Raw genomic sequence first — 72,089 nt, 5'->3', positions numbered from 1 at the left:
CTTAATGAAATATTTTGAAGAAAATGTATGCTTAAATGTTATATATGTAGTAATACATACATCAACTCTCCGTTCCTCTCTCTATTTTATAAACACGTAAAAAATGCTTGAACTTCCCTTCTGCGAAGTTAAGTATACGCCATGGAAACCTTAGTTTACACTTCTTCTATGAAAGTTTTAAGTCCTATAAAAAATTAAATTGTTAGAAAAATGGAAATCTGAGCATGCAGCATTGCCACACAAAATTTGTAGTTTGACGTGCATGCGAAATTTTTACTGGATAACACATAATTGAGTTTTGTATCACGGTGTAATATCATAAAATCAGCCCGATTATAATAAAGTAGTGTACTTGCGGGCCCAGCTAGATCAACACACTAACAAAAAGACAAAGTTTCATAATTTCGAAAAAATTCGTTCCCCCATTTCTCATATCATTTTTAAATATGAAACTAAATTTATTATTAATGGTACTCTCATTAAATTAAAATGTGGAATAATTTGTAGACATCACAACGCAAGAGCACTTTTGCGCATGAAACGCGTGACTAATAAAATGTGCGCAAAACAATTAAGTTTAATTTTCCAGAGCAACTAAAAGCAACTAAAAGGGGTCGACAGGAACACCAGCGTGCCACAGCAAGCAAGTGGAAGCCGTGCCACGCGTCACGTTGCTGATACTCTTCTTAAAAGTTGTGCCAGTAGTTTTATAACGGAGTGAAAGCAACAACAAAAGTGGTGTTGAAATATTTGTATAAAAGTGTACACAAAATTATATTAAATAAAACTAAACAACAACAACAATAAATGACGAAAACCGAGACTGCTGCACTGCAGGATGCTGCATGGTACAGTGGGCCAAAAGGCTAGTTTAAGGAAATAATCCATTAATTATGAACTATTACTCTTTATCTAAAGGCAGCCTATCAGCTTTCAAAATTAAACATAAAAAGTAAAAGTTTTCTTTGAGATGCGAATGTTTTTCATGTCTGCAGACGAGATCGGAATAACTATTTTTTGGACGTGAAGTCCAAAGTTGAAAACTTAAAAAATTATTGAAAAATAAAATAAAGAAAAATAAAATAAAGAATAACTTGAACACTCAACTTCAATTTTGGGTCGATTTTCTGGAAAATTGTGGCTTTGACAACGCTCGAGGTGAAATTTCTATGAATATTCCTGGACGCTGGCCGCCACGATAACTTAGATCCAGGTTGTGTGAAAGGAAAAATTCAAATGGCATTTTACTCCTTACAAATATAGTTTCAGTATGAGCTATTGAAAAAAAAATTTTTCGAAAATTAATATAACTGCGATGGTTGAAAGACAAAGTTTATTTTTTCGCACATTTTTTCCTCGGATTTTTATTTATAAAAAAAAGGCATGCATGTATCTTATTTTCCGTAGTTTATGATAGAGACAGATATTTTTTCGAGATTCGTGTCAAATTTGACTGCAATCGACCGAATAGTTCTCGAGATATCATGGCGGCCGTATAGAAAAATGCTGTTTTGGGAAAAACGCAATCAAATATTTATGTGAAAAAGGTATATATTGAGGACTCACAGCATTTTCGTGTTACTCAGTTATTCCAGGACCATATAGTACTCCCTCTTTCTCTTCAAAAAATTGATTTTGTACCATTTGCTGACCCCGATGTAAAATTCAAGCTTCTTTCGTTGCATTAAGGCTCGGCTAGTGCTCGCGCGCTTTCTCAGTATTATGGAGCGCGCCGAGTTCATTGATCACGCATAACTTCGTCAATTTAACGAATTTTGTCATGAAATTTTGCACAGAGTTCTTTGAAAGTATAATAAACAAGAATCGGTAAAAAAACAAAAATCGATTTTTTTAAGCCGGGGAATGGGAATCCCCCCTTAGCAACCACAAGAAAAAACTCAAGAAAAATAGCTTAAAGTGTATCTAACACATATATAAGGTATAGCTCTCTCTCCTTTTCCTCTACGTTATATCTTTTTTCTCTCTCGTGCAACGAAAATGCCCAAAACGTTGTAGGGCCTCTCCATTCTCGCTGGTTCATCGACGCCTAAGAAGTTTCACTTCGAAATCAAAAAAAACACGCGGTGCCTACAAAAATTAAAATCTTCAAAAACGATTTGAAGATAATTAAAGAAAAAAAATTTAAATTCAATTTAAAAAAATAATTTTAATTTAATCAAAAACATACAGTGTCTTAAACCCTTGAAAATTACAAAAAATACACCAAAAATATTTAAAAAAAAATAAAAATTAAAATACACTCAACCAGACCACTGATTCATTGGTGATAATAGGTCTTATCATAGCCGTGCTTTTAACTTAGGCAGAACGAGTCCATCAAGCTTCCTCCTTCTGGTAAAGAGGACAATACCCGTTTGTGGTGGGGTTTGCCGATAACCCATTAGCACAGCACCATGTGTCTATCATATCCAGAGTTTTCTGAACTGTTCTTCAGATGTTCATAAGCGAAGGGCCCGTTAACAAACAGGCAACGTCGTCCGCATATGCTTCTGTGTAGACTGTAACAACATTTAGGATGGTGAGTAGAGGATCAATCACCATGCACCGTACTTACGAACTTTAAATTGCTATAACAATTTATAATTTAATAGTAATAGAAAATAAAAAATAATAAAAAAAAAATTTGTTTAAAAAAAGATCACTCCTAAAAAGGAATATCGAAAAGTTAACTTCCTTATTTTTTAAAAGCATATGAAATTAATTAAGAGTTTCGCCTAAGACGGGAGCCCACTTCGCCCACTGTACGCTGTTGTTGCAGCATCAACATTAAAATATGGAGATGAGTGCGTGCTAGTGCCGATGTTACTAGCACTACTGTTGCTTTTTATTATTGTTGTTGTTGTCGTTGTTGCTGCTGCTGTTAACGTCACTGTTATTGTCAGCGTAATTACAAACAACATTTACAACACCAATAAACTGAACGACATCACAGGTTCACTCACTTCTTAAACACAATAATTTAACTTCCGCCTTCTTTGCTTAAATATTATTGTTGCTGTGAGTTGTTGTTATTGCAAGCACCGATACCCTCACCAACAACTACAGCAGCAGTTAAGCTAGCGCACTAGTAAAGGCAGTGACACACTCAGTTGCGGCCAGCACTCAGTTGTGGGAACAAAGTGCGAACTAAGAAAAATTACCTCGTTTTTTTTCTCTGGTGTTTTTGTGCGCTTGTTGCCAGTTGTCTTAGCGCTCGTGTAGCAAAGTGAATAACAACAAAACGATGGATTTCATGTAGTCAAACCAGTTGGTTAGTAGACTGTGCGGACATTTTGTTCCTCCGGCTAACCAACCAGCCCGTCAAGCGCGGAGGTCAAGTGGCGCAAGGTAAGTGATGGCCCAAGGCGCCAAAGTGAAGCAACCGCGCGTAAATGGACAAGCAGTGCTAAGCAGAGGCAAAAGTGTGTACAGGTGTGTGAGGAGTGCAGAGGCATAAATGAATGAGTTGCATAATTGCTGTGAATGTAGCCACTGACGATGGTGACGCGTCGGTGAGTCAACAACGACAATTTTCACAAGCATCATCTTAACAACAACGACCTGAATGATAGAGTTTGTTATTGGATTTTAAAGTCAACTGACTGTTGTTGTAAATCTTGGTTTGGTCATTGTGCAAAGGATTCTGCTGCTGTTCCTGCTACTGGCGTTAATGATAATGAATGTTTTTACTTCCTTTTCTTTGCCGCCACAACATCACCTGGTTGTACTTGTCTTTGTGTGTATGTATGTCGAATGCATGGCAGTGCATGTACGTTTAAGTACTAGAGCGGGTTGAATGCAATGCAACTCCAGAGAATATATTAAGCTAAATTGTAAAGTTCATTCAACAGTTAATACAAATTGACGGGAATAGAATTACAGATGTTTTTTTATTTATATTTGTAAGGAAAAGAAAGAGCCATATAATAAGGGGCAGTTTTTTTATTTTTTATTTTTTTGCTTCAATTCAAAATCTAAGCTATGGCTGAGATAGGAATCTAGTAAAGATACTTAGTAGCATTTGAGATTTTGAGATATAGAACAAATACAAAATTGGTTCGACCAAAAAAGAACTGAAGAAATGTTCTGAACTTTATGCTCTACGAGAACCTTAGATTTTCAACACCTTTTTGCTAAAAGCTCTTAAGTCCGATGTATTGGTGCGATTTAGCTACATGAATATATATATGCCCAATGATCTCGCTGTCGGCTTATAACGGGTGGGCCATATAGCGTTTGCTTTTGGAACCACCTATTTTTTTGAGAATGGTAACGCAAATGACATGTCAAATGAGTTCATAATTTACTTAAAGGTTTGACATTTACGAAATGGGACGCGATATGCTTGAACGAAATTGGGAAATATTGAAAACCTATTTCCAAAGTGGTGAGTCTTCCTCTTCTTCTTTTCTGATTAAGCTCATTTTCACATCGGTGGCTACGTCAATAAGCAAAATTGCCGGATTTGGTGCTCAGAAAATCCACACGTTACTGTAGAGAAGCAAATGCATCTACAACGAGTCACTATTTGGTGCGGTTTTTGGTCTGACGGCATCATCAGGCCATTTTTTTCAAAAATGAGCGAGGAGCCGCGGTTACAGTAAATGGCGAGCGTTACCGTGACATGCTCAACGAGTTGTTTCCAAATATTAAAGAGGATAACATGGACGACATTTGGTTTCAACAGGACGGTGCAACTTGTCATACTGCCAAAGTTACACTCGAACTTTTGGCTATCGTTTTTGAATTCCGATATCAATTTAAGCCTGTTGGACTATTTTTTGTGGACAACCGTTAAGGAAAAATGCTATGCGAACCATCCAGAGACGATTGATGCTTTAAAACACGAAAGCGAAGTTGCCATTCATGAAATTGGAGCACAAGCAATCGAAAATGTGCTTAAAAATTGGGTTGATCGAATGGCCCTACTGTAAAGCCAGTCGTGGCAGTCATTTGAACAATATTATTTTTCATTCATAAATGACAATGTTCAATCTTCAAAATAAAAAAAAAAGTTTAAAAAAATATTGATTCGTTTTTTTTTTATAGCCGATTCAAAAAGCAAATTTTGCATGGCCCACCCTATATGTTCTACGCCAGATCTATGGTAGCGCCTGCGTCACATTCTGTTACTCTAAAGCTTTTTTATTTCCCTCTAACTATGTTATTTCTCTCACTACGTTAAGCTGCGATTTAGTTTTAAGCTAATATGGTAATTTGAATCTTAAGATCATTGTAGAGTAAAGCACAACGCGACCTACAATCTGCATTTTTATTCTCCTTACTCCGTGTGAGAAGGGGATAGAAAAGCTCGAATAAAAAGCAAAAAGGGGTATATACAGTTAGAATTTTCAAAAAATCGATTTTGTTTTTATTTTATTTTCTTAATGTACATATATTATATTTATTTATATACGCAGAAAATTTAATTTCGTTCCGGTCAATATTTTCGAAGTTACACGTAAATTTGAAAATGCGTTTCAGAGAATTTTACCCTATCTAAAGTTCTTTTCAAACTTTAAACACATCAAAACCGTGTTTTCGAAGTCGGTGGATACGATTTCTCAAAAACGGCTGAACCGATCGTCTTGAAATTTTAACACAACCTTCTCAGATATATTTTCCAAGTATTAATCGAAGGAATAAGAATTCTGATGATTTTTTCTATCTTTTTTGGGAATTTTTCGCGAAAATTTGTGTAGAAAATTTGATTTTTTTTCCTATAGCCGGCATTTTATCAAAATTTAATATTTTGACTATTCCTTCGATTAATACTTAGCCTTATCTATCCATAAAAAGAATCTGATTGGTTTTCGTTTTCACATAATCCAAACCGGATAATTTGTCCACCGTCGAACGCTTTTTTTTTGAGGTTGCTTGGGAGATCATCTGCAGGAGCCGTGCACTTCAATATTTTCACTTTACTTTATGTGCTATAATGAACTTTAAAGTAGACATTATTTGAATATTTATAAATTGTATTTGTTTAATAAATCGTTCTTTGAAAAAATTCTCAAAAAAACGTAACGTGATTTTTCAGCCCTACAAGTGCATATAACCCCTCAATAACATGCACACCATAAAGCATTAATCGGACAATTATTACATGTACATTCAAATATTTTGTACTCGCATGCCCATAGATCGCATAGCACTCTTTATCTTTCTGTAAGCAAATATGTGCGAGAGAGAGAATCTACCGAGTAAGCTGTGCGAGAGAGTGCTGTAGAACGCAGAAAAAAACAACTGCTGTCTGCAGTGGTTGCTGCAACCACTGTTGGCTTGACCATCCGTTACAAATTGATTACGATGAATCCGCTATAAGGCACTGCTATAGGTAGATATAATGAAGTGAAGAAGAAGAAGCCCCTCCCCCATAAAAGACATAATAAACTACTGCACAAGTTCACTTGCTCTCACTTTAGCATTAAGCGACCTATTGCAGTGGACACTGTTTAGCGTCACTTGCACTGTAAGTCTTACAACAATGCAGTGCAGAGCAGGAACAGCAACGAAGCAGAAATGACCCGAACATGCACTGCTTGTTCGTACCTCGCGATAAGGCACGACACGCACTGCTACCTTTTGATGTTTGAGAGACAATACAAGGAAAACACCAACACGATTGCCCAGCTCAAAAGCAATATTTGCAAAATGAACAGAATGAACAAAATGCGCATATCTGCATAAAACCAAGCATGCACTTGGCACAATTTTTCGAACTTAAATTGCAAATACTGGTTATTTTAAACTTCACTTTGAAAAAAAGTGTGTAATTTCTTCAAAATCGATAAGTGGAATAATATTCCAAAAATTTATTTTTAAGACTTTTCTGTTAAAGTTATAATTTTTTCACCTGAAATAAAGAAAGAGTACTTTCATCTCTTCATACTCTTGTTTGGCTACACTGTATGTAGCGGGTGTTTTTTTTAAGAAATAAACAGAAATATTGTTAGAATTAGTGTTTTATTATGAAATTATCTGCCTGAATTTCATGGCATTTATATTTTGAATACGATATCCAGCATATGTCCGCCAGGGCAATGAGTTACATAGTCCATTCGATCAGTCCCGTTTTTGACTTGCCAAACCTTACTGAACAGTAATGTCAACAGAGTTTGGCATTCTCAGCTGTTAGACCAAAGTTATCGCTATCGTTAGTTCTCATTCAGCTAAAAACACCCGATATATACTTAGTATTAGAGTTTGGGCTACCTAATAATTTCATGAAAGTTAAAGGTGATATAGGTACCTCTGTTTTCACTGACGGATCCAAGATGGAAACTGGAGTGGAAGCGCGCCAATATTTCAGTATCCTTTAAACTGCCGGAAACGAGCAGAGTTGTTCAAGCAGAGGTTTTCGCGATCCTGCAAGCATGCAAAATGCTTAGGGATCGCTGTGGGGAGAGAGACATTAATATTTTTTCCGACAGTCAACCTACAATCAAGGCCCGTTTGTCGCCGTATTGCAGACCTCATCTGGTTTATTCCTGTAAGGAATCTGGGTTCCTGGGCATAGGAATATAGAGGGAAATTAAATTGCCGATGAGCTTTCCAGGAAGGAGTCGACTGAACCGGTTTTAGTTGTCCTCTTCTTAGACATCGGTGTCCGATTGGCCGTTGTTAAAGGGAAACTGTACAATTTCTTTCTAAAACAGCGCAAGCCAACTGGAGGTCTGATTCGTGTGCTATTTCAAAAACACTTTGGCCTCAATACGATAGAAACAGGACGCTTAAAGGGATGGGAATTCCCCTCATTCAATTTCCAAACTCCTTGCGGTGCTCACTGATCACTGGGTGATCAGCACTCATGCAGAGAAGCTTGGAATTCGTACAACCCCAGAAGCTGTGGGGATCCTGCAGAGAAAGAGACTGTTGAGCACTTTCTCAGAAAATGTCGGGCTCTGGCGAATAGGCGCTTCCTTAACGTGCCCTTTGGGGATTGTTTGAGGAAATACTCCAGCCTAGATCCCTTTTCTCTTCTTCACTACATACACAGCACTGTTGTACATAGATGGTTTTTTCGCAGGTAGTGGTCCACATTGCGGTATCAAAACGGCACGTAAGTTCAACTTAAAGTGTACCTGCGGTACTCTTGCCATCTAACCAACCTAACTACCTAAAAGGTGATTGGATTGGAGGTACTTTTTCTAATAAGGTTTTTTTCGACACATCACGTGTGACTACATAATTTGTGTCACTGTTTAAAAGACCTTCATACATATTCACATGTATATATTATATAAACGGTAATTAAAAAATGAAATTCTTTGAAAACAGTTTTCACCTCAATCCGAAAATCTGGTGTATTGCGCCTTAAAAATCAAAACAATTGCGAAGTTCCCAATTGATCTTGAAGATATACTAGGCTGATTTTTTTAGATTCAATTCAGCCTCACTTAGTGCGAAATCGAAAAATGTGAAAGTACCATCTACGAAATTTCCTTATAATGAGGATAATCACGATTTATTCCATTCATAAGTGGTTGAAGAACCCTTCGAGCTGGTGAAATGTATGCGTTACTCTTCGACACGAGAGATAAGCTAATCTGGGCACCCGCATAGTGGCACGTACACTTTGGTTATCGGTCGATGAATAAGCTGAAGTTGAGGCTGAACTTGAAGGATTATTGGCCATATGGTTACCATATTTCGAGTCCCGCATTCTCTATAAATCACTGTGTATCTGACCCAACCTTAAAAAAATGCGCTTCACCTCTGGGGAATATTTATTCGAGGACTTGGGTATAGTTTCTTTAGAGCAGCGAATTGGATTTGCACATTTTTGATCAGATCGGAGGAAACCTTCCGCTCGTCATCACAATGAGCACCTGTGTCTTCCGAGTCAAATTTGAATAAAACTGCGTCTAACTTAACCTAATTCCATTGACTCTATCCCGCGGAAAAATTTAGCTCTAAAAATTAGCACTGGTATAACGAACTTTAAACAGTTTTAGGCTCTCATTATCATCAAACACTTGATTCAACGCAACATTCTAAACTAAAATAAAATTTTTTGAGAATAAACCACAAAATAGGCGAAATGTGTGGTTCCAATGAAATTTTTGAAGTCGTCTATTCCATTTTTTGCCATTTGTTCACTCCGTTCGGGAGCATTGAGTCTTTCCTCGTACACGATTCTGGACTGTTATTTTCGCACCGTCCCATGTGAGCTCGGTATTTGCCAGCTCGCGCAACATGGACCGTCTCCAAGTGTTCTTTGGCCGACTGCGACTTCGGATCCCTTGCGCGTACCAGTCCAGTGCCATTTTCGAGATGCTATCTGGTGGTTTTCTAAGCGCGCGGTCTATCCAACGCCAATTTCTTCATTCGTTGATCTCCACAGCGCGTCGTTGCTGATGGTGTATTCGGACAGATGTTTCGAAGGCATTTGCTGACGAAAGATTGAAGCCTCTGTGTGATGATGTTAGAGACCAGCCATGTTTCGCTTCCGTACAACAGTACGGACTTCACGCATGAGTCAAATATTCGTAGTTTAGTGCGCCTGGAGATTTTCGAACTCTCCCGAACGCCGCCCTTGCTTTGTTTAACCTGCAATTGACATCTTCATCAACTCCGATCTCTGCGATGATAGTACAGCCGAGGTAGCAGAAGCTTTCGAAAAATGTCACCGGGCACCTGTCAACCATTATAAAAAGTGGTTCAATTTTAAGGGCCGATGTTGTATGTAAACCACACCTAAACGTCTAGTCTTTTTTCTGCATTTCATTCGACATTTTTCAATTTTAGACTAATTCTCATACATAATCAAGCAACGCGTTAAAGTTATTCCAGCTTATTATGAAAACGGGTGTTCAAATCAAAATGCATATCGCACAATTCGTGATTTTTTCGGTCAATTTAATCGTCCAAATGTGCGTACAATCGGAAAAAATGTGCAAAAGTTTGAGCAAACCGGATCTGTAGGAGATGTGAAAACACCAGTGCATGCTCGTACAGCTCGTACTGCAGGAAATATTGCTACTGTTCGTGATAGTGTGGTTGCAGAGCCGTCCACCTCAACTCGTCGTCGTGCCCAACAATTGCACCTCTCACGCCTGTCGTTGATGAACATTATGCATAAAGACTTGAATTTACACGCTCACAAGGTGCAATTGACTCAAGAACTAAAGCCTCTTGACCATTTCAAGCGTCGACAATGGTGAGAATGGTGGCAGGAAATGGCAACAGTGAACGACCAATTTTCGAAGAAAATCATCTTCAGCGATGAGACACATTTTCACCTCAGTAGATTCGTCAATAGGCAGAATTGCCGCATTTGGGCGAATGATAATCCAAGAGTGATAAACAAAGAGTGACTGTTTGGTGCGGTTTATGGGCCGACGGCATCATTGGGCCGTATTTTTTCCAAAATGAGGCCGGCCAGGCAGTTACTGTGAATAGTGTTCGCAATAGTGACATGATAACGAACTTTTTATGGCCCGAATTGGAAGATATGGATGTGGACGATATGTGGTTTCAACAGGACGGTACCACTTGTCACACAGCTAACGGAACAATGGCTTTTTTGCGCCCAGAATTATCTCACGTCGCGGCGATGTCAAGTGGCCGCCAAGATCATGTGATTTGACACCGTTGGGACGTTAGGACTTCTTTCTTTGGGGTTATTTGAAAGAAAAGATGTACGTCGATAAGCCAGCAACAATTCAAGAGCTAAAGAACGAGATAGTTAAGCACATTGACGGCACAGAACCTCAATTATGCCTCAGCGTCTTCGAAAATATGGACCATAGGATGGAGGTGTGCCGCCGAGGCCGCGGCGGCCATTTGGCCAATATTTTATTTTACATGTAATTGAGCTATACCAATTTTATTATAATAAAAAGAAATTACAACAATTTCTTAAAAACATTGTATTTTATTCAAAATTAACACCGGCCCTTGAAACTTAACCACCCTTTATGACTTACTTTATTCTGTTTGACTCTCGTCGCTGGGGTCCTGCCCAACAGCTTGTGCCAGCGTGACTATCAGTGAGTTCTATTCCATACTCATTTCAATTCTACAAATTTTTAGCAGAAGAAATTCTTCACAGAAGAAAAGTATGTGATTGGTTCTAGCGCCGCTACAGCTGGTTATGCTTAACATATTATATATTTGGCATATCGGTTGACGGGCTGTCAGTTCGATTCCAACTTTTTGACAAGGATGCAAATTCGGAAGGAAACGCAATCTCGACATGCAAAGATGAACTTTTGAGCTTATTTTTACTTTAGAAAAACCATCCATTGTAAGACGAAATAATGCCAAAATCTCGCTTACAGGAAAAAGATGAACAGAGAAGGTAGATGTTAAAGACAGAGCTTAGCCTAAATCTGCCAGAATTATATTTATGCGATATACTTTTTTACTTTTAAAATTATAATATTCCATTACTCTGATACGATGGCGCAGCGAGAACTCCAACCCACCTTAATGTACTTATGTATAAGTATGCGTGGGGCACGGGAACATACATTCGTATGCACCGTTATCCTTGTATGAACTAACTTCGACTCCCTTCATAGTATGAGTATCCTTTTTTTTTTGGTCACGTATTTTATGGGTTTTATTGTTTTTGAAAAGTTCAAGTATTTGTATGCAATTAAGGGAAAAAGTTTAAGGTTGTCTAATATGACTTTATTCTGAGGGTTCAAAAGAGTTGAAAAAGGCAAAGGTAGCAATTTCATATAAGTGCATACATACACACACACATTTTTTGAATGCGCAATGAGAAGGTGGCAGCCGGTGTAAAGCAGGTGAAACTGGTGATTCGTTTTGAATGCTTGGCATGTTTTAATGACATAATATTTGGTCACAAAAGTTTCATTTACATTTGAGTGGAGTTGCAGCGGAAGCCGAAAGCTATAAGCTGAAAGCATTAAGAGAATATAAACTTTTCGAAATATTAGATTTCATGGGGAAGAGACCACAAAGACAATTAACGACTAAGCTGACTTTTGTTGTGCTGAAGGCTATAAAGTGGGCATAAAAGCGACCACATTTATTAAATATCAAAATGGTGAGAATAACAAAGAATACCAAAAAAAAAACAAATCTTAAAACTACTACATATTGAAGGCCCCATCCTAGAAATAAAATCAGAAGAGAGAGAGATCAAGGGCTATCTAAAATGGGAAACGACAAAGCAACAGGGCCAAGCAACATACCATCCAAGGTATGGAAAAGTTTGAAACCAACGGGCATCAGCTTCCTGCAATCCTTATTTAGTGAAAATCCCAAACAACTGGCTCGAAAGCCTCATCTTCCCCCTCTACTTACATAAGAACAAAAGACTAGAAGACTGTAATAACTTCAGAGTAATCGACGAATAAAACTAACACTCTACAAGATTCTCATCATGCCCGTCCTAACGTATGGCGCAGAAGCTTGGACGATGACAACATCTGATGAAGCGACGCCTGGGGTGTTTGAGAGAAAGATTCTGCGTAAGATTTTTGGACCTTTGCACGTTGGCAATGGCGAATATCGCAGGCGTTGGAACGATGAGCTGCATGAGCTTTACGATGACATAGACGTAATGCAGAGAATTAAGATCCACCGGCTTCGTTAGCTGGATCTCGTCGTCCGAATAGATACCAAAGCTCCGGTTCTAAAAGTTTTCGATGCGGTACCAGCTGTTGGTAGCAGAGGAATAGGAAAGACTCCTCTGCGTTGGAAAGATCATGTGGAGAAGGACTTGGCTTCACTTGGTGCGTCGAACTGGCGCCGGTTAGCACGAGAAAGAAACGACTGGCCCGCTTTGTTAAACTCGGCCAAAATCGTGTAAGCGGTTATTGCGCCAATTAAGAAGAAGAAGAGAATGAAGTTTATTATTATTATTATCAGTCTACTGCGCACTGCGACCTATTGCGCAAAGTCTGATGAGTACCCTATATTTGAAGACTTTTTAAAAATTTTAGAACATTCTGGAGTTTGTTGTTCCATAGTTTATATGGAGGCACGGCAGTACCACCAAGGTGCTATAGCCGTTTTCTGCCTAGTGCAGGACATTTACAAAGAATGTATTCTGTATTCATTTCACAGAACCGGCATTGTCTCCGAGAGGCCAATTTTGTTTTAGTGATATCTTAGGCTGCAGTGACCTGTGAAGTAACCAATTAACAGTTTTAAGTCTACTCTGCTTAGTAAAAGTAGCTTATTAGAACGCCTCGGTGTTAGGAATTGTTTTGCTTGTGGCTGACCGATAGAGTTTCGCCCGTGTTCAACGAACTTCTTCACTTCCCACCTCCTGAGAATTTCGTTGATGTGGCCCATTGTAAGTCCACAGAAAGTTTCAGGACCAATTAGTGGCATGTTTGCCCATTTTTTCGCGAGATGGTCCGCTATTTCATTTCCCTCGTGACCTTCGTGTCCAGGAACCCAACCTAGTAATAATGTGTTGAAGTTCCCTATGAAAATTCAGATAGTCAAGTGCCATTTTCGAGTTGATTGTAGTTGATAGAAGGGATGGCAAAGACGCCTGACTAACTAGTATGAAAATGTGAGTTCCTCTCATGTTTCTACAGAGACATTCCCTCACAGATATCTCAATGGCATGTATTTCTGCCTGGAAGATATTTGGGTAGACACCCATGTGAATCATTTTTTTGTTTAATTCAGGCCCATTGATTCCCGCGCCTTTTCTACCATCTTCTAATTTGGATCCATCAGTGTACCATATCTGGGACTCCGATTTGAAGACGATAGAATTATTTTCCAGGCCGCACGTTCATTAATGAGAACTTGGAAGTTCCTGAAGAAATCAAGTTCATAAGTCATTCTTTCAAGATTGCGGAGCCCATGATAAATAACAGGCAACGTGAGTTGATCCCGATCAGTAAGAACCAGTGTGACTGCATGTCAGGCAAACCTACAACAGGTGCTATCCACACAATAAGAATACTAATGGAAAAGTACAGAGAGAATAAAAAAACCTCTGTTTTATTTTTATTGATCTGGAGATGTTGACATGGTCAGTCTCGCTCGCTGTGTTGGACAAAGTGCCTAATCGATTCATTCGTGGAAGCCTGAAAATCGCGCCGATTGAGCAAAAAATACAAGAATGTCGTCTGGGCTGGTATGGGAATGTCCAGAAGAAGTCTGAGTCAGCTATGACAAAAAACGTGTAAAGCATTGCCACGGCGCCTAGGAAGCCAGGTAGACCACAACTTAAATGGTAAAGGTCAATACAAGAGCGAGCCATGATTGAAGAGTCTGGGGATTACGTACTAGTAGAGCTGACCCCAAGCGGAATAGGATAAAAGCAAGGAAGAAGCAGAAAGCTGAATGATAATCGGCTGTAAGCATCACAAAGCGGGACAAAACTACACTTTGCTCTTGGAATGCATGCATCTGTGTTTCAAGCGGAGGTCTATGCTGTTCAAGAAGCGATGAACCTTGTTGTGGAAAACAGATGAAGAGGCAGATCTATATGTGTCTGCAGCGACAGCCAAGCTGCGCTCATGGCCGTAGACAGCCCGCAACCACTTCAAGGGTAGTCGAGTCCTGTAAATCCAGGCTGAACTATGTCGGTAGACATAATATCCTGATGCTAACAAGGGTCCCGGGACACGTGAGTATCGTGGGTAACGAGACCACTGACTCCTTCCAAACAAGTTAGCCTTAAATTCCGTTCTGCCACTCCCTTCTGCAGCCATCAAAACCACGGTTAGCAAATGGGTTACTACAACACACAAGCGAGCTTGGCAGGCTGAGATAGGCTGCAGATGGACTAAACTGCTATTACCTGTCATGTCCGACGGACTGTCGCAAATCCTCCTGTCATTATGCAGAAGGGACTGCAGACAGTTGGTTGGACTGATGACGGACCACTTTCTGGGGGTGAAGTACATGGAAAAGGTAGGCATCTCAGACAGTACACTCTGCCCAGCTTGTGAAGAGGAGGAAGAGATGGCGGACCACTTCCTCTGCGTCTGGCCCGCCTTTGCTCGAATCAGGTTTGAGCTCTTTGGCACTGATGTGTTAGCAAGCGACCACCTTGGGCCCATTGGCACCACAAAATCTACTCAGATTTCTTCGGAGGTCGGTTAGATTTAAAGAATATTAAAAGGAAATCCGAGTGCAGGACTTAATTGTGTCTGAGTGCTGTACTTGCTAGTCCGTCCCGACAAAAACAAAACCAAAAAAAGCATCACAAAGGCATTGCAAATATTTTTAAGTAAAGTCAGTTTTTAGGCTTAACATCATCATCATCATCCATCAGCTTTGCAGCTCGGGGTGAGCTTTTGCTTCGTCAATGATACTCTTCTATTGCACTCGGACAAAAGCTACCATCTTCCAGTTTTTTACTTTGACCTGCTTCAAGCCTTCGTTAATGTTTTGTAACCACGTCAGCTGCCTTTGCATTTTGCGTTGCTTGTACTATAATTTTTGCTTTTTCTGTGGTCGCGTTTCTTCTATGCGCACTACGTGAACGGGCTATCGTAGACGCTAAGCCTTAATAAGCATTACGACGTCTTCGCCGTTGCACAGGTCATTTGGCTCGTTGTTATACCGTATCCGGTAATCACCACTGTCAACTCGTATGGGGCAAACATTTTTTCTGAAAATGAATGCTGGGCAGTCCTAAATGATATTAGAGTCGTATTCAAGGTAAGGATGAGCTAGTCAGAACAGATGATTGAAGAACCATTAGGATACCTATAACCACCAGCAAATTAATAATCAAAAATAACATTATCCAGGAGGCCAATAGTTCATGGAGAAAGGACGAGACATGCGTTACAGATATGTTACTATGGCCGCAAATAATTAATAAAAACGACAAAGGAACTCTCAGTCTTTCAAGCGAGGATATCTCAAAGGTCGTGGCTTGTATAACCGGTCATTGGCTATTTGGCTCAAAGTTTTCTGCCATGAATATTGTAGAATTTGTAGAGCTGAGGAAGAGGAAGAACCCGTTGCATTTGTATAGCCTTAACTAAAATCAGAGCAGGTTTTCTAGGAAAATATTTCTTCAATTCTCTTACGGAACTGGCCTGGCGTGGGGATGGGACCAATCCGGCGCTTCATTTGAGCCACAAATGGGCTCCACGAAGAAGAATAAATGAGGTTCCCGTGTCGCATAGTGATATCAAAACGGGCCTGTAAAGTCTAAGTTAGTTGGTCGTACAGACCGACTACCACCATAACCTAACTTAACTTTATTTTCCAATATTACCATTACAATTGTTGCCAGCCTTAAACATTGTTTTTCAATTATATATTATATTTTTCAAAGAATTATAAATTTCCCCCAAATGGAAATCGCTGCCTTTCCTATGCAACTGATGATACCTCAGTTTTTTCGTATTCAACTCTTCATCGCCTTCTCATTCGGTTTCAGTGCCAGCCCAAAAGAAGAAATCAGCGGAGGCTCTTGTGGTACATTATCTTTACTCTGACTTCAAAATTCATACACATAAAGAGTGCAAATAAACAAAAAAAAAAAAAAAGCTCCAGCAAAGATGGTGCTGAGATGGCAAGTTAGAGGACAAAGACGTAGGGGAAGACCTCCGATGCTTCTGATAGAATGACTCGAGAGAACCTATCATCGCTTGGTGCAACAAATTGGAGAAAGCGCACGCAGAGAAAAGACGCCTGGCAAAACTTGTTGCAGTCGACTTTAGTCCGGTAACGGGTTGCGATCCTTGATCAGACCATATAAATAAGTAAGTATGTATCCATAACGTTTGAAGTATTTCTATTTGTAGCGATGAAATAATATTTGTTTTGCGTACATTTCTAATAGGTCATTTTGCAACTGCTACCATTCTAAAGAGTGGTGAAGTTTCAAGGGCCGGTATTGATTTTGAATAAAATGCAATTTTTTTAGGTAACTATTATCATTTCTCCTTATTATGATGATATTGGTATGGCGCAATTACGTATGAAACAAAATATTGGTCAAATGGCCACTGCGGCCTCGGCGGCACACCTCCATCCGATGGTCCAAATTTTTGATGACGCTGAGGCACAATTGAGGTTCTATGCCGTTAATGTGCCGAATTATCTCATCCTTGAAGCTTTTGAATTGTTGATGGCTAATCGACGTACACCTTTTCTTTCAAATAACCCCAAAGAAAGAAGTCCAACGGTGTCGTTGACGTTTAGATGTGGTTCACATTCAACATCGGCCCTTTAAATTTAACCACCCTTTAGTTATACTCGAAGTCATACCAGCTTCATCAATTAGCAGAATTGAGTACACATGTAATTGCTCATTTCGCAACTGGAACTAAACTAGTCTTTCTGGTACTAGTACGACTATTTCCAAAAAATGTTTATAGAACAGCAATATAAGAAATGAATGCATTTTTAATTGATCATTTTGCAAATCGTGCTGGACTAGTCAAGTATAAGAATGTTGAATGAGTAGTTTGGATTTAGGAGAATTAAAAACAGCTTGAAAGGGCCGTTTTGAAACTGGTACTATACTAGTATCACTGGGACTAGTCCAACTACTTCCATAAATTGTTTGTAGAGCAGCAATAGAAGAAATGAATACACCTTTAATCGATCAATTTGCAATTCGGGCTGGACTAGTCATTCTCGAACTAGTATCACTTCCTCCATCAAATACCAGTTCCAGAAACATAATGTTTGATGAATAGTTTAATTTGTTTAGTAGTTTGTTTGTTTTTAGTTTAGTTTTAACTCTAGTGCATTAATAGAATAATTGAAGGCAGCTCTAATCGTTCATTTTGCAACTGGTCCCATACTAGTCTCACTGGAGCTAGGCTGACCAGTTCCATAAAATGTTTGTAGAGTAGAAATAGAAGGAATGAGCGTATCTCTAATTGATAATTTTGCAACTGGTCCCATACTAGTCCCACTGGGACTAGTCCGACTACTTCCACAAAATGCTTGTAGAATAGAAATAGAAGAAACGGATGCATCTCTAATTGATCATTTTGCAACTGGTGCTGCACTAGTCACTTTCAAACTAGTATGAGTTCCTTCCATGACTGACTTCCATCAAATACCAGTTTTTGAACTAAAATATTTGCTGATGAGTTGAGGTTTTCTCTTCAAAGAGTTAGTAGAAGAATATCTATTGGGCAACTGGTGCAGTACTATCCTCTTCCGAACTGGTATGAATTTTTCCATCCAACTAGAATTTTTTCCATGTGGCTTAGCTTTTCACAGCAGCGTACTTTCATTTGCGCGCACAGACAAACGTATGTACACGTGTAGATGGATATACATTTCATTCAAAACTTTAACTAAAATATTTACTTGTGGGAAATTTGAAGTTTTTGATATGTTGACATGGTAAACGGATATGAATGTTTACATATTGAGCCAAAAGCAAGCAATGGATTTCAACTTGTATTAATTTGTACATCTACTCCTAGGCAAGTAAGTTAGTTTCATGTTTCGCAAGTACGTATGTATGTGTGTGTGTGTAGCTCTATTTCTCTTGCACAAATTGTTTATTTCCAGGAACTCACAGCATTTGTAAAAGTATGTTTACTTCCACTAGTGCAAATGTGTGTTTCTATATATATGTATGTGGGTGTAGCTTGGGAATTTTTTGCTTGATTTTCCCAAATGTCATCCAGTTGACTTGCCAAAGTAAATGCTTATTCAACTACCAAACGGCAAACAATGCAAAAATAATAGACATTTACTTCCTCGGTTTAAGCCAGTGGTGAAGAGCGGCGGCAGAACTTCGAATACGAATACAAGTTGGAGCATTTTTGTTTAAGTATTTGCAGAAATGTACGCAAAAAAAATATTATTTCATCGCTACAAATAGAAATACTTCAAACGTTATGGATACATACTTACTTATTTATATGGTCTGATCAAGGATCACAACCCGTTACCGGACTAAAGTCGACTGCAACAAGATGTGCCAGGCGTCTTTTCTTTGCGCGCGCCTTCTCCAATTTGTTGCACCAAGCGATGATAGGTTCTCTCGAGTCATTCTATCGGAAGCATCGGAGGTCTTCCCCTACGTCTTTGTCCTCTAACTTGCCATCTCAGCACCATCTTTGCTGGAGCTTTTGCATCCATACGCTCAACGTGGCCTAGTCGGCACAAGTGTTAAATATTGATGCGCTTAACTATATCCACATCGTCGTAGAGCTCATAAAGCTCGCGGTAAATTCTACGGTAGTAGCTATCGCCAGCACGAAGAGGATAGAAGATTTTACGAAGTATCTTTCGCTCGAATACCCGAAGAGCGACTGCATCAGTCTGCGACGCAACCTATGCCTCAGCGCCATGTAATAGCACAGTAAAATGAGTGTATTGTATGTCGGGCGAGAGAGGTCTCTGCAAGCATTTGCGTACTGTGACCAAAGTAACACCTATTAGCAAGCGTGATTCGTCGCTTTATCTCCAGGCTAACATCGTTTGTTGATGTGACGGCGGTGCTACTATAAAATATACAAGTCCCTTGGCAATTTCAATTTTCTAGTGGGCAGTATATATGTACTTCGTCTTACCCTCGTTAACCTTCAGACCCGCTCTAGTTGACTCTCTTTCTCTCTCTCTCTCTTAATGTCATCAACATATGCAAGGTGCTGGACACTTTTGGTGAAAATAGTGCCATTTCGATGAATACCGGCTCTCCGCAGTACCCCTTCCATGAGAAAGTTGAAGAGATCGCCAGATACAGGATCGCTTTACCTGAAACCTCGCATTCCAAGAGCAAAGTGCAGTTTTGGCCAGCTAAATTCCACGTACACCCCAAAGCCGGAGCCGTGCTCGGTCCTGGAGCCATCCGTGAAAATGCGAAAACAGTGTTTGCCGGGCTCATTTTCTGAGTTTGACCACAGTTGAGCCTCTTGTAGCACCACACTGTATCTCTTGTCATGCACGCATCTGGATGGCATGGAGTCAAGGGGCAAGATGGACAAAACTGATGTTGCCTGTGTCATGTCCGACCGACTATCGCAATTCCTCCTGTCACTAAGCAAAGGGGACTGTAGGAGGCTGGTTAGACTGATGACAGGCCACTTTCTATGGGCGAAGCATCTCAGACGGGGTGCTCTGCCCAGCTTGTGAAGAGGAAGATGAGAAGGCGGACCACTTTCTTTGGCACTGATGGGTTAAGAAGCGACCACCTTGGCTCCTTGGCACCACAAGATCTACTCAGATTTCTTTGGTAGTCGAGTAGATTTAAAGAAAATTAAAAAGGGAATTCGAGTGCAGTACAAGGGACTTAATTGTGTCTGAATGCTGTACTTGCTAGCCTGCCCGGCAAAAAATGTTTGGTTTTGTAAATCAATCCGCAACTTTTGCGCCAACCAAACGGGAACACTGAACTGGGAAGTCCTACCTCATTCGCTGTACTTGCCAGACATTGCCTCTTCTACCTGTTACGGTCAATGGCACATAACCTTTGGCAGTGGTTATTTACATCTTATGCAGATATTCCGACGTGGTTCCTTTTGTTATCAGGAAGATGGGAAAAAAGTAGCCGATAATAATGAGTAGTGGGTAGTTATTTTATTTTTACTTGCTTCTGCTGATTGCTCCTTTGAGGAACATATGGTTTCCACAAGACTTCTCCAACTTGAAAGACAATCGGAGCCAAATTGAGGGAGTTATGGTACTTTTATTGAAAGAGGATATTCAGAGCAACTTCAAATTAGAGAGCGCTTTTGGTCCTTAGATTCTGTTGTTGTCGAAACTTGTACATACTTAGAAAGGCTGGAACCTTGTGTTTCTTCTTCTTCTTAATTGGCGCTATAACTGCTTACGCGATTTTGGCCGAGTTTAACAAAGCGCGCCAGTCGTTTCTTTCTCGTCCCGGCGCCAGTTGGACACACCAAGTGAAGCCAAGTCCTTCTCCACCTGATCTTTCCAACGCAGAGGAGGCCGCCCTCTTCCTCTGCTACCACCAGCTGGTACCGCATCGAATACTTTCAAAGCCGGAGCGTTTGTATCCATTCGGACGACATGACCCAGCCAACGTAGCCGCTGGATCTTTATTCGCTGCGCTATGTCTATATCGTCGTAAAGCTCATACAGCTCATCGTTCCATCGTCTGCGATATTCGCCGTTGCCAACGTGCAAAGGTCCAAAAATCTTACGCAGAATCTTTCTCTCAAACACTCCAAGCGTCGCTTCATCGGATGTTGTCATCGTCCAAGCTTCTGCGCCATACGTTAGGACGGGCATGATGAGAGTCTTGTAGAGTGTTAGCGATATGTTGAAAAAACGGGCTTTGATGCGGATTGTTGCGAGACGCTCGTCCACCGGAGTGAACGACAGTACTTGGCGACGAAGTCTCTCTCCCACAACAAATCCGACACCGAATTTGCGCTCCTTTACTTACATGGCAGCTGTAGTAGACGTCGCAAGGTCCTATGGTTTTCTTTCCTTGCCCCGTCCATCGCATCTCTTGGATGGCAGTGATGTCAGCCTTTACTCTCACGAGGACATTAACCAGCCGGGCAGAGGAACCTTGTGTTTACGTTGGATAAATCATGTACGATGGATCTTTTTCAGGTGCTCTTTAGCCGGCCGCAGCTTCTGCTTCCCTGAGGACTCCGCTCTGGGGCCATTATTGTGATGACCTGGGGCGGTTTTCTAAGAGCGTGGCCTATCCAACTCCAATTCCCGCGTATTAGCTGGCATAAGATAGACTCCTCCTTCATTTGTCTCCAGAATAAAAGTCGACGTAATGGTAATGGTAATAGTTGTATGGGTTAGGCTAAGGCTTTTATGCACTACGACCATAATGATCTATTGTGCGGCACTAATTAATTAATTATAATTATTTAGTATACCGAGGAATGGAAACAGCTCCTTAGGAGGGAGCAATTGTAGGTCCTCCTCCTCTAGTAGGTACGAGCCCAAGATATTCTGTGTCTCCTGTGGCCTAATGCCTCACAGTTGGTGATTAAGTGTTCCACAGACTCTTCTTCGTCACAGCAGAACCTGCATGATCTTGTGCTAGATACCCATATTGTGTTAAGTGTTCATTACAGGCAGAGTGACCTCTAAGTGCTCCACAGAGTAATCTGAGGCCCTTTTTATATAGGGTTAGAGCAGATTTTGCTCTGTTGGTATTGAAGTTCAAAAACTTGTGCCGTTCCAGTGTTCCCTGATTTTAGTTTGGATCCATTTTTGGGTTTCCTGTTTTACATTATTTTTGTTAAGGCCGAAAAATGGGGTTGAGCCAATAGATAGCCCTTCTGCCCCTTTTTCGGCCCCTTATAATATAATATTAGAACAAAACCTCCACAAAAGCAACACAAAAACAACTCTGTATTTATTTCGAATCTACCAAAAATTAGTACATTTTAATTTCAGTATTAAATCTCTGCCATTCAGTGTACACCTGACAGCTCAACCCAGAAGCCCAGAAGCCCCAACCAATTTGAGCCCACACCTGCCCACCATATTTTGAACTTCATTATGTCTTATTCGATAAATTAGACAAATTCAAAAATCCATTGGGACTCACTACCCATTACGTCGCATAGTAATTAATTTTACTGAAATACTAAATCTCACATATTTCCACTAATCGCTGCAATTTCAACATAAATCGATTTATAGATGTCGATATAATTATTTAATTATGTCCTTCTACCCATTAAGTCATAATCACAAATTATTATGTGCATAGATCGGCATAAATAGATATGCTCCTATGTGCATCCGCCTACCCTTATTTATCTGCCCATCCATACGTGGCGCATACTGGCGATAATTCATGCGAGATAAAGTAGCCCACGAGCGCCTGCTACTATTAACAAAGTGATAAAAGTAAATATGTTTGTACGCACATACACACATACAAGCATAATAGGAAGATGACAATGTGTATTTATGTCACGTCCAATGACTCCCAGATTACTAAACTAATTACAAAATTGGCTGGGTCAGAGGAGAGTGTAGCCAATTTGGCATTAATTATGATATCCATGTAGCGCACGCATAACAGCAATGGACGCGGCAGCAACAACAAGGAAGCAGCCAAATAAGGATAAGCAGCATAGATAGACGCGTATGTTTATGCAAACACAGACATACATACACACATATGCACATACATGTGGACACACATACAAGCATACATTCCAGTATTACAATGCCAGCAACTTAATTTAAATGTTAATTTTATAAGGCGTCCACAGGAATACTAATTATAATATCACAAAAGCTGAGAAAAAAATACCAAAATAATGAAAATATCTGCTTTGTGTTATTTAATAATAAAATTTAAGATATTTTATGCTAATATGAGGAAAACAAAGATTCCACATACTTTGGGAGTAAAAACAATTTAATTATAATTTTTTAGTCAAAATTTTGACGTTGACTGGAGTAAATGAAAAAATAAGTGAAATCCCTTTGTACGCAAACGCAACGGGATTTACCCATCTCAAAGCAGAACCCTTTCACAACACAAATTCAATGCATGGAATTAAGCAGCATCAGCATCCTGCTGCCCTTCTCTTGCTTGACGATATATTTACGCATGTTAATGTACGGGTGGGCCCATATAGCGTTTGCTTTTTGAACCACCTATTTTTTTGAGAATGGTAACACAAATGACATGTCAAATGTGTTCATAATTTACTTAAAGGTTTGACATTTATGAAATGGGACGCTATACGCTTGAACAAAATTGGGAAATATTGAAAACCTATTTCTAAAGTGCTCAGTCTTCTTCTTATTTTCTGATTTTCACATCGGTGGCTACGTCAATAAGCAAAATTGTCGAATTTGGGGCTCAGAAAATCCACACGTTACTGTAGTAAAGCAAATGCATCCACAACGAGTCACTGTTTGGTGCGGTTTTTGGTCTGGCGGCATTATCGGGCCATTTTTTCGAAAATGAGCGGCGAGGCGCGGTTACAGTAAATGGCGAGCGTTACCGTGACATGCTCAACGAGTTTTTGTTTCCAAAAATTGAAGAGGATGACATGGACGACATCTGGTTTCAACAGGACGGTGCAACTTGTCACACTGCCAAAGTTACACTCGAACTTTTGGCTACCGTTTTTGAAAACCGAATAATCAGCCGATATCAATTGGCCGTCTCGGAGCTGTGATTTAAGCCCGTTGGACTATTTTTTGTGGGGAGCCGTTAAGGACAAATGCTATGCGAACCACCCAGAGACGATTGATGCTTTAGAACACGAAATCGAAGTTGCCATTCATGAAATTGGAGCCCAAACAATCGAAAATGTGCTTAAAAATTTGATTAATCGAATGGCCTACTGTAAAGCCAGTCGTGGCAGTCATTTGAACGATATTATTTTTCATTCATAACTGACAATGTTCAATCTTCAAAATAAAAACAAAAGGTTAAAAAAATATTGATTAGTTTTTTTTTATAGCCGATTCAAAAAGCAAATTTTACATGTATACTTATATACCATACATATACACACCTGGTACATATACAAAGTGAAGTCCAAACTAAACAAGACTGGCGTCATAAAAATTTTACATCCCTAGCTGACTTCCAGTGAAAGCTTGGTGACATTCGGTTCAGTCGAAGCGAAGTTATTGCGTCTACAGTGTCAGTATGTTTGTGTCATCGGTACAAAAACGAGTTTCGAACAAAGAGCTAATATCAAATTTTGTTTTAAAATCAGTAAAACGTTTACCGAAACATTTGAATAGATGAAAAATGTTTATGGCGGCGATGATTGTCTATCTCATGCCAGAGCTCAGGAGGGGTTCACACGTTTCAAAGTTCGTTGTGAGGACATAAATGACAATGAACATACGGACCGGGCCGCCCAAAAGCAGTAATCACCGAGAACTCTAATGTTCGTAAATTTATCAAAAATTAACCGAAATCATCGTTGGAATTCATAGAATCGGAGTTGAATATCTCCAAATCATCGATTTATCGCATTTTAACTGATCATTTGGGCTTACGAAAGGTCGTAAGGGACGTTTCATTCCACACAAGTTAACTGAGGACCAAAAAACTGCGCAGAATTCAACATTCGAAAGACCTCATTAGAGAGGCGAGAAAATGCGAGAACTTTCTTTACAACATTGTAACTGCTGATGAAATGGTGTTGGTGTTTCCAACATGAATCTGAAACTAGGCGTCACAATGCCAAATGGAAGGACTCAGATGAGCCACCACCCAAAAAATCGCGTTTGAAGAAGTCAAAAATCAAGTCGATGCTTATTTGTTTTTACGATTCCAAGGGAATTGTCCACAAGGAGTTCGTGCCAATGGGCCCAACCGTCAATTCAATTTTCTATCTTGTCGTTTTGAGGCGTTTGTTGCTTCGAATTCGCCTTGAATACCGCGAAGGAGGAAGCTGGCGCTTTTTGGATGATAATGCACCATCTCAACGATCCACTCTTGTGACTGATTTTTTGACTAGAAATCGCATTTTAACCATCCATAACTCACCGTCTATTCGCCTGCTATGGCTTCCGGGACTTCTACCTATTCGAAAAATTGCATTTGGCCATGAAAGGCAAACGTTTTGCGTTCGTAGAGGCCATCCAAAGACCTACATCCTGAATGACATTCCGGTCGCAGAACATAGATCGCCCAAAACCGTGAGGAGGAGACTATTTTTAATAAATAAACGCAAGTTATCAGAAAAAAGTTGCTGTCGTTTCTATTTTAGCTCAGTCTTGTTTATTGTGGGCTTCACCTTGTACTTACTTATATATACATTAGGTAGCACTACTTTCCATATACAAACAATCGATGCAATTTTTCCATCCATTTATTTTATTTCAAGAAAACCTACGAATACGAAAAAATTGTAATCGGTGGATTCATGTGAACACAAAAAAAGTGCTGCCAAACTCAAATGTCAAATTTTAATATTTCGACAACAGTTCACTTCAGACAATTGGCAAACAATCTTAAAGTTTTTTGTCAAGTTAGCTGAATTTTTATATTAAAATATATTCGTTGGCATGAGCGGTTGTGTTAATGGAGGAAGAGAGAAGTAGACGGAATCTCTCGATATGGGCGAACCATTGTAAGTGCCTGCCTTTGTTGCAGGAGAGACGCTGGATACGCCTTGGAATCTTGGCTGATGTCACCTTTTCGTTCATCTCAAAAGAGGCGGACTGGATCTTAAAAAAGCGTCCATCTAAAAAACGAAAAGCTGTCAATTCACCTGAACAAATAGGCTCAACTTCAAACTTGAATACAGTAATTGCCAACAATAAAACACCAAAAGATGATAAAAAAGTCCCACGTCCGCCACCAATTATGGTAACAGCTGAATGTGAGTACCAAAAACTGTTCAACATAGTAAAAAACGGGTCTAGCAATACGTTCTCTATTAAACTCCTGAACAATAAGATCTATAAAATAAATACATTTGATCCAGATGATTATAGAAAGACTACAAAGTCGCTATCAACACAAAATATCTCTTGGTACACTTATGAAAACAAGCAAACAAGACCAATAAAAGTTATAGCAAAAAATCTTCATCATTCGTGCGATCCTACTGATATCATACAAGATCTTAAAAAACAAGGCCTAAAAATCACTAATGCAGTTAAAAAGCTAAAATGAAAAACAAAGGAGCCACTAGATATGTTTCTACTCACATTCGAATCAATTGAAGATATTAAAAAGATATTTGAAATAAAAACAATCTTACATGCGGTTGTCAAAATTGAAGCGATTAAACAAACAACATTAATTCCTCAATGTAAGTCATGTCAGTCCTACGGACACACTCAAAATTATTGCGGCAAGCAGCCACGCTGTGTCAAATGTGCGCAGAAGCACAAAACAATCGAATGCACAAAATCAAAGGAGCAGCTGCCAAAATGCTGCAACTGTGGAGAAGCACACCCTGCTAGCTACAGAGGCTGCATAGTAGCCAAAGAACTACAAAAAATTCGCGACAAAAAAATCGGACAGCGGAAAAATAACACTGAGGCTGAAAGCCAAACTAAAGGAAGAGAGAAAAATAAAGATGAAGCTAGTACAAAATCAATATTGCATAAACCAATACCAATTCCAGCACCAAGTAATCTACCAACCTATTCACAAGTGGCAAAAACTAACGAAAATGTCACTCCACATGAAGAAAATATACTTTCAAAAATATTGCAGAAACTAACAGAACAACAAGAATTTAACAAATCACTGGAGCAAAGGTTGCAAAATCTTGAATTTAAAATTTATCAGTCAATTACACATGCCTAATTTTTTAAAAATAATGTTATGGAACGCGAACGGTCTCCCAAAACACCGGCAAGAATTGGAAATGATTCTTAATTCAGAAAAAATCGACATTTGTTTAATTGCTGAGACGCATTTCACTAATCAAACTTTTTTCAAGATCAAAAACTTTGAAACTTACCACACTATTCACCCAAGCAACAGTGCCCGAGGCGGAAGTGCCGTAATTATTAGAAGCAATATTAAACACTACGAACAAGAAAAAGTCAGCACCAATGAATTCCAAGCCACCACCATCACAATTAATGCTGGAGGTGATCTAGCATTGACAGCTGTTTATAGTCCCCCAAGGCACCAAATCAAATACGATCAATATGTCCATCTTATTGAGCGTCATAAAACAAAATTCATTATGGGCGGTGATTTTAATGCTAAACATATCCATTGGGGATCTAGGCTAACAACCACTAAAGGAAGGGAGCTCTTCAAAGCGCTTCAACAAACAAACTGTAACACTGCATCTTCATGGATGCCAACGTATTGGCCATCTGATCCACAAAAAAATCCGGACCTTATCGATTTCTTCATCACCAGAAAAGTCTCCAGTGCTTATCTTAATATTGAAAATGGGCTAGACATGAATTCAGATCACTCGCCAATCTATCTCACTCTCAGCGAAACGGTAGTGTTACGTGATCCAGTTCTCAAATTAACTAGTCAATTTACCGACTGGGATTATTTTCGCAAAATGCTAGAAGAATCTGAAGACAATACGTTTCCAATGGAATCAACAACAAAGATAGAAGACGAAGTTTTAAAACTGACGAGAGAAATACAACACTCTGCTTGGTCGAGCACACCTCCTTTAATGAAAATTTCAGCTGGCCACAAATACACAAAAGATATAAAAGAAATGGTGCTAAAGAAGCGAAAAATGCGGCGTAGGTGGCATCAAACAAGATCACCTGTTGACAAAGCAGCTTTGAACAAAGCAGCGAAAGATCTCAGCCATAAAATTAAAGAATACAAAAATCAATCATTTACAAACTACGCACAGCAATTAAATAATAAAAGAGACACAAACTACTCACTATGGAAATGCACCAAAAAGCTTAAACAGCCAGCTAACCATAATCCACCAATCAAAGTAGGCAATAATGGATGGGCGAAAACCAACATAGAAAAGGCGAACATATTTTCAGATTATCTAGCGAAAATCTTTACACCCAATAGCGACACATCACCAATACTAAATAATGATGGCATAGCCAATGATAATTATGGCGATATAGTACCCATAACTGAAGATGAAATGTGCGCCGAGATAAAAAAATTGAAGTCGAAGAAATCTCCAGGGTTTGATTTAATAACTGCCGAAGTCCTCAAACAAGTTCCACGAAACATTATTACTAAGCTAACAAACATAATGAATGCTTGCTTTAAGCTGCAATATTTTCCAATCTATTGGAAAATAGCTGATGTCATCATGATTCTAAAACCAGGAAAGCCTCCAAACGATGTTGCATCATATCGACCAATTTCACTGTTACCCATCTTGTCAAAACTGTTGGAAAAATGTTTGATAAAGCGCCTAAGCAATATCATAGAAAATAAACAAATAATACCAACACACCAATTTGGATTTCGCGCGCGCCACTCAACTATTGACCAAATTCACAGATTAACTCGTATCATCGAGAACACATTTGAAGAAAAAAATGTCTGTTCGGCTGTATTTCTCGATGTCTCTAAAGCTTTCGATAAAGTATGTCATGCTGGCCTGCTGTGGAAAATAAAGAATGTACTGCCAACAAAATGTTTTAATATCTTAAAAGCCTACCTATCTGAGCGCTATTTTCGCGTCAGGTACGAAGATGAGTTCTCTGAACTGAAAGAGATAAAAGCTGGTGTGCCGCAAGGAAGTGTGCTTGGACCTCTTCTCTATCTACTTTTCACTCACGACCTGCCAAACAGCAGAAATTGCTTTATAGCAACATTTGCTGATGATACTGCAATATTAACCGTCGGAAAGACAGAAATAGAGTATACTACACAACTGCAGCTTGCTATCAATAAAATATACAATTGGACAGTTAAATGGCACATTAAACTGAACGAAACAAAGTCTGTACACATCAACTTTACAAACAAAAAGACCAACTACCTGCCAATATACATAAACAGCATTAAAGTACCATACTCTAATACAGCAAAGTATCTAGGTATGACGCTCGACACGAAACTTAGATGGAGTGCGCACGTGAAAAAGAAAAGAGAAGAACTGGACCTAAAATTCCAAAATATGCATTGGCTAATGGGTAAGCAATCAGCGTTATCCGCACCCAACAAGATACTGCTTTACAAACAAATTCTCAAACCTATCTGGACCTATGGGATTCAGCTATGGGGTTGCACCAGCTATAGTAACACAGCGCATATACAAAGATTTCAGACTAAGGCACTCAAGCATGCAGTTTGTGCTCCATGGTACATTAGGACGCAAGATCTAGAACGTGACCTCAATATTGATTCGGTTACGGCAACCATAAAGAAATTTGCTAAGTCGCACGCAGAGCGACTAAGCAAGCATGTTAACAATGAAGCCTTGATTCTTAACGATAATACACAATGGAAACGAAGGCTCAAACGTAAAAAACCTCTAGATTTAAACTAATTAATAAATAAAAATCAGTTAAAAGTATGAATTGTATTTTGCTGAGGATTAACTTAAATTATTTGTTGTAACAAAACTCCACAAAAATTGCTCGTTAGTATATATATGTAATGTTATACTAGTTGCAATGAAAATACTAATAATAAAAAAAAAAAAAAAAAAAAAAAAAAAATCTCAAAAGAGGGGAAATGAAATGAACTATAACAACATACACGCAAAGACTGGAAATATTGTAGAAAGAACAATTGGCATCATCCACTTATACTGATGCCGCTTCAAATATTAGACAATCTATATGTCGAGCACTAGTATAAAGTTTGTTCTTAGTGACAAATAAAATAAATTTTAACACAAAACATTTGTGGTTTTCAATAAAATATGTGCATTAATTTTTTTTTTTTTTTTTTACAACGCTTCGAAGCTCTTATTTTCTACTTCTAGCATCTGTTGTTTTATTTGATTTTTGGCTGCATTCAAGCACTCCATGCTTCTATGGTGCCTACGCGTTTCTTCCAGGTCGGCTGCTTGCAGGTCGCACATATTTCCAGTGCGTGCTGGTCTCTAAAGCGGTCAGTCTGATGACTTCTTCCATTTCATTGAAGTTGTGATGCTTATATCGGCCACCGCCGGTTGTTGTTTGCACCCTCTTGTTTTCGGACAAATTTCGCTTTATATAAGCCTTCCAATCTAACCACACCTGAAATAAAAATATGGATATTGCACTCATATACAGCCCTTTACGAGGGGTGCCTTTTATATTTCGGGATTAGAGAACAAAAAAAAAATTTAATCATCGAAAATCACTTTATTGTTTTTCAAAATATTTTCCATGAAGATCTATACACTTTTGCATGCGTTTGAACCAATTGTCGAAGCACTTTTGCCACTCTGAATGAGGTACCTCCAAAACATGCATTCTGAATGCCACAACCGCTTCTTCAGGTGTCGAAAAACGTTGACCTCTCAGTTTGTTTTTTACGTACGGGAATAAAAGAGGTCATTCGGTGCCAAGTCAGGACTATACGGCGGATGACCCATTAATTCGATGTTTTGGGTGCTCAAAAATGCAGTTGTTTGAGCCGATGTGTGAGAGCTCGCATTGTCCTGGTGAAGAGTGATCCGTCTTTGGCGATTGGTTTTCCTAATTTCTTGGAAGACAAACAAATGGTTGTGTACCACTCAGAATTTACTGGTCTGCGTTGTTCTAGTGGTACGGTTGCAACATGTCCAGTTTTTCCGAAAAAACAGGTGACCATTTGCTTGGAAGTGCTTCGTGCGCGAACAACTTTTGTTGGATTTGGCTCATCTTGAAACACCCATACAGTCGACAACTGTTTACTTTCGGGCTCATACGCATAAATCCATGAATCATCACCCTTCACGATGACATAGACGTGTTTCGAAGCCCCGCGATCGTATTTTTGAGCATTTCCTTCGACCAATCGACACGAGCCTTTTTTTGAGCGATTGACAAATTGTGTGGGATCCAACGCGAACAAATTTTTTTAACAGTCAAATGTTTATGCAATATTGAATGTATGCTGGTCCGACTAATGCCTAAGATTGTCTCAATCTCACAATAGGTCACATGACGATCTTGCAATATCAGTTCGCGCACAGCATCAATGGTTTTCGGAACAACAACTGATTTTGGACGACTTTCACGAAATTCGTCTTGGAGTGAAATACGACCCCGATTGAATTCACCATACCATCGATAAACACTGGTCCTTGATGGAGCTTCATCGCCAAAAAATGAATTAAGTTCATCCATGCAATGTTGCTGAGTTAATCCACGTCGAAAGTTGTAAAAAATAATCGCACGAAAATGTTCAGGATTTAATTCCATTTTTGGACCTAGATGATTTTAAGTTACTGTAAACAACACAGATAGCGCTGGTATTTCAAAACGTTCTGAGTACGTAAAAGCCAAAAAATGTCAAACTTTGCGATACAGCTGTCAGTTGAAAGATTGCAATACCAGGGTTGCCAAATCCTGCTAAATAAAAGGCACCCCTCGTATTACCTTTTTCCAGCTTGATACATCTTTGGTTAGTGGGCCCATACTGTTAAGCTGCTCCGCAACATTTTGCCAAAATTCGGCTACCTCTTCCTTTGAGCATTTGGAGAACCACTGAGCAATCTCTGGCTTCTCCTTTATTATCTCCAACAAAGTGGCATTCTGCTGCCGTGTTGTTACAACTTTGTACCTGTGAAAATCAAGTAAAAGTACATCTACTTAAAAAATTATTTTTTGTTTATAGTTTAGTTAATATAGGACTTCCGTTTTACAGCTTTCTTATTTGTTTCCTTTTACATTTTCTTTTTATTACTCGTTCTAATTTTTATCCGTTAGTCTAACGATGTCGTAGAAAAATTGTAGAAATTGTAAGATTTGACGTTACGAGTGTATTCAGTGAATACTACGCTACGAATTTCGAATGTACGTTCGGAGCTATTCGAATTGTATGATTACAATTTCTTAATTTCTACGAAAAACCATCTACGACGGATTCTATGATAAGGCTGAATTAATAAAGCAAAATTAAGCGAAATTATTCTGTTGCTAAACAATATCGATTTTGTGCGCAAATACTAAAATTGCCCTGATTGAAACATTTTAGTGTCCACAGCTGTACTCCGGCTGTTTGGTCACGAATAGCTTTCACTTTTAGCAAATATATTTCATTTATTATAGGCAAAGGCTTCGTGCCTGCAGATGGAGAGCGGTTTAAATGATAACAAAAAAAATTAGTGAAATAGTCTGAATACCATTTTCTGCACATCTTGTGCGTCGAAGTATAAAAACAACAATTTTATCCCGTCCCACACTAAGACTCATCATCACTTCAAAAATTTAACTTATTGCAGACATTTCCAATCCCCTTTTCATTTGTCATCATTTTCGGCTTAAACGTGACACGTCATGACAACAATAAGCATAATCAATTAACTTCAGGGTAATACAGTTAGTTTTTATAACCATTTTTTATGAATATGTATTTCACACATTCTGCCTAGGCGCATCAATCCTAGAATTGTATTAGGTAGATATGTACGGGTGTGTGTGTGTGCATAGTTATTATGCACGCAATCTATGCAGGGCAATCCGGTAGCGGTGAACTGTTGCCCGTCTAGTGGATTCCGAACCAATCGCTTTGCTACTGAAATTGAAATATGAATAGGTCGAGCCAAGGAGCACCAAGAGATTTGGTGGCTCCTAAAACACTTAGGCTAAAAAGCCCATTGTATTTAGAGCTCTGGAAGGAGGGTAGATAGTCAAGGAGGGAAGGAGAAAAGTATCAGGGAGTTTTGCTACTAGTCTTCTTATATATAACGGGTGCTTCTTTAAAAGCTTAAGCACTTAAAATGATTATAGCAGAACAGCAATATTATTAGAATAAATTTTTTTTGATATCGGCCATTTTTCCTTACTAGTAGAGCGCTTCCTCCGGAACTCTGGGTGTCAATTCCGGTCATTAAGGGATGTGGGGTTCGGGCCTGCACATCCGATGCTCGAGCCGTCAATTGTTTGACCGGAGGATTTCCCAAAAGTGGGTTACCTCGTGCAGAAATATCCTTGGTTAGCCTCCACATTAAAGAAAGAAAATGCATTTTATACCCCCTGCCGGGTTGTCGGTACGGTAATCTCCGCATACTACTTGAGTGGCCACCAAATCCGCCGTTCCTCGGATGGGTGGATACCTAACTCCTATATGGAGCTGCCCTCTTAGTCTGTGGTAAGTTAATCTCCATAACATGGGGTTAAATAATCACTTAAGTCTCATGCCCGCGGCAAAGAGACCGACACGATAATGTAGGTATACTCCTAATCAGCGACTAGCGCCGTTTTACTACCACTGTTCTCGTTTGATATCTTGATTGTTATTGTTTTAAGGTTTGTTTTTTTTTTGAATCAGATCCATTTCGTGAGATCCAAGTATAGCAGCTTGTACCTCGATGTGTAAGATTTCACTCCCTGACTATAACAAAGGCTTACCGAAAGAGCTAGCCCTGGGCATTCGCATAAGTAATGGAAAAGACTTTCTTTCACCCCCTCCGCTTGACAGCTTCTGCAGATATGTTTGAAAGGAAGGTTGAGTCTGGATGCATGGTCCCATAGGTCTGAAAGGAAGGTTGAGTCTGGATGCATTGTCCCCTACCTTCCAATGACCTGTAAGCGTTGCAGTGACACGTGAGATGTTTTGGCGAAAGCATTCTAACAGGTAATTCATCCTCTGGATGTTGTACAACGGCCATGTTTTTCTTGTTGCAGTACATGGGATTAATTGCTTCCATCTTCTTTCGGCTAAAGCACAGTAGTGTGAAGCAATGGATGTTTTTATTGTGTTGAATGGGGTAGCAACTGCCACCACCTCTGCTTTGTCTAGTGCCGAACCTTTTCTTGCAAGCTCATGTACTCTCTCACTACCCTCTATATTCCTATGTCCGGGAACCCATATCAGAGTAATTTGAAGCCAATGACCAAGCAATTCTAGTTCCTCTCTGTACAGTAAAACTACTTTCAATGAAATGGAGTTGGAGTCTAAGGCCTTGATAGCTGCTTGACTGTCTGAAAGCATAGTTAATTTCACACCTTTTTCTTTGTAGTGTTCGAGTGATTTGCAAGCTTCCCTGCTTCTTAATAGTTCTGCCTGGAAGACGCTGGCATAGTCGGGAAGTCGAATTGATTTGTATAATTTGAGTGTTTCCGAACAGAGGTCAGCTTCCACACCACAGTTCATCTTAGAGCCATCAGCGCAAATTTCAATATTGAATCTACCAATCACCTTCCCTTTCCTCCATTCGATTCTCGGTGGAAAACGTGCTATATAGTCTTTCTTGAAGTTAAAGTCGGGGATTGTGAGGCCTAATTGGTTTTAAGTAGTGAGGGTCCCTGTAGGAGGATCTTGCTAAGACCATACGCTCTTGTTGTCCAACGTTCGATGTCTCTAAATACGCTAAGCGCTACATGTAGCGATGATGAAGTACTTCGGTAGGCATGTTTCCTTAGCGGAATCCACCAAATCTTTTGTTTATTGTTTGTTTGAGCGACTCATTTAAAATCACCATGACAACTTACCGTAATTTATAGCATTAGCAAAGGATAAAATTCTACTTTCAAAAGAGTAGTCCATTTCTCGACATACCCGGTGTCTCTCCTAAGTTGACGTTTCAACTTTCAAGGCTGGTACAAACTTCACACCAGTGAAATATTGCTATCAACATTGATTGTCAAATGAAAGGGATCGTCAAACTTATGAAAATCGCCCAGAAAGATCATGTTGCAGGCATGTTGCGCACTGTTTTTACGGCGTGGCTGAATACTACTTTGCCATGAGATACATATGAAATTTCACGCATAGTTCACAGCAATATAATTTGTATAGATTTTGACAGCCATTTCATGTGAAAAGCGTACTTAGTACTATGTGAAACGCGTACTTAGACATGACATGAGATACCTATGAAATTTCACGTATAGTTCACGGTAATGCAATTTGTACGGATTTTGACAGCCATTTCATGTGAAACGCGTACTTAGTGCTATGCTTTAAAGGCCGAATTCAAAGTGACCGGTATTCAACCAGCCAACATCAGTGCATCAAGTAACGAAGATCAGCTGGGAATATCGCCGCTATCTTTGAAAATATGCGGGACAACTCGAGACAGTCGATTTTTCACCATGCACAAGAGGTTGAATTTTTACAGAGTTCAGCTTGGTAAGTTCTGCTGCAAAACTTGGATCTAAATACACGCAAAGTTTAGTTGGCACAGAAGCTAAAAATTGACGATCACAGGCAATGTCGTTTGCTCGCTGTCTCAGCTTCTGAGCATTTCGAAATGAACCACAATTTTTGCGGAAAAATTATTTTTTTACCGACAAGGCCCACTGGATGAATGGATATGGGCCTTATAGTTAAGATATAAGCTGATTTTTGTATCTTGTTCAGCTTGGTTTTGTTATATTTCTTCTTTATAGCAGGCCACCGGACTAATGCCGCATATCTTAGTATCGGTCTCACAATGGCTGCGTAGGGCCGAACTGAACTCGTTTGTACTAAACTCAGAATATTCCATTTCAAATGCGTTACGAAATGTCATAGCTCCAGTAAGGTCGTCAATTTTTGTTCACTGGGTATATAAATAGTGTAGGCAAACAGCCAAATATGATACTTTACACTTCGCACATATGTTTGTGCCTAACAGATAAACACAAAACGTCTGTGGATATTCATATAGAAAGGAAAACTAACAAATGAAAAGTTATTTTAGTGGAGCTGCTGCTAGTGACAAGCAGGAGAGACTCTGATTTATGACAGAGTAAACACACAGGCATCCAGCAGGCGTACAAATCATAAAGGAAGAAGCACGTACACCGTAGAAAGAGGGAGAGAATAGTAGCAGATAAAATATAATAACTAAACGGAAAAGTAGTAACAACAGCAGGACCTCTTAAAATAGAGCCAACTGGAATACGAAATCATATAGATTATGGGTTATAAATAAACCCACTTCTGTATGAATGTGTTTCCGTATATACAGACATACGTTTGGCTTGCGTGGCGTAATACATTACCATTTTTGGATGTTTGGCCGACCTCCGCCTCTTGATGCTGTTCCACAAATGGAGGGACCTACAGTTTTAAGCTGACTCCGAACGGTAGATTTATTTTTTTTTTATTAGGAGCTTTTTCATGGTAGAAATACACTCGGAGGTTTGTCATTGCCTGCTGAGGGGCGACCGCTTTTAGAAAAAACTTTTTCTTCATTTTGTTCTTTCAGCAGGAATCGAACCTACGTTTTCTCTGAATTCCGAATGGTAGCCACGCACCAACTCATTCGGGCACAGCGGCCGCCCATTTCTATACCCGTACATACCTTAAACAAAAGTTAAACAGAAAAAAGTTGCGCCTACTACTCGTAACGCCAGGCAAAAAATGTTTATAAGGTCTCTGGACGTTGCGTTCAGGTTGTGCGATTGGTCGTCCGACTAGTCGAGCGAAATGTTGATACGCTCTTGCATTCATAGCGCTGATTGCATGCGGATGAGATTGGAGACAAAATTATAGTTTCAGGTTTTATAAAGGGTTTTCCATTAACGAGTGTTATTTTGGAATGGATTGCGCTATCCAGATATGATTAACGATTTTTTATGGCCGGATTTGGATGGTATTGATCTGGACAACAAGACGGCGCTACGTGCCACACAAGCAACGAAACCATTGATCTTTTACAGGAAAAGTTTCTCTCGAAGAGGTGATCAATTGGCCACCGAGATCTTGTGATTTAACGCCTTGTGACTTTTTTCTTTGCCCAGGGTCGATTCAAGACCTCAAATATGGAATTCGTGAGGCTATCGAGGACATAGGGCAGCCACTTTGCAATTCGGTTAGGAAAATGTCAGGAAAAGGATATTGTCCTGTAAGCGTGGTCGTGGTGGTCATTTGCCTAATGTTATTTTCCACTATTAACGCCATACCTTCCTCTTTATAATGAAATAAACATCCGATGATTTATATTAAAAAATACAATAGCATTTTTCTTTGAATATCAAAACAAGACCTCTGTTTGGAAACCCTATATTTCTCTTTACGTAGGTAGATGAAATGGTGGAAGTACCACTCTGGCTCTCCTCAAGCAGCACTTAAGCGCCGTTTTGATACCATCATAATACCGCCAACAGGCAGATATCTACTGGCAGCCAGCGCTGTTAATGTAATGGGACATGTTTATGGGACTTAGGTTGGTGCACTGCCTGCCCTAGGCTGTCGAAGAATGAAGCTCCCAGTGACCTTAATCATCTGACTGCCAAGTCCGGACATATACAGAGAAAATGAAAACAAATAGTCTTCTTGTCTGAAAGGTTCCCACAGCTTCGGCATTGCCTCGCTTTTTCACGTGTGTGCCGATTGTCCAATGACCGGTAAGCAGCTACGAGTATTTTTTATTGATTTATTCCTTAATGAGCTTGGTCTTCGAGCATCCTCAACGTACATACAAAATTACGGATCTTTAAGACAAATGTACTATCAAAACTCTTGTGTGGATCAGAAACCTGGCTCACAAATAAGTAGATCGAAAACAAAATTCAAAGCTGTGTGAACAGATATTTACGCAGGATATTGAAGATCTGGTGGTCCAACACCATAAGTAACGACGATCTAAACGAGAGGTGCAAAATCCAGCCGGTGGCTAACATAATAAAACTGCGAAAGTTGAGGTGGATTAAGCTAACGCTTTGCAAGAACACAATTGAAATCTGTCCTCAAGAGCTGGATTGGAATCCACAAGAAGCTCGCATGTTTGGCCGTCCAAAAATATTTTGGAGGAGAACTGTCCAGAAGGAAGTGGAAACGTCAGGAAAAACTTGGGGCGAAATCAAGCTTCTTGCAAAAAAATAGAATCAGATGGAGGTGTTTTACTAAGGACTTATGCTCCAGAGGCAGAAACAGGAACCGATAATGATGATTCCTCAATGAAATCAAGCCAGTTCCCTTGGTCTCCCATGGGATGGTATGAAATTATTGTCTGTATGAAATTGTGCAACAATTGTACAATGGTGGGATCGGTTTTGGAGATTAAAAAAAAAATTATATTCATACAATCGGTTGTACAACATACATATAAAACTAAACTTAACACGCGACGACTTTTTGTACATTCTACAAAAATTATGCAACAAATCACAGCGTCTGAGGGCCGCTTTAGTAATATATATTTAATCGCACATGGCTGAAAATGGCATGTTTTAACGCCTTTCAATACCCCTAAACTATTTTTAGCTGCTCAGCTTGAACTTGAAACAATAGTTGCTAGATTAATGGATGAATGCCACAAATGAAATTCAATGAAGTTGAAGTTTCCAAAAGCACATAGCAAAAGTGTGAATGGCAGCAAAGTTGTAAAGGCAGGAAAGTTAAATAACATTTGCAATTGCAGAGAATAGAACATGAACATAAAATATGAAGGCCCATGTCGGATATCGGTAGACCAACCCAAAGTAAAATAAGGGTGATCATGGCGAAAAAAATGGGCGAAACCAAGCGCACACCACTGGAGGCTGTACAATGAACAGCGGCACTCAGAGTTGCTTCAATCTATCACAACTGTCTTAGGCGCAGCAGCTTTTGTGATCAGCGGGGAGATACCTATCGACGTCATGGCTCGGAAACGAGTGAATGTGTGAATGCGTGGGATTCCAGGAAAAACCTCGCAGCACTAATGCCGCGGAACGGAAATGCCAAACTATACAAAGGTGGCAAAGCCGATGGGACACTGAATCAAGTGGCAGATGGACGGCGAAGCTTATTCCTGCAATAAACAAATATGTTCAAAGGAACTTCGGGAAAGGTGCTATTTATTGACACAGTTCCTCTCGGGTCACGGATACTTCTGGAAATACCTATACTGCATGGATAAGGTTAGCAACCCCAGGAGCATATACTGCGAAGCATCGAGCGATGAAATTTGTTGTTTTAGTGGCCACACCACTCGACGCAATAGACGACAGTCGCTGTAAGTACGACGACACCAAAAAAAAAGGTTTTATTTTTTCTTAATTTTCATGTCTTTTTCTTTAAAAAAAAGTTTTATTTTTTCTTAATTTTTGAAGTGAAACTTCTTTAGCGGCGGTCTGATATTTGAGCGAGAATGAAGAGTGAATTGGAAAAAATGTAACGTTTAGAGATTTCGTTACGCGAGAGAGAAAAAAAGATACAACGTAGAGAGAAGGAGAAAGAGAGCTATATATTTTCTATACCTAAGACATAGGCTTCGTTGTAAGACAGAGTATACAAATGTATAACATAGAGAGAAAGAGAAGGAGAGCTATACATCATAATGTTACGCGACAGAGAAAAAGTTGCAGGTCATGTTGCAGCGCATAATATCAGTAAAACAGCGGTACCAATCGGACGACGCACAACAACAATCCCGCTTAACAACAACAAAACGATTAACGCTAAACGATCACATTTACCATTAGTTTGTGCTTGTGCGACGACCATTCACAAGTCTCGTACCTATTCTGAAGTTGTTTACGAATATGATAAAAAACATTCGCAATCATTAGTTTACGTTCCTTTCTCACGAGTCACTTGCATTGAAGGCTTGTGGATTATAACGAACGGAAATGTTTTAGATTCTACCATGGCCGACGAGCATCAGTCAGTATGTCTCATTTACAAGATGAATTCCGGAGACTATCGTTAAATAGACTGGAAACTGTGGATAAAGAAATAATCGATTTCATGACTCAAAGAAGAGGGCTAGACTCTGGAGGGGAGACTCTGTCATCCGCAAATCGAGTATAGTACTTTTGTCCGAAACTTGGTTAAACGATAACGAGGATATTAGTATACCAAATTTCAATTGCGTCATCAAATATAAGCGACTAAATGTTAGAGCTGGCGGTGTGGCAATCTACCACAATCAAGATGACAGCGTAAATATCGTCACACCAAACATGGAAATGACTGCAAGGCAGTCTCAGTCCTATTCATCAACAGTCACACCAGTTGGCGATGTTTGCATTGCAGAATGTCAAACGCTGAATGGAAAAACTATTGTCATAGCCGCCATCTATATCTCACCGAACCAAAATCTTGATGACATAATATATTTCATTCACCGCTCACTACTGGTTTACAGCCACGCAGGTGCAAATGCACTTGGAAGAGGCAAAGACAAAATTCCATTGATTCTCGGGGGAGATTTCAACGTAAATTTCGGATCCAATGATTCTTTGCCGTTGATTCAATTTCTTCGAGAAACATTCGGTTTGCAGATAAGCAATAGCCTAAAGAATCAACAACAAAATCCGGAACTACGCTAGATGCAATTTTCACACCTTATCTAGAAAATATTGAATCACGTACATATATTTCATATTTCAGCTATCACAAACCAATTATATCAGTATTACCAATTGAACCACCAACAGATGATAGCATAATGCATATATAGTTAATAAAATCGAATTTTGGTTACACAAATTTTATACTGTTGTATTTGTTTTGAAATTATCCCTGTCTCCTTCTCTTCCTCTCTCGCTATTTCTCTCTCTCTCTCTCTCTCTCTCTTATTCACACTCATTCACACACAGAAGTTGCACTTCTACCACGTGTACGATGCTGCACATGATTTTTTTTTTTAATAGGAAACTAATCTCGCATGAATATAAATAAGAAATTACCAAATACGAGTAAAGGATGTTGAGTACGAGGATGAATACTCTCATATTTACTTTGGATCGTGATTGCAATCGACTTAGTATAAATAATTGAGGTAATTGCTCATAGTTTCCCTAAGCAGACTATAATATTTATTATACCGATTCCTTTCTATCAAAACTCTTTAGAACAGACAAAGTTGAGTTAGGGAGATAATGTAAGGAGCTGTCATAGCTACTAACGCTCGTCTTCCGATTGGAATTCATGCTTGACATTTGACCCAAAATAACGGGCACTACAAAGTTATTAGACAATTCGAATACATCCAAGATTAGCTTAGAAAGATTGCGTGAGTGAATGGGCAGCTTTTAGTTGCTTAGTATTTAAATTAGTCGCTCGTGTAACCTCAGTGGCAACGGGGATCAATTTTCCTGCAGACTGGTGCTTAAACAATGCCTGATATGACGAATCCAAGTACACCTGCCTCAACTTCAAATGGAATCTTTGCCACTCTCATCTCCTCAAAAGAATATTGGACGAGATATATCAATTGGAACAGAAATGGTTTATTTGTAAAAGTACAGGATGGAACAGCAATCAGTTTAAAGGAGACTAGCCTCTGGAGGCAATCCCTCAAGGGACATGGTAGCATTTTTGAGCAGTTAAGGGGGGAGCCTGGTTTATGAGGTCTAAAAATTGCATCTCTTTGCGATTTTGTTTTTTTTTAAGAAAAAAATTAATTTAGCACTGCAAAGTTTTTTCTATCTTTTAATGAACATTTAAAAAGTATAAAAAATTTTTGTACTGGTTAAAATAAGTTGAAAAAAATGTTTAACATGGAAATTAGTAGAATGCTGCAACGCTGGAGTTTCCAACTGGCGTACAAGATACAGCTCGTAATTATTATCTAAAGTAAAAAATTCAAATGGATTTATAATTATATTACAATTAAAAATCATTATTCTAGATGAACTAAGAAAACTGAGAGATATTCCAAAATTTCTCCTTTTTGCCTTTCTATAAAAAAAATTCGCTTCAACTTGGTATACAAATCTTGAAAACATTTTTTTTATCTATCTTGTTAGTTCAAATAGAAGAGAATTTAATACTGAAGGGAACAAGCTATGATTCATTTCAAAAGGTTCATTAGTTTTTTTATAATTCATTTACGCCAATTCAAAGAAATCATAAAAATGAAAAGTCGAGAAAAGAAGATAAAGTTTGTACTATAGCTGTCCGGTCACAGCGTAGCTACCTAACGGTTGCCTACCTTTGGCTTTGTATCTACGGAAATATTGAGAATTAGGCTCTGTAACTTTGTGTGAATATTCTGAAATATATTAGGAATCGCTTAAAACAAAAAAAAAAAAATGATTTTTTTGACCTTATAAACCAGGCTCCCCCCCTTAACACCGTATTTCTCTGAACATAGGACAGATCTCTCTATCCGCAAACTGGAGTTTGATGGTCGTGCCAGGGCAATCTTTCCAAGTAGGCATTATTGCAGCGAGAGGAAGATCTATACCGAAGCTGTTACCTCTGTCTTCACTGACGTCTTCAAGATGGAATCGGAAATCGGAGCAGGGGTTTTCTCCGTACCAACCAATTTACCTATTTCCTTAAAATTGCCGCCTGCAAATGCTTTGGGAACGTGCGACCGAGAGAGATAGTAACATTTTTAGTCAATAATCAAGCCGCTATGCCATGGCGCAGATGCAAACTAATCAACTCCTGTAAGGAGGAGATCAAGTACCTTGGGTGTGGGGATAATATTTCTTTTTGAAGGAATTTAATACTGCCACTAAAATGGCAGGCCACAGCGAAAAGAATGAGACAGCGCTGATGAGAGTTGAAAGAGAGAGGAAATGACACGTACTTGTGTTGCTGACCGTCAGAAAAAAACTCGAAAATTCTACGGGCAAGTTACGCGAGTTAAAAGGAGTGATCTAGTGATCGTTGTTTATCGGCTGCTAAATGGAAGAGATATTTTTAGGCACTGCATATTTTTTCTCAGATTGACTGCAAATATCGTAAAATACTCGTGGTGTTTGTATGGTATAAAGAGTTGGAGAAATAATGAACAGGAGTGGAAAATGAGAAAAATTTAATTCTTTCTCGAACCAGCAGCATAATTAAAAGTATTCAACGAGCGGTTCGAGAAATCATGGAAGAAGAGAGCTGAATCGGAGTCTGCAACGCTGCGCAGAAATTTAAAATATGTAAGGGAGGCTGTGAAGCGATTATAGTAAATGTAAAAAAAGGTGAATAAGGAACTCTTTTCTCAGACTTAATATGAAATCATTGGTTTTAGCTATGCAGCAAAATGATAATAACCGACCGCCGTAGCTGGCGGCCGCCGTAGCTGAATGGGTTGGTGCGAGTCTTTCATTGGCAACTGGGAGAACGTAGATTCGAATCTCCGTGAAACTCCAAAATGATAGAAAAAGTTTTTTCTAATAGCGGTCGCTCCTCAGCAGGCAATGGCAAACATCCGAGTGTATTTCTTCCACGAAAAAGCTCCTAATAAAAATATCTGCCGTTCGGAGTTGGTTTAAATATGTTTAAATATGTAAGTCCCTCCATTTGTGGAACAACATCAAGACGCGCGCCACAATTAGGAGGAGGTGTTCAGCCAAACATCCAAACAAGGGTGCAAGCGGTGTCATGTACATACATTCTGTCAGAAAATTACCGGGAATTGTTCAATAAAACACAAAATAATTGTTTAATCATCAACATTTATTTTGTCGCCTTCAAAATAGGCTCCATTCGAAGCAATACACCTATGCCAACGATTAGTCCAGTCATCAAAATCATCATCACCTTTTAAACGCGTTTGAAATTGAAGAATCTTCAGCTCCTTCAGCGAATTCTCCAGAATGGCCTCTTTCGACTCACAGCGGCGTCCGCGGAGTGGCAATTTAAGTTTTGGCAAAAGGAAAAATTCACAGGGGGCTAAATCCGGTGAATATGGTGGTTGTTCGATGATATTTGTCGAGTTTTTGGTCAAAAAAGTGTTTACAATACGAGTCTTGTGAGACGATGGGTGCAAGATCCATGAGTTATCTTTCTACAAATTGGGCCGTTTCATACGCACATTACTCGCTCTCTCTCTCAAACGTCGCATGACTTCCAATTGATATTCTTTATTTACCGTAGATCCATTTGGAACGAATTCCAAGTGCACAACACCATGATAATCAAAGAAAACGAGTAACACAACTTTCACTTTAGACCGACTTTGAGGTGGTTTTTTGTGTTTCAGCTCATACTGATAGCGCCATTCAGCCACCTGTGGACTGGTTTGCATGTCAAACTAATATACCTACGTCTCATCACCTGTTATGATTCGCTGGAATTGGGTTATGGTTGAGTCCGAATTCGCTTGCTCAAGCCACCTTCTTCCGATGAATTTTTTGAAAAAAACTCAACTCTCTTGGAACGAGTCGAGCAGCCACGCGTCTTATGTCCAATTGATGGTGTGAAATGTTGCGAATTGATTCGTGAGACACGCTAAGGTCACGAGCTACCTCCCTCAATCTTAAATGATGGTATTCCAGCACCATTTCCTTGACTTTGTCTATATACTTTATATAATCCGTTTTTGAGTTCCACATGCAAAATTATTATATTTTTATTATTCTTTGTCTTTTCTTTTTCCACCATCCAGCTTTTGCAACATTTTATCAACTTTTCACAAGCAACTTACCTACAAAGCAAAACCCATATTTGCAACACCACTTGTTTGCTATGCACATAACTACACAGCCCATAAGGGGGCACTGCTTGAGTTTCACAGAATTAGCTTCCTCTTTCTCTTTGATGTCGTCAGCCGCAATGTACCAGCAAATTGGCCAGTTTCTTTAAAGAATTTGCGTTTCAAATCTCGCACTCTCGCACTTTTTATTCGTGTACAATTTTCTTTTTATAACCTCCTTCTTTGTCACATATGTATGTACATTAGGGTGCCTCACTCTGTGTACAATAAAGCAACTGGTACTGTTTTTCCTTTCGAATTATGAAATGTAGTTAAATAGGCCACTCCCAATATATTTCGGAAAAAAAAATATTATATAAATTTTTTTTACATTTTTATGCAGACCTTTTAAATGTAAACTCTTTAATCTCAGATGATTTTTTAGATAGAGGATTTTTAAAAACTAATTTTATTTATAAAAAAAATCCATTTTTCAAATCGGTTCAACTCACGTCAATCTTAATATTTTTTGGATATATTCTAGTCTAGGTCCTTAAATATATAAAATTTTATAATTTTATTAATTAATTATTTATAAATACAATTCCGGTGCTAAAATCGTAAGGCCATCCTAATGCACATATTTGTCCCATATTTTCCATACATTTTCTGGTAGTTGATAGATTTTGCATCCACCAACAATACTCATTGATGCGAGCACGATTTTGCATGTATAACAATTTTTTATGCTACTCCCGCTTTCATATTTCTTAGTCTCCTACATTCATGCAAACATACAAATAAACTTCATATTTTACGCTTATAATAAAAAAGTTTTTCCTTTGCATACTTTAGTGCCTTTTCTTGTAAAGAATTTGATAATAAAAAGTCAAAATTAATTTTTGTATTGTAAATTCTGTAAGTCTTAGTACTAACAAAGTGAAAAATAATGTTGGCCCGAACTTCATATACTCCTCATCTACTGCATCGCACTTATGCCAGCATTCAGGTCTCGCAGTATTTCTGGAGCACTATTTTCGGTATAGCCATCAGAGCCGTCTTCAATTTTTCCATTACTTCACTTCGGCTTTTAAAACACGTTTCCCGTATTGGGAATCGTTCAAACCGAACAAAATCGCAGGGAGCCATTTAAAACAGGATTCGATGGCTGATGGATACCCGGTACAAGTTGGTCGCACCAAGGGAAGCCAAGTCCTTCTCCTCCTGATCTTTCCAACGCAGAGGAGACCTTCCTCTTCCTCTACTACCACCAGCTGGTACGGCATCGAATACTTTCAGTGCCGGAGCGTTTGTATCCATTCGGACGACATGACGCAGCCAACAAAGTCGCTGGATTTTTATTCGCTGCGCTATGTCTATGTCTTGGTAAGGCTTATACAGCTCATCGTTCCATCGCCTGCGATATTCGTCGTTGCCAACGTGCAAAGGTTAAAAAATCTTCCGCAGAATCATTCTCTCAAATACCCCAAGGAACACCTCCTCAGATATGGTCACCATCCAAGCTTCTGTTGTGAGGTACGTTAGGACAGTCATGAAGAGAGCCTTCTAAAGTGTTCGTTTTGTTCGTCGAGAGAGGACTTTACTACTCAGTTGCCTACTTACAAAGTAGCACTTGTCGGCAAGAGAGACTCAACGTTGGATTTCCAGGCTGACATTGCTATTGGTATTAATGCTGGTTCCTAAAGAAACGAAGTCTCTTACAATCTTGAAATCATAACTGTCAACAGTGGCGTTCTTGCATGTTAACCTCAGAAGATATATTTCTGAGCGTAAGATTATGAGGACGGTTATGTGAACAGAGAGATAGCACTGGGAACTGGGATCCTGTGGATCTACTTAGATTAGACTAGATTAGATTTATGGGGAGTTGGGCAAGTCCAAGCACTCGCTCAGGAGACCATTGTACTACACCCGGATAGATTTCAGTAGAAAGAATAAAGAGATAGGAAAGATAAAATGTGCGTGGTAAGACGGAAAAAATAGTTTGAAATAACTCTTCCACAAATCTCTTGGATTCCTTGATGAATCTTAAGAGATCCGGAAGAAGAAGAGTATGAACTTTCTCCCGTCTCAGTATAACGCAACCCAATATCCGAAGTCTGATTCTGGAAAACACCAGACAGCTATAGAGAAAATGCTCTGCAGTGTCGTCGCCCTCAAGACAGGATAAGCCTATCGGGCTGCCGACGACCCCCATGGCAGCCATATACTAACCACAGGCCTTGTGCCCTATGATTACACCCATCAGTACTCTGAGATCCTTTCTGCTGAGTTTTAGGAGAAAGGTCGCTAATTTCCTGTTTGGTTCTTTCACAAAGCACTTGGCTACTTTGTACGAGTTCGACCTAGAGCAACATCCTCTATGGGTAGACCTCATGAAGTCTTCAATCCATAGCTGAATCAATGCATAATTTATACCTAGAAAGGGTGCAGGGCCTAGTCGCATACTTGCAGAGCCTTTATTAGCCAGTTTATCAGCTAACACTTCCCTGTAATACCACAATGTCCAGGCACCCAAATAGGACTAACTTTGTTGTGTTTTGCAACACTGTTCAGTTTTGTCTTACATTCACCGACTAACTTCGAACAGCAGCGCGTGTTAGCAAAGGCTTTCAGTGCAGCTTGACTGTCACTACAAATTCCAATACCGCTACCCCGCCAATTTTTCTCAATTAGCCAGTGTGCCACGTTCAGATGGCATAGACATCCGTAAAGAATGCCGTAGCCACCTGTCCTGTGGCATAGAAGTACTTAGTGTCTTCGTCTAAGTAGCATCCAGATCCGCTACCAGCACTAGTTTTGGATTCGTCGTTGTAGAAAGTGTGCTGATATCCCGTTAATAGATTTGTGGATCTTCTTGCTAGATCAGGAACAGAGCGCAAGCTAAGCTTGGATCAATTATCCAGATGGAAGCATTTACAATTCTTAAGACTCTTTATGAGTATTGGACCTCGATGGTCTTTAACCAACCAACCAACCAACCTGAGTTATATTTACTCTCACCGTGAACCGATATTTCCCGCCCGTCTCCCAAAGTCTCAAATATTAATTTTTATTAAGTAAATCTTTGCTGAGTTGGACAGCAGCAATGCCACCAACAACAAATCCTAAAACTAATGCCAGAAACAAGTTTTCAACAACGTTGCAAACATTCAAATTTGATTCCTTTGGAAAGTCCTTAAGCAAACCAACAATTCTGTTAAAGTACAATTCAAGGGAAACTTTTAGTCAAAAACAACTCAACAACCACGCACACAAAGCAATAAAAACGTATGTTTGTATGTGCCTGTATGCAGTGCAGCAGATCTGGTGCATTGTGTCAGTGGAGTGGAGGGATATGTTGTTTGTTTATATTGGCTGAGTGTTGTAATTGAAGTGCGTGTCATATCAACAGGGTTTAGTGGAGTTTCCATTTTCACTTTGTTTCAGTTACAAATTGCCGCACTCTCGTTCAGCATCATTGCCTGGCCGCAACTATGGTTTCTGTTTGCTGTTTGCTGCTGCTCTCTGATGATGACGCTGCTTGGGTGTCAAACCAAAGCAAGCAATTCAATGAACCATTCAAAAGTTGCAATTGAAACGTGACATAAAATCCGTCACGTCCAATGCAAGCTGACTATGTAGAAATACGAGCGATATGTAGTGATATTTTCTTATGGTATCGTTTTTCTTTACACAGTATTTTGTGGCACAACGTCAGCACAGCAAAAAGTATAGCACAGAATAGAAAATTTTCTTATTTAGTAATTGAAAAAATTTCACAGGATTTCAATTGACACAACGACTATTTGTCCAAAGTAATATACGAAAACTAAACGTTAGCTTTAGGTGAATGTATTTCTATATGACTACCATTCGAGCGCACAGGCTCGAGACCCACTTCGTTTGCTTCTATTAGTAGTCGCCCCTCGGCAGGCTATACCAAACCGCGGAGTGTATTTCTGTAATAGAAAAGCTCCACATAAAAAATAAGCCACCGTTCGGAGGCGGCATGAAATTATATAGGGTTTTCCAATAACAGGTGTTATTAGTGAATGGATTGCGCTATCGAGAGATGATTAATGATTTCTATGGCCGGAATTGAATGGTATTGATCTGGACAACGTTTATTTTCAACAAGACGGCGCTACTTGCCACACAAGCAACTGAACCAATGGTCTTTTACAGGAAAAGTTTCCGGACCGTGTTATCTCTCGAAGAGGTAAAGGTGATCACAATTGGCCACCGAGATTTTGAGATTTAACATCTTGTAATTTTTTTTTTGGGGCCACGTGAAAGAGAAGGTCTACGCCAACAGCCCAGAGTCGATTCAAGACCACAAAGATGGAATTCGTGAGGCTATCGAGGACATAGGGCTGCCACTTTGCAATTCGGTTATGGAAAATTTCATGAAAAGGATATTGTCCTGTAAACGTGGTCGTGGTGGTCATTTGCCTGGTGTTATTTTCCACTATTAACAGCATACCTTCCTCTTTATAATGAAATAAACATCCGATCATTTATATTAAAAAATTGCATTTTTCTTTTAATATCACCTCTTATTGGAAACCCCTTTATGTCCCCCGCATACTCAACTCAAATTGCAGGACTAACGTGGCCGCGGCTTGTTACTGCGGTGTGAGCGCCACCTAATAATCAAGGTAGACGAATGGAGTATGAAACTTCCGCTCAATCACCACACTTACAACTTCTTCACAGGCGAATCTAAAATGACTGGGAAAGTGTATTCTGTTCGGAGATTTATTTGCAAAGTAAATCAACTCACTTGAACTAACCACTAACCCCTCCTGGTGGTGGAGGTGTTGTCTGAGTGACACAGCCCAGACCCAATTAGCACAAAAGATGCCATTTTGAGAGTCACTGTCCTCGTAGAACCATTGCTTTTTATTAGTCGAACCTTCTTGATTTGACTATGCATCTGTCTATGTTGTCTATTTTCGTTTCTGCAATTTCTTTCAAGTTAACCCTCGAGAATTCCCCCAGCATTCGATGTCGTAGAGCACCCAGATTTGCGCACACAACCAAATAGTGAAACACGGGTTCTTTAGATTCTTCTTGATTGCAGCTTCTACATCTATCGCTGTACGGCCACCCCATCTTCCTGGCTTGGTCTCTCAAAGACCAGTGGTCGATTATTGTTGCTGTAATTCTGAATATGTCTGGCCACAAAATTGGGCCACATTGTTTAGTTATTCTTCAGTTTCTTTAGTTCATCTGCCAATGGCCTGCTTCTGGGATAGCGAGAAGATGTCGCTTTTGCGCACACCTTGGGGACAGCCTATTTCTATCGCTTCGAATTTGTTATGGGATGGGCTCTGCCTTGCCAGTTCGTCAGTTTTCTCATTTCCTTCTATGTCCCAATGGCCAGGTACCCAGATGAGAGTGATGTCTGTCCTGCGCGCTAAAGCACCAAGTTCTTCTCTGCATTGTTTGACCATTTTTGAATTGGTTGTAGGGTACTTTAAAGCTAAGTTGGCTGATTGATTATCTAAAAACAGGTACATCCATGCGTTAGTTGTTATAGATGGTTGTAAGCCCATCACCCACCAAATTTACCGCTTTCTCAGCTTTATTAGAACTTTGCTCGATATATTTAGCACTTAGGTTGAATCATCTTGTGAGAGGACCAGCAAAATGTTTCGTTCGTACCACGCAAAAATCGTCAACTAACTCTTAAGGCTCCCAAAGGCAGATTCCGGCTATTTAGGGAACACTCTCTCATGTGACAACACTAGGACTTGTGCGTAGTGAAACATGCACAGCATCAGGAAAAGGCAATGGGAAAAGCTGGTGTCTCCTTCCCTGTCATTCTCACACTACTTAGTTATATGGATCACAACTTATTAAAACTCGAGAAACAGCGATTGTTTTTTTTTAAAGGTTTGAAACTTCATTGCAGACAAGAGGTTGTACACTTATTCTTGAAACTATTCTACCACCTCATCACGACATTTCCTCAAACTTCTGTTAGCAAACACGCTCCTCGAAGTTTCAAATGAGCCCCGACCAAATTTGACCTCTGCTGCTCAATTAGCTATTGGTCAGCGATTTCAATTAACGCAAAAGATGAAAAAGCAATGCATGGACTATAAGGTGGGAGTGTAGGGATAAGACTTCTAATGATGTCTAGTTATTTTCATTTAGGTTATATGGTTGCACATGCAAGGGCCCAATTGGATAATAAATCTAAATTGAGTTCCTTGTGAGTGAAGATAAAAGAAAATCAGGCAAGAAATAATTAGGAAAGAGGTCTATGTTATGGGAAGGACCGAACGATGACTACTTACGATTGAGTTAACCACTGCATATTACCTATGAAACTCATCAGCATATGACCACCATTGAAATCATTGAGGACCCAATGTACCTATCTTGCTTGGAGGAGGCGGATGCCACTCTGAGCACTTTCCTTGTGAGTGTCTTGCCTTTGCTAGAGCAAGGCTACGAATTTTGGGTTCCGATGTCGTGAGAATGAGTGATATTCGCTCTCTAAAATTGGAAGATATTTACAGATTGCCAAAGAATCTGGAAAATTCTCACAGGACTAACTACCTTTATCTCTGTCCTATTCTTTCCTATCTCTTTCTCTGATACTTTTCTCCTTTCCTCCTTGACTATCTTCCCTCTTTCTAGAGCTCTAAATACAATGGGCTTTTTAGCCTAAGTGTTTTAGGAGCCACCAAATCTCTTGGTGCTCCTTGACTCAACCAATTTAAATTGAAATTTTATTTTTTAATTTTAAAAAATTTAAAATCAAATTTCAATTTAAATTGGTTTTTTGGTTGCGACAACCACTCACAGTGCAGTGGTTCGGAAACTGGATTTTAACTTTGATGCAGAACCCCTCGGAGAATGTTCCTCAAGCAACTCTTCCGTGCAGCTTCGAACCATTCGTGAATAGATCCAACAGACCCTGACTCCAAACGCTGCACACCGTGACTCTTCCCTTATGGGAATAAGGGAGTAGGAATACTATATTCGAACTACGCGAGGGTGGGCAATGAAGCGAATTTCATTACTGAACAGAATATACCAGCGACGGCACTCTATGTACATTTTTTACTTACTCAATACTGATGTGGCTAAATAATTTCAAAATAAAGTTTACTTTAAAAAAGTGCAATTATTTCTAAAATATCCTAACTTCAGTTATCCGAATAGAGACACTGTGCAAGCGTGACAGCAAAATTTATACTTCTTTTGTGCAACATTCTCATGATGGCATTACAAAGTAGGCAATACAATTTTTCAAGCCACTCGGTGCCTAATCAGGATTTGCTACCCCATTGCGAAGGTTATTAAAGCATTGAGGGCAAAATCTGTGCCGGGATTGTGGGACTTTGCTTAGCTTTGATTGAAGTAATCCACTGTAATTGATTTGTTGAGCACAAAAGAACTTCTCGTTCTCCGCACCGTTGGCGAAATGTTTTGGCAAATATTAAGAAGCAAGCAAAAATGTGTAGCCATATTTGAGTGCGTGGTGAGAGGGTTGAAAGGAGACTTCAGCGCTACGCAGAAGTGACAGTCGCTAAATCTAACAGCCCACTTAGGCCAGAGATGGAGGTCGATTATGATAGCCTAAAAGCATTGTCAGTCCTTTTAAGTCAATAAGTAAGCATTCGCTAACAATGGAACAAAAACAACATTCGCATGTTGTTGTTGTTTCATATTTTTTATTTCATATTAAATTCAAATAATTATTGGGTTGGGAAATAAGTTCATAGCGTTTTTATATTTTCTTTTATTTTTCAATGATTTGTTTGCTTTTTGGCAAAGGGCAAATATTCATTCGATAGAACTCTTTGTGCTCTACAAAACTATGTTAATTGTATTTTAGAGTTATTTAATTTTTTATTAGTTATGAGGCTTAGAAATGGAACACCGAGGAGACAAAAATCAACATTTTCGACACCTGCTCTTCTTTGCCTTCCATCCAGGTCGAAAAATTGCCGTAGCAGCCCGGGACATTTGCGACGTGAGCAATTGTCATAGTCGTCGGAGAAGTAGTCATAGTCGAGTCTACAGCACGGAAATGGTTTGCAAAGTTCATAAATTGCGACTTTGCCGTCGATGGCGTCGATGACACGTGCTGGAAGGATCCGGGACATACGTCCTAATTTCCCAGCTGAAGCAGCTGTTCTGGCGAAGGAGCGTGATCGCCTACGCGTTTCCTCAACTACGCGGACGAGATCTCAGACAAAGCAAACAGACAGCTACTGGATCGGACAGTGTACAGACAGGCCATAAACGGCATTTATCGGGAGACTATCACCACCTTCTTAAGCTCCCGACCCCCGAATGCCGTTATCGGAGTCCAACCACCACCAATCGCAGACGAAGAGTTTCAACTTCCCCGAGAGGCCCGCGTAACGATCGCCAAATCAGTCGTGAAATGGCGAAAAAAATTAAGTGCGATCATAAAACGATTTTCAAATCAACTTTTATTTAAGGGATTTACCGAAAAATTTTAAGTTTGGTAGGTGAGGTACGAACTCAATGACCTGTAAGTCATATCCAAGTTTTGACCTTTTTAATCAGAATTACTGTTTGTTTTATTATTTTTTGAAGTGAAACTTCTTTTGTCTCGAAGGATGAAACGCTGTAAGGAGTAAAACCATAGCGTTTCATCGATATGTGACGCTACGCCAGCGCCATCTGTTAAAAGCGTGGCGTAGATGAAACGCTGTGAGGAGTAAAACTACGCTAAACTACGTAAAACTCACGCTATGCCAGCGCCATCTGTTAAAAGACTGGCGTGGCGTGTCGTCGTGAATGTAATGCGGTCGTTTATTATTGCATTCTTATCGAATGTAATTTGTAAATATGACATTTGATTGACGGCCGCCGTAGCCGAGTGGGTTGGTGCGTGATCACCATTCGGAATTCACAGAGAGGTCGTTGGTTCGAATCTCGGTGAAAGCAAAATTAATGAAAACATTTTTCTAATAGCGGTCGCCCCTCGGCAGGCAATGGCAAACCTCCGAGTGTATTTCTGCCATGAAAAAAATCTGCTCATAAACATATCATAAAACAAAATGAAATAAATGTTTAAAAAAAAAAAAAAAAAATTTTCTTGTGATTCGAACCAAGGATTTCGGATCGGAAGCCCACATTGCTAGCCGCTGGGCTATCGCGCTGTGCTGTCGCCGCAAAATAATGTATCATAAATCTGTTTACCATACCAAAGACCATACACTTTGCGAACGCATTTCGGTGGAAACAGTTGACAGTTATCCCAAACACAATATTATTAGTAACGCGAGACGCGTCATAGAGTGTGTGTGTAGTTTTGAGCAAATCTTACAAACATATTTTGTTTTGTTGATTGATTTCTGTTAAATATGGCATCAAATCAACAAAAACGGAAACCGAAAACAGGTGATGAACGGCAACGTGAGTATTTGGAGCGTAAAAAATTAAGAGCTACTGTTGAACACCGTGACAGGGAATCCTCCGGTTGTACGATAAGTGATAATTTGTAGTACCAACAACAAGATGCGGAACTACCATTGATGCAGTATTTCATCGATACCTTGATAGATTAGAATGTAGATCATTTTTTACGTATTTCAGTTACCATAAAGCCCTTGTTTCATTTTTGGAAAACGAATCCAATAATGATAATGACAATGCCGAGAACCAAATGTAATTGAGTACAATAAATTCATTTCTTTTTATATTAAAATAAATAAATAATTCTGTTTAATAAAATTCCATTCCATGCTTTCCATGACTTCTGCATGCATTATATTGAAATAATAGTTAAATTATTGATTTGTCGATAAAAGAAGTTTCACTTCAATCGTGCGGGTTCCGTGAACTACCACACACTTTCTTTTTTTTTTTATATTTTGCACCAAATCGAGCTTTAAAAATTTATAAAAAAAATCAACAAATTTTAATGTAAATTTTGAGATTTCTAAACTGAATTTCTATTTTTGTATTTGTTTTTTTGTTTTTTTTATTAGTTTTTCTGATTTCAAATTTGCATCCAAATTTTGAGCTTTTTAATTTGAACTTCTATTTTCCTTATTCTTTTTCTTTAAATATTTTTCACCACGTAAATTAAACTTTGGAAATTTAAAAAAAATTCAGAAAAGCTCAACAAATATGGATCAAATTTTGAGCTTTTTAATTTGAATTTCTATTTTTTTTATTATTTTTCCTTAAATTTTTTTCCCAAGTAAATCAAAATTTTCAAAATTTATAAAATTTTGACCTTCTTAATCTGAGTTTCTATTTTTTTTTTATTATTTTTTCCTTAATATTTTTCACCACGTAAAGTAAACTTTGAAAATTTATAAAACATTCAGAAAATTTCAACAAATTTTCATATGAATTTTGAGCTTTTTAATTTGAACTTCCATTTTTTGTATTCTTTTCCTTAAATATTTTTTCCCATGTAAATCAAAATTTTCAAAATTTATAAAAAAATCAGAAAAATTAAACAAATTTTCATATGAATTTTGAGCTTTTTAATCTGAATTTCTATATTTTTTTTTATTATTTTTTCTTTAATATTTTTTACCACGTAAATTAAACTTTGAAAATTTATAAAAAATTCAGAAAAATTCAACAAACTGTGACTGAAAACAAGAAAATTCTGGATTAAAAGAACTGTAGCTGAGACTAGTCGAATGATGTTTCTCACACACAAACAAAAAAAGCAAAAAACATTAAATATTTTTTGCATTGTATTGGAACTGTCGATGAAAAGCAGCTGACATGCACCAACTTCTACGAGTACATAATTCAATAATTCATGGCTGGTGAAACCATCACAAGAGCCCAACTAATTGCTCTGAGCCAATCATGGAGGAAAACTTAGCAGCATTGCGAATAATCGTTCAATCGGCATTCATTAATCACCTATTAGCTGTTACCAACAATTATGTCTACTCCTCTGCTAATGGCATCCACTGTCAACGTAATTCCGGCGTTAAAATGCGGCATAAGTAGCCCGCAATATTGCAGTACAGCAATAAAACCAGAAATGGTTGTTGTTCAAGCAACGATAAATGCCCACAAAAGATGTGTTGGCTTTGGCTTAATGATCAAATTAGTAATAAGCAGCCAAAGCCAATATTTTCTATGTGCTAGTTCTACTTAATATTATAATGGCCAACTGAGGTGCCACTCCATTAGTGCCCGACCAAATTATGGAGACTAAAAATGTGTGGCGGAAATAAATGATTAGTTATTGGCCTAATCCTGTTTGCAGTCAGCTAAGTGAGAGTGGTAATAATAATTTACTGGATGGCAAAATAAGTGTAAGGCATACACATACATATAAAGGTATGTATAAATCTGTTAGGGTGGAATGGGAATGCTGAGCTCTGTTACAGGTTCGGATTCTCCGAATCCTTACCTGTTTTCGATCGTTACATATAAAGGTCCCTATTCTGTTTATAATTAATTTATTCGAAAAAGAATACTTTCCCATTATTTATGGCATATGATTTCATTCATGTGGCATCCTTTTAACCCAGTTTTTCAAGGCTTCGGTGACGGTTACTGGCTCTCCTTCATGAATTCTTTGCTCAAAATTCGCCTTTAGAGCTTGAATCGTTAACCCCAAAAAGTGAGTCTAACGACGGCAAATTGTAGCAAGAGAAAACCAAAAAAAAATAAATAAAACTAAGAAAATTTGCATTAAAATTTTAAACCGCCTAAAAATTAAAAAAAAAATTATATTATAGAGTGAGAGTATACAGAGTCCGGCACTCGAAGTGTAACAAAATAAAAAGGCCATACATTTAGTTGGGAAAATTACTCTTCTTCAATTCAAAGTAAAAAATCTGTGAAAATAATACAGAATTAAGAATGAATTTACTTTTGCTCGATATGACCACCTTTTGCCTTGACTCGCGGCAATGACTTTTTCCAGCGCTTCTAAACTGCTGAGTCTTCTAATTCGAACCTCGGATTCGCGTCTGGTGAATTTCAGAGCCTTTGTGTGGACGTTATGAAGTTCGGAACGTTGTTTTTTGGCAATTTTTGGTTCACTCGAGCTTTGTGAGAGGTGCCGAGTCCTGTTGAAACGTCGAGGGTCTGCCACCGAAATGTTTGACTGCCCACGGCTTCAAAGCAACCTCCAGAATACTTTCCCGATAATATTTCGCATTTACCTTGACGCCAGGCTCGATGAAAACGATTGGAGAGCGCCCATTTGCGACCCAAACCCATTACCTGTGGCGGGTGCAGCCTCCTGGTGGCCAATTGATGGCTTAAATTCTCGTATGAACGGTCGGTCAAATTGATTGAGAGTTTACGAATTGGTCCATTTGAAAAATTTTCTCGTCAGAAAACAAAAAGTTCGGAAATTCACCGCTTTCGGGCAAACGAAGCAACACCTTCTCTCACTCAAGTCTGACTAGTAGCTGCTTTGGTGTGAGATCATTCGCCTTTTGGATCTTACAAGCCTTGACTTTGAGATCATTTTTCAGTAAGGGCGGATACTACGGTCAAATATTTTCAGTTCTTTCGCCATTTGATTGGCACTTCGCCAGGGATTTCGCTAAAATCTCGTCTTAACTTTTTAAACCATTTCACGTGACGTTGCAATCTTTTGATGATTAAAACAAAATTTCATTTCTATATTTTTGTGGAACATTTTAATCCAATATTTCTCACCCCTGTGGGTCATTTTGAATCTTATTTTTAAAAATCTCAAAGAGATTAGGTTTCTAAGGTCGATGGAAGGTTGAGATGTTACACAAAAATATTTCGCAGAAAATTTCAGTAAAGGTTTTCTCGGACTAAAACGGAGTATGGCAACGGACCTCATTAAGGGGTTAGGGGTAGTCAGAATTTTCAAAAAATCGATTTTTTTTTTTTGCATTTTCTTAAAGTATAATGTTTTAAAAATATTGTGTAAAAATTTGAAGTGAATCCGACAAATACTTTTCAAGTTATTCAACAATTAACAAAGGGCGCTCGGCCGCTCCGGAGCCGATAGCAAAACTTTAAATGCGTTTTTCTCAAAACTATGTTTTTCAAACTGGTGAACACTGTAACTTAAAAACCGCTACGTAGATTTCAATAAAATTTATCCAGCTTTTGAAAAACATAAAAAATTTCTGAGGCCGCCATTTTGTTCATTTTGAAAAAAAAAGCTTCGATCCGGCTCGAGATTATCTATCAATAAAAATAATTTTTCTCATCCGATTGGTTTTAGATGAATCTGCAAGGACTTGTGATGTTCACCGCAAGGGACTTCTGGAGAAACGGGCTTCACACAAACAGCGATAACTTTTGCAATAATTAATTTTTTTTTTTTGAAATTTTGGTGAAGTCAAGTTAAAACATGATGATTTTATGCTATGTTTTTATTTTTGTTAAATAAATTAATTAAGTAGCAAAAAAAAATTCGTGAAAATCATCATTTTTTCGGGCCTCTGACTACCCCTAACCCCTTAAGTTTCTTACAACACCAGCTGTATTTGCTTTGCAGCCAACCTGTAAAGGAACACTAGAAAATTTAGCGAATTACGTGGAAAGCAACAACTAAAAAAATTCTACTGGAGTTGACGTAACCGCCTTGAGTTTAAAGATCATAACTGTACTTATATATATATATTCAACCTGATTTATAGTGTTGTAAAGTAAGAGAAAGAGACTATTGTGAACGACCCGCTCAAAAGAACTTGGAAAATTCCAGCGTCAAACAGCTGGATACACACAATAAAAAGTTGACTTGTTTTTTATTCTTGCATTTTGGTGGTTTCAATGACAAAGTGATTTGCGTTTTTGTTGCTGTTTCGCTTATTTGCTTGCATTTTGATTGAAATTTTTACACAAACAAAACAAAAAAAAATTCGTACGAAAACAAAAAACTTCCAAATTTTGGCGTTTGTTCTACGGCTATCACCTTGTATGGATTCGCATTGAATAAATCCAAACGTAAATGTAAATGTAAACAGAATCAATGTCGGGTGTTCTTTTTGCAGGTCGGTTAGAAAAGAATACAGCAAATATTAGACCAACTTCCTTGGTACGGAGCCCGTTTTGCCACTCCCTTCTGCAGCCATCAAAGCCACGGTTAGCAAACGGGTTACTACAACCCACAAGCGAGCTTGGCAGGCTGAGAGAGGCTGCAGATGGACAAACCCGATGTTACCTGTCATATCCGACCGACTGTCGCAGTTTCTCCTGTCGCTAAGAAAAGAGACGGTTGACAGTAGGGATGAACTGATGACGGGCCACTTTCTATGGGCGAAGCACTTGGAAAAGATAGGCATCTCAGACAGTGTACTCTCCCCAACATATAGAGAGGAAGATGAGACGGCTGACCACTTTCTGTGCGTCTGCCTGACCTTTGCTCGAATCAGGCTTGAGGCCTTTGGCACTGAAGTGTTAAGAAACGACCACCTTGGCTCCTTGGCACCACAAGATCTACTCAGATTTCTTCGGAGGTCTGGTAGTTTTAAATAAAATTAAAAAGGGAACCCGAGTGCAGTGCAATGGACTTAATTGTGTCTGATTGTTGTATTTGCTAGTCTGTCCCAGCAAAAAAAAAACAGCAAAAGACTTATTAAATTACAATGAAACCACTCCAACACATTTTGTTTAGGAATCTGGCCGTTAATTGTATAAGCAAGTGATAAGATCCTACGTTGAACGAGGGCAATGCAAAGTATCTCTTTTCATGAAGATCCCTGTAAATGGATTCGGCTTTTAGCTTCACATCACTGTAGATGGTTGTAGCATCGAACCAGCTTAGAAATCTAAAACAATTTCAGTCCTGAAATACAACACACAGGCCCTATTAACCGGCAAGAACTGCAGAGTCTTGGGCAAGACAAGAACTACACCAGATAAGGCAGCATTTGGAGTAATCTAAAGTCTAAATCTATATAGAGCTGTGATGGGACAAACTTTACAGCAATAACTCCATAGATCAGAGGATTCGGATCATTTGCAATATGGTCCGAATGAGAATTGGGAAAATATCGCAGGAAATGACGAATACCGAACTCCATTCACAAGAGGACTCCATGACATCTGCAGAAGCTGTCTGAATGAGGAAGAGGAAGAGACGATCGCATCTTCTTTTCCGCTGTCCTGGTCTATCCGGGACGTAGAACCAGCATTTTAAGTATACAATTTTTGAAGGTGTTGGAAAACCTAAGTACTGTAGAAATTAGAAATCTTCAAAAATTTTTGAAAAGTTCATACTGGCTTCAGCAGAAGCATGGCCAAGTTCTCCACGTGACGTCACAATGCGCTTAGAGCCTGATTGTGTCCCATGTGTGTCCCATAGTGGAACCTAGCCGAACCTAACCTTTATATGGAAGATAGGCATAATCGTAGTGCACTTTTTAATATTTTCTTGGCCACTCTATCTTTCGCCAATCTTTAGATGTTCTATCAACTACATCTTTGACTTGGAGGTTATACTCGTTGTTTAACAGGGTCCGGCACTCGAACTGTTACCAACTTCAGAACGCTCGCGCAGGCAATGCACGGGCATCAGCTCTCTGTTGATTTGCCAAATAACAGAGTATAGTTTACAAGCGCGCGAAAGCATTTTGGCGAAAGTAAACGCGAAAAAAGAAAATCAGTAATGAATTTCAAGCGTAATCGTGCGATTGCATTATATTTGGCTGGAAAATCACAACCAGCGATTGTTCGTGAGCTCGAGCACCTTAAAGTAAAAAAAGCGTTTGTGCATCGCACCATTCCTCGTTACAATGCTACTGGTAGCATCGCGAAACGTAATGGAGGTGGTCATCAAAAGACTGCAAAGTCACGTGAAATGGTTCAAAAAGCGAAGAAGCGACTTAAGCGAAATCCCCGACGAAGAGCCAATCGAATGGCGAAAGAACTCTAAATGTCTGACTGTAGCATCCGCCTCATACTGAAAAATAATCTTAAAGTCAAGCCTTACAAGATCCAAACGGCGCATGATCTCACACCAAAACTGCAACCAGTCAGACTTGAGAGAGCGAAAGAGTTGCTTCGCTTGGCCGAGAGCGGTGAATTTTCGAATTTTGTGTTCTCTGGCGAGAAAATTTTTCAAATTGAGCAATCCAAAAACTCCCAAAAAGATAATGTTTATATGACCGACGGTTCATACGAGAATTTGAGTCATCGATTGATTACCAGGAGACCGCACCCGCCACTGGTAATGGTTTAGGCCGCTCTAACCGCAGATGGGCGCCCTCCAATTGTTTTCATCGAGCGTGGCGCCAAGGTAAATGCGAAATATTATCGGGAAAGTATTTTGGAGGCTGCTTTGAAGCCGTGGGCAGACAAAGATTTCGGTGGCTGGCCATAGACGTTGCAACAGGACTCGGCACCGTCTCGCAAAGCTGGAGTGAACCAAGTATGGCTCTGAAAGAATGTTTCGAACTTCATAACGTCCACTCAATTGAACTGAAATTCACTAGACGGGAATCAGATGGATTATTCTCTTTGGGCCATTTTCTAGAGCAAAGTCCGAACTAAAAGTCCGAAACTAAAAGGTGCTAAAAGAAGCCATAGTCCGCGAGTGGGCCAAAGTACCTGCAAGTCACATGCGGGGAGCTTGCGATTCGTTCCTGGACCGTCTCAAGGCTATAGTCAAGGCAAAAGGTTGTCATATAGAGCAAAAGTAAATTGATGTTTATTTTTTCATATTTTCACACATTTGTTACTTTGAATTGAATAAAAGTAATTTTCCAAACTAAATTTCTAGTCTTTTTAATTAGCTACACCTCGAGTGCCGGACCCTGTAGCGCAGTGTAGTGCCTCGGAGAGGCACTAAACCACAATCACACATTTTCTTGCTTTGATGTACGTCAATTCACAACAAAAGTTCGCGCTTTCGTTCAGGCTTCCCATTCAAAACACAATTTTTTGTTTATTTTCACTTCTTTTTTTTTGTATGTATCCAAAAATGTATAGAGCAAATGAACACAAAGAAATGCTTTGAATATACGAAGCAGATGTGAAATAAACTATATTAATTATTACCTTTTTACATTTTTTTTTCATTCAGCATTTCCAGACACATTGTTTCGAGTGTAATTCAATTACATTTCTATGAAGACGCGACTCACTACGCCCAAATATGAATGAGTAATGAAGTACATTATTAACGGCAATTACTGCTAAAATACGTAAGTATGCGTTAAATCACATCAAAAGCATTCGCCCATCGCCATGACAAACTTACGGGATTATGAAACTTGAGCTTTTGCAGAGAAATAACTTGGGAAATTATTACGGTATGCTGTGTTTTGTTGTTGCAAATAGCACGCACCGATGGACGATGGATGTGTATATGTATTTGTATGTGTACGTATATATGTTTGTTAGCTTTTCCGGGAATTAATATTGAAAATAGTACAGTGAATGGAATTTTAATTGCAATAACTAAGTTTTTATTTATAATTTTTAACTGGAAACCCCCTCATATGAAGTGATACTTTTTACAAAAAAAAAAAATAAATGAAATTAAAGCATAATTGAATCGAGAATAGTGTCCACTAACAAGCACGTAGCATTTCCTTGTTATAGAAACTAGCAGAGAGGACGTGCGGCGCGTGCTGCATTCCGGCCAATTCTGCTGCTGCGCCCCTTATGCGCCCTGATAGAAATAACAAAAGCATAAAAATTGAATAAATACGTCTCCCACAGTTGTCATCAATTCACGCAAGCACCTTCCACCTACAATCTGCGCACGTCTGTCGCTTCGCGTGATGCTCCTGCTGTTTATCCGCCTGCTTTTGTTTTCTCTGTTACTGCGGCTGCTGCTGCTACGGCTATAAAACATCGGACTACGGTGACGGAAACAGTGCAAAGCAAATGCGTAAATCTGTGTTTGTTGTTGTGCAAATTGTATTATAGTGAATTGCGTAGAATGGCGCGAAAAATGGCTATACTTTTGTGCATTTAAATCTTCTGTTTGAGTTGCAGATTTTATTGCTTACATCTGTTAACATGCTGAGGAGATAAGTGGCGGTTGTTTAGCTTATTATTTGCGGTTAAGTAAAAAATTTTGAACTTTTTTGGATCATGAAAAAAGTTTGACGTGCAATAATCATCTGCGATACGGGCGGGGACAAATGTATTACCATTATTTTTATTTTCGTAATGTTAGGTCTGATATTTTAAATTTAAGTTTAGAGTGGTTAAATTTTAAGGGCCGGTATTGATTTTGAATAAAATACAATTTTTTTAAGAAATTATTGTCATTTCTCTTTATTATGATAATATTGGTACAACTCAATTACATATGGAATAAAATATTGGCCAAATAGCCGCCGCGGCCTCGGCGGCACATCTCCATCCGATAGTCCAAATTTTCGATGACGCTGAGGCATATTTGAGGTTCTATGCCGTTAATGTGCCAAATTATCTCATCCTTGAAGCTCTTGAATTGTTGCTGGCTTATCGACGTTCACCTTTTCCTTCAAATAACCCCAAAGAAAGAAGTCCCAACGTCCCAACGGTGTCAAATCCCATGATCTTGGCGGCCAATTGACATCGCCGCGACGTGAGATTATGCGGCCATCAAATTTTACGCGCAAAAGAGGCATTGTTTCGTTAGCGGTGTGACAAGTGGCACCGTCCTGTTGAAACCACATATCGTTCACATCCATATCTTCCAATTCGAACCATAAAAAGTTCGTTATCATCTCGCGAAAGCGAGCACTCTTCACAGTAACTGCCTGACCGGCCCAATGATGCCGCCGGCCCATAAACTGCACCGAACAGTCACTCTTTGTGGGTGCATTGGTTTTTCGGCAATCACTCTTGGATTATCATTTCCCCAAATGCGGCAATTCTGCGTATTGACGAATCCACTGAGGTGAAAATGTGCCTCATCACTGATTTATTTGAACTCCCGTTTTCATAATAAGCCTGAATAACTTTAACGCGTTGCTCGATTGTGTATCTTTCCATGGTTTAAATTGAGTTAGTCTGGAATTGAAAAATGTCAAATGAAATGCAGAAAAAAACTAGACGTTTAGGTGTGGTTTACACTCAACATCGTCCCTTAAAATTTAACCACCCTTTATCTTCGAGTGATACTTGACTCCAAACTCCATTGGAAGCTATATATTGAAAATCGAGTAAAGGGGGCCAGTATAGCTTTCTACACCAGCAAATCTACCCTATTATCAGAAAATATAGGAAATGTTTAAATAAAACAAAACAGAGTTAAATTTCAGGCAAATTTATTTTAATTCCTTCAAAATATGACCCGTCTGAAGCAACACACATGTGCCAACGTTTAACCCAGTCTTTCATACACCCCTGGTAGGCCGACGAAGGGATGGCCATCAGCTCCTTCGTCGCATTCTCTTTGATCTCCTCTATCTACTGAAATCTCCTTCCACGAAGTGGTAACTTCAAATTGGGAAGCAAAAAGAGGTCACACGGGGCCATATCAAGTGAAAACAGAGCTTACACGATGGTATTTACTTGGAGTTTGATCAAGTAATCCAGCACAATTTGGGTTCGGAGCGATGCCGCGTTATTATCATGCAAAATCTAAGAATTGTTTGCCCACATTTCCGGCCGGCCAGGCAGACACTAATCATCCGATAGCGCTAAAAAGTGACAGATGTGTGTCTTGCAGTCCTACCAACATAAGAAAAAAATATGGACCGGTACCCACGTGCGCGGTTCGTGTAAATTAAACGTTCCCGGTACTTTTTGATCAAACCACACGTCGTAGTGGTTCTGCCAATTTTAACGTACAGATGCCTGGTTTAATGGGAAGCTCTTAGGAAAGGCCACAATGTCACTAAACAGGGGAGTACTGCAAAGTAATTCTTGTCTTGGCATCACCGGAGCATATAGAACTTGCCCCAGTACTGCCCTGCATGTCGTTTTATACTTACCTCCCATCGACATTTACGTTATTTCCATCGCTGCTCAAAGTGCAATCAGGTTAACCCCTTGCCGTGCTTCAAGTCGACTCGTGTCTGACTCGTGATGAAAATTTTGGCCTTAACGTGAATATGGCGAGCCGAGGTCGGGAATAGATAATCGGATCAATCATAAACATCACGAGCCTGGATGCTACTTTCTATCTGTACGCCACCAGAGTTAGTCCCGAGTCTCATAATTGCTGTTATATCATCTCGTGCACCAGTCTGATCTGTTTACCACGCGTTGACGCGTAACGCTTGGGCCCGAGTTTCGTCGAGCTAAATGGCACGACAAGGGGTTAAAAAAGGTTGGCCTGCTCTCAATGGAGATGACAGCATTTTTACGCAGTTAACACCGTATTTCTTCGAACTTTGAACAGATCTCTCTATCCGCAAACTGGAGCTTGAAGGTCGTGCTAGAGCAACCTTTCAAAGTAGGCTGGATTGGAATGAGAGAAAAATCTATATCGAAGCAGAGAAATCTGTCTTCACTGACGGCTCCAAGATGGAACTGCAGTCAGAACAGCTGTTTTTTTCTAAATCATATTTTTATTTCCTTTTATTTCCCTTACCATTGCTAATGTTTTCAGGCAGAAGTCTTAGCGATCCTGCAGGCATGCAAAATGCTTAAGGAACGTGGAAGCGAGGGAGTAATTTATATTCTTTCCGATAGTCAAGTCGCGTTCAAGGCTCTGACGACGTCATGGTACAGAACCAAATTAATCAACTCCTGTAAGGAGGAGATTAAATATCTTGGGTGTGCAGGTAACATTTCGCTGACCTGTTTTCCGGACATAGGAAAATAGAGAGAAATAAACTTGCTGATCAGCTTGCCAAGAAGGAGTCGACTGAATTGGTCTCGAGAACCTCCGACTCGGTCATCGGCACTCTCCTGACTGTTGTTAAAAGGGAATCGCACAACTTTGTTTCAAGGTCACGCTAGGGCAATCTTTCAAAGTGGACAGGATTGGAACGAGAGAAAAATCTATACCGCAACTGGTAAATCTGTCTTCACTGACGGCTCCGAGATGGCATCTGCAGTCAGAGCAGGAGTTTTCTCTAAATGAACTTTTTATTTCCCTTGCTAGTGTTTTTCAAGCAGAAGTCTTTGCGATCTTTCAGGCAACCAAAATGCTTACTGATGAGCTTGCCAGAAGGGAGTGGACTGAATAAGTTTCAGAGACCTAGAGACCAGAGCGACATCCTCCTGACTGTTGTTAAAGAGGAGTTGTAAAGCTTATTTCTCAGGAATGTGCAGAGGATGAGGAGCTCCATTTCTTTGTGTGCTAGCTCAAAAACCCTGTGGCCCCAGTACAATATACGGAGGGCTCAGATAGTCCCAGAAACTCGACGTCATTCAGTTTCTAAGTACGTAGCTGCGCTTACCGGTCACTGGACGATCGGCACACACGCGGAACCGCTAATTTTACCATTTAACCCCAATTGCAGAAGCTGTGGGAACCTTTCAGAGAAGGAGTCTACTGAACAATTTCTCTGTAAATGCCCGGATTTGGCAGCTGGACGATTAAGGTCACTTCGCTCTTTTCTTCGACAGCCTGTGGCAGTGCGCCAACTTAAATCCCATCAATCTTCTCCTTTACATCAGCAGTTCTGGCTGACTGTAGATATCTGCCTGTTGGAGGTCCCTAAATGGTATCAAAGAGGCGCTTGTGTGCTACGTGGGAAGCGCCAAAGTGGTACTTCAACCATTTCACCTAATGTTAAGTCAAGTAAAAAGAGCAAAATTTGTTTTCACTTTATTGCGATGATAAAATCAACATGGCTGGGATTATTCGATTTTCATCAATTATACATCGCTTTTCCCAATAACTTTCACTCATTTTGAGAACAGTTTCACTACTTAGCTATTGAAGAAGTCCTCGTGTCTTAACAATAGGGCAAACAAGCTTTCTCAACTCATTCTCATTAGCATCTTTGAGGCCAATTTGTATAAGAACATTTGAACAAGAATATTTTAAAAATACTTACGAAAGTAACAATCGCTATTTGCCAGATCTGCACTGCAGATATGATAGAACCTCTTGTTCAAGCTCACCCAGCTTCTGACCCGTCCTTGAAAATGTACTCGCCCTTGGGTTGCCTTGATGGATTACAATAGCCACCTTATTCTTTACTTATGGCCACTTCTGGTCGACCGCAAGCTTCGTTCTGGTAAACTATTGCTAGTAGAGATCCAAATTGGTAGACTGACCTGTTCGTAGTGCATTACTACTGGGTTGCCCATATTCGACGGACTCACGTGTTTTTTTTTTTTAAATCAAAGAAAAACACAATTTTTTTGGCATTGACGATAATAATTATTTTATTTGGTTCAAGTAAATTTGTTGACAACTTTTTGAATATGATATCTCTCAAATGGCCGCCTTGAGCCTGTACGGCGTATTGTGCCCATTTTGCAGCATTTTCCTTAGTTTTGGCTAATATTTCGGCTATTTCCTCACCGATGTTGTTCTTGAGCTCTTCTATGGTCTTTGGCTTATTAATATAAACCTTTGATTTTAAATATCCCCACAAGAAGGAGTCAGGTGGCGTTAAATCGGGCGAACGCAGTGGCCAGTTAAAATCGCCATTTTTCGACATCAAACGACGAGGAAACAATTTCTTCAAAAAATCGATTGTGGTGCCAGCTGTGTGTGTGCTTGTTGAAACCAGAACTGCCTCATACGCTTTCAACCAATAATTGGCATTACAAAAGTGGTTATCATATCGCGATAATGCTCCTGATTGACGGTAACTGCTTGACCATCTTCATATTCGAAGAAAAACGGCCCAATAATCGTTTTCGCACTAACGCCGCACCAAACAGTGACTTTTTCGTCGTAAAGAGGTACCTCTTGAATTTCGTGAGGATTTTCAGTGGCGTAAGTACGGTAATTTTGCTTGTTTACCGTCCCATTCAATAAGAAATGAGCCTTATCGGACATGATGATTTTCATTCAAAATTGCTCGTCATCTTCAGCCATTTCGATGACTCTTTGGGCCCATTCCAATCGACGAGGCTAGTCCGCAGGCAACAATCTTTGCGTCAATTGAATTTTATACGGGGATAAATGCAAATCAATGAGGATAAACTGACTTGGCGATACTAAGGGGCAACTCACTGTACTTTCAACTCGAACCTTTTGTGCTCTTATTCTCGTACCTGATTCACTTTTTTATTGCTAGTTACCATCCGCTTCAAATGTGAATCGACTTCGCTAAGTTTTCCTTTGTGTAGGAGAATGAATTTTTTTTTTATAAAGGCTAAAACTATTGAAATTAATTAAAAGGCAGTGTAGTAGCGTTGTTCAACCTGCAGGCAAATTTACCAGCAGCTGGTATGATTATTTTGCTATTTAGCCAATGCATCAGCATCATAACATTTGAAGAAGTAACTAGTCAACTAGTCATCCCACTGAAAAAAAGTCTGGTTCAATTTGTGGCGAAAATCAGCAATTTTGGATGAGTAGGAGAAGTTAATGCAAATTGACAGATGAAAATTTCAAAACCCTCTTCTATTATAAATTGAAATAGCACCTACAAAAAAGATTTTGTCTTTAATATAATGCGAGGCGTCTTTTTAAAATAAGTACCATTTTGGATACTTGGAATAAAAAATTTTTTCAAAAAATTATTTATTCACTTGGAAGGCCACACTTTACTCTTCCTTCTACATAATTCTCATTACTATTGAGGCATTTATCGCGTGTTGGGCCCAGTTTTTGTATGCCATCGTCAAAGAGGATTGCCGCTTGATTAGACAACAACTGCTTCACAGTCGTTTTCACTTTGTCATCATCGGAATGGCGCTGCCCCGCCAGATGCTTCTTCAAGTGCATAAACAAATGGCAGTCGCTCGGCGCTAGATCGGGGCTGTATGGGTGGTCGAATTGTTCCCAGCCAAAAGAAGGGATAAGGTCCTATGTTCGATTTGCTGCGTATGGACTAGTATTATCGTGGAGCAAAACGACACCAACGCTTAGCATGCCACGCCTTTTGTTTTGAATTGCGTGGCGCAGTTTTTGTGAAGTCGCACTTTGCTGCATTGACCGTGTCGCCACGCGTAAAAAAATAGACCAGCAATATACCCTTTCTGTCCCAAAACAAAGTGCACATGATTTTCTGAGCAAAAATTGTTTCTTTGAATTTCACTTTCCTAGAAGATGATGAATGCCGCCATTCCATTGATTGCTGCTTCCATTCCGGTATAACGTAGGCTACCCATGTTTCATCGCCTATGACTTGGAAAATCATCCCGCTCGTTACTGTATCGTTCGAGAAAACTCAATGCACTGCTGAATTTTTTGGTTTTGTGCTCATCAGTCAACATTTTTGGCACCCAGCGTGAACAAAATTTCCGATAATTTAAACGTTCGGACACAATTTCGTAAAGAATACTTCTTGAGACAGCAGGAAACTTTTCAGCTAAGGACGAAATCGTGAATCGTCTGTTTTCTTTCACTTTACAGTCCACTTTTTGAATCAGTTCATCGGTAATGACTGAATGTCTCCCACTTCGTTCTTTATCATGAATGTTTGTGCGGCCATCTTTAAAGGTCCTAACCCATTTTCGCACCATTCCATCACTCATAATGTTTTCACGATACACTTCACTGATTTGTAGATGAATGTCAACTGATTTGAAGCCTTGAGCACAGGGAAACCGTATTACAGCACGCACTTCACAGTCGGCGGGATTCTCAATGGGTGGAGGCATTTTAAAATCACGCAAACAGATGTAGACTCGATCGAATGGTTCCGTAAAGGCGTCTGTGGCTTCCCAACAGAGGTAGCTACATGACGCGCATGCGCTAAACGGCGACCGCAACGCTGCGGCGGTGCAATTTAAAAACGGTACTTACTTTAAAAACACGCCTCGTATATTCACGTCTTTGGCATCCATTGCGTATACGTAACATGTTGAAGCTCATTTGCCATACCGCTGAAACACTTACCTGAAGAGAATTTAGAAGTGAAATAAAGCCGAAATCGCTTTAATTGAAATGTTTATACCTGCACCGTTCTACTAAGGGGTATTATCATTTTCTTCACAAAACGGTCATTTGTAAATTTATTTTAAAAAAGTATATTTTTAAAAATCTTTTATATTCTGAAACTAAATGAAAGGAACTTCAAACAAATTTTATTAAATGCTGCTGTTTAAAAATCCAACCACAATAAAAACAACCTACAAACTTCACATGCAACTCCAATCGGTCATTTTTCAACTGGTACATTTCTGGTCCCTATCGAACTAGTATGACTTCTTCCATCAAATACCAGTTCATAAACTATAATGTCTGCTGAGTCATTTGGCCGCTGCCGAGCGGCTTGCATGACTTTGCATTTTGCAAAGGTTTCAACTTGAAAACCATTTTGAAAATTAAAAATAAAACTTGTTTATTGTAGATTCTTTTCCTCCATAACAAAATAACAGTCGTGCAGTCGTTATATGGAGAAAATGCACAAGGCTGCCAGAAAAAAAATTGCGAAAAATCACTACAAATTTTTACTATTTACTGGAGCCGCTTAAAACTACATTTAAAATTAAATGGGTTATATAGCTGCATGCCCAGAAAAAATCTACAAATTCTTATAAAGTTGGAAGGCTTTAATGAAATTTGGAAAAATGTTGTGCAAACTTTCAAGTTTTGCGTTATATGGTTTTTGTTATTGTATTAACAATATTTTTATAAAAAAAAGCTTAATGAATAGTCAAAACTTGTCAATAAGTGGTGTGCACTTTCTTTTGAGGCTAACAGTGGATGTGAAAGTCAAAATCAAGGACTAAAAATAGAGCTACATTATATTAAATAAATAACAGCATTCCTTTCTCTGTCATTTCTGTATATATGTTCCTTTTTTTCCAATCTTGAATTAAATGCATTCATTAAATTTATTTTTTATTCGGAGGATTAGAAAATGTGTTCGTCTCGCTCTGCCCTCTATTCAAATTCTGCTTCTTTCTATGCGCACACGGCTCCCGTTTTTCCAAACTTCGCCCACTTTTCTCCGCTTTTTATCAACCAATCAGCGATCGACACGTATAGGAGGATTACAACATAGTGAAAAGAATTCACAAGGTGAGAGTCAGACCATTAACCGGCTCTCAGCGAATTTGAAAGAATCAGCTGATTGGCTGCTGTCATGAAAGCGAAGCCATGTTTACCAAGAAACTGAGGTTGTCGCTCATGTTGCTTCGTTGGCATCTGAACAACGACTGTGCAAACGAATGTGTGAATGCGTGTGAAATGAGCGGCCAGAATTCGGCAGCCGAATACCTGCTGACGTGGCAACCGAATTCGATTCTCACAATTTTTGATTCTGATTCGATTAGCGATTTATCCAATTTTGTAAATCCTTTTACTCGATCCGAATTTTGCACCAAAATTTGATTCTCATGCGAAAACGAAACCGAGGAAGTCAGATTGCGTGACACAACCAACCACCAATTTTTCCGATTTGAATTATGATTCTGACAGCAATCAGAATCTGCAACCACACTTATCTTATGAAAGGAAAAAAGCTACTTTTTAGATAAAAAGCCTTTGCAGCAACTGAAAGGCACTCGGCCTGCCAAAGAGCAACTGCTATTAGAAAAAAAAATATTTCTTTAATTTTTTTGCACTTTAATATGACTAGGCGTAATTGTTCTTGTGAGTCTATTGAAATGGGAGCATATCAATGGATCGATCGAGAAAAGCATATTCGACAGGGTACTTAAAGAAGACATGAAAAAATAAACAAAAATTAAATTTGACGAACGTTGTCATGGAAGCTGAAAGTGCACAACTCGATGGGTGAGCACAAAAATAGCTACCTGAAAACAATGCGATAATAAGCGCAACAACAATGCCTAGTTGACGAATATTGGGAGACAACAACAATTGTTTACATTTGCATTTGAATGGCTTAAGTAAATGTAAGTATTGGGTTATCTCTTCACATCAATTTGCCTGAGCAACTGAAGCAAACAAATTTTAGCCCCACATAAATACTCGTTTATGTACATCTACATGTATATAAGAGTACGCATGTATGGCAGTAGTCACTTGTGCACCAAAGCATTAACAAATAGAGCAATAACAATGACATATCAACGAGAAGGTTTCCTCAGCGTTCACTTGCACCCACATCATTGCCAAGTGCCAAACAACGGGATTTACACACTTGAACTCACAACACAAGAAAGTGGATGGACACACATACATATGCACGCACATTTGTAAATTCACTGCGTTACAACGGTAATAGAACGCACGTTGCCAAAACGGGGTTGCCAGTAGCAGATGCCACTTGCTGATTTGTGCCGCGGGGCATATGTACTGGTATGTGTGTATGTGTATGTGTGTGTATGTGTACGAGTATGTATGAATACACGACGACACTATGGAGCAGAAGTGAAAACAAAAAATGTCACTTAGATTTTAGGAGAAATTGTACAAGGCGCTTCCAAATAGAGTCTATGGCATAATATCAGGTCAGTCCATAAGTTCGTGCATTTTTTAAAGGTGGGTTTAAAATTAATAAAAAAGATGTTGAAAGTATT

Source organism: Anastrepha obliqua, chromosome 4 (assembly GCF_027943255.1).
Source record: "Anastrepha obliqua isolate idAnaObli1 chromosome 4, idAnaObli1_1.0, whole genome shotgun sequence".
NCBI lineage: Eukaryota > Metazoa > Arthropoda > Insecta > Diptera > Tephritidae > Anastrepha > Anastrepha obliqua.
This window is presented reverse-complemented; position numbering follows the sequence as displayed.